Source organism: Sparus aurata, chromosome 4, assembly GCF_900880675.1.
Source record: "Sparus aurata chromosome 4, fSpaAur1.1, whole genome shotgun sequence".
In the NCBI taxonomy this organism is placed as follows: Eukaryota; Metazoa; Chordata; class Actinopteri; order Spariformes; family Sparidae; genus Sparus; species Sparus aurata.
In genome coordinates this window covers 8,303,737-8,375,100 of record NC_044190.1, presented here as the reverse complement: position 1 = coordinate 8,375,100, position 71,364 = coordinate 8,303,737, and the positions used below count along the sequence as shown (strand labels likewise).

The 71,364-nt window shown below is 40.9% G+C and overlaps 3 protein-coding genes and 1 long non-coding RNA gene across 8 annotated transcripts in view; all 4 read right to left on the bottom strand.

Annotated features, from left to right (window-relative positions):
* Positions 1-5,527: 5,527 nt before the first annotated feature.
* On the bottom strand, positions 5,528-21,545 carry LOC115579725 (SHC-transforming protein 4-like). Of its 3 annotated transcripts, none has more exons than XM_030413333.1 (14): positions 21,241-21,545; positions 20,944-21,049; positions 20,375-20,850; positions 17,074-17,144; positions 14,856-14,916; positions 14,604-14,723; positions 14,428-14,478; positions 10,359-10,410; positions 10,112-10,238; positions 9,700-9,886; positions 8,399-8,471; positions 7,326-7,416; positions 7,094-7,241; positions 5,528-6,992 (listed from the first exon to the last, which is right to left on the bottom strand). In XM_030413333.1, exons 2-14 carry the CDS (start codon positions 20,993-20,995, stop codon positions 6,864-6,866), a joined length of 1,638 nt encoding a protein of 545 aa, XP_030269193.1. In that variant the 5' UTR covers positions 20,996-21,049; positions 21,241-21,545; the 3' UTR covers positions 5,528-6,863. The 3 variants fall into 3 exon arrangements, with proteins under 3 accessions (XP_030269193.1, XP_030269192.1, XP_030269194.1); XM_030413332.1 differs by having other exon boundaries at positions 14,428-14,481; positions 21,241-21,544; XM_030413334.1 differs by lacking the exon at positions 20,944-21,049 and having other exon boundaries at positions 14,428-14,481; positions 21,241-21,544.
* Positions 21,546-23,536: 1,991 nt separating this feature from the next.
* secisbp2l (SECIS binding protein 2-like) lies at positions 23,537-44,365 on the bottom strand. 2 transcript variants are annotated; one of them, XM_030414368.1, is made up of 18 exons: positions 44,073-44,365; positions 37,647-37,855; positions 35,888-36,215; positions 35,620-35,758; positions 34,804-35,027; positions 33,889-33,913; positions 33,622-33,737; positions 33,156-33,266; positions 32,929-33,039; positions 32,036-32,203; positions 31,698-31,839; positions 30,830-31,005; positions 30,575-30,707; positions 30,314-30,476; positions 29,365-29,585; positions 29,000-29,154; positions 28,569-28,788; positions 23,537-27,283 (listed from the first exon to the last, which is right to left on the bottom strand). In XM_030414368.1, exons 1-18 carry the CDS (start codon positions 44,091-44,093, stop codon positions 26,652-26,654), a joined length of 3,294 nt encoding a protein of 1,097 aa, XP_030270228.1. In that variant the 5' UTR covers positions 44,094-44,365; the 3' UTR covers positions 23,537-26,651. The 2 variants fall into 2 exon arrangements, with proteins under 2 accessions (XP_030270228.1, XP_030270229.1); XM_030414369.1 differs by having other exon boundaries at positions 33,622-33,734.
* A 182-nt stretch (positions 44,366-44,547) lies between these two features.
* cops2 (COP9 signalosome subunit 2) lies at positions 44,548-52,042 on the bottom strand. Of its 2 annotated transcripts, none has more exons than XM_030414372.1 (13): positions 51,834-52,042; positions 51,232-51,345; positions 51,021-51,098; positions 50,788-50,931; positions 50,608-50,697; positions 50,433-50,510; positions 49,966-50,140; positions 49,686-49,864; positions 49,370-49,422; positions 47,753-47,850; positions 47,572-47,654; positions 46,243-46,301; positions 44,548-45,065 (listed from the first exon to the last, which is right to left on the bottom strand). In XM_030414372.1, the coding sequence occupies exons 1-13, from the start codon at positions 51,885-51,887 to the stop codon at positions 44,921-44,923; spliced, it is 1,350 nt and encodes a 449-aa protein (XP_030270232.1). In that variant the 5' UTR covers positions 51,888-52,042; the 3' UTR covers positions 44,548-44,920. The 2 variants fall into 2 exon arrangements, with proteins under 2 accessions (XP_030270232.1, XP_030270234.1); XM_030414374.1 differs by having other exon boundaries at positions 50,806-50,931; positions 51,834-52,041.
* A 16,645-nt stretch (positions 52,043-68,687) lies between these two features.
* The window catches only part of LOC115580240 (uncharacterized), a 33,663-nt gene continuing 30,986 nt past the window's right edge, over positions 68,688-71,364 (bottom strand). The window contains exon 5 of the long non-coding RNA XR_003983830.1: positions 68,688-68,907. This is a non-coding gene — a long non-coding RNA (uncharacterized LOC115580240). The remainder of the gene's footprint in view (positions 68,908-71,364) is intronic.

The following is a 71,364-nucleotide window of genomic DNA, read 5'->3' as shown; positions in this document are numbered from 1 at the left end:
AATGGTTGTTTTATACTTGTAGTAAAGAAAAGGACAATAATACATCGAAACAACAGTGAGTTCTCATTCTCGCAGTGAAGTGTGCCTCTGAAAAACCTCAGTTTGAAGGGCCATGTATCCCTAATACTGTAATAGTGGTAGAGTCAATAGGTGTAGTAGGCGTTAGTTTCAGGTGATTATACATTAATTACGACATTATGAATCCCTTTGCGAGCCCAAACAGAACTAACGCTTCATTTTCTGTAGCGAGCAATGCTCATGAAATTGGGAAAAGTCAAGAAGTAACACTGCGATAAAACAGCTGAGATGTTCTTCTGGACCACGAACAGAAAGTCCAGCATGACCAAGAATCACTGAATCATCCCTCCTGGTGTTTGCTAGAATCCAAGTTTTGATCTCAGCCTCTGCTCGAAATCCAAGGGAGAAGTGTGAGCTGCTGGCCAAAGCATGAGGAAAGGGCAGAGGAATGGAGAACGAAGAGAGAGACCAACAGTGGAGGAAAAGTCGCGTTCTGAGGCCGGCCAACAGAAAAAGTTTTGATTCAAGTCTCCCACATCTGTCTGCTGCTGCCTCGTGCAAGAATCCTGGAATCCCCCACCCCCTCATCATCACCGTGTCACACACACACACACACATGCACACACATGCACACACACACAAATGAAGATTCGATTCCAATCCACCGGCAAAGGGCATGAAAACAAACATTTTCAAGGAAGTTCTTAAGCCAAGTGGCAGATAAGCATGGCTGCTAACTGAACATGAACACACATACACACACACCCACACGCACACACATGCACGCACATGCACACAAAGTCATACTCTTGGAGCAGAGGCTAATGGCATGAACTGACAGTGACCTAGTTTCCAAAGGGGCAATGATAAAGAGAGAGTGGAAAGAGGTAAAGAAACTCCAGGGTATGTTGTGCTTGCGGACACAGTGCGTTGTGCGTATGAGTGCGTGTGTGCGTGTACGTGTGTGTGTTTCCGCTCAGAGAGGCCTGCCAACAGCCAGCAGTCCACACACCCATCAGAGCTTCGAGATGAGCCATCATGCTAAGCCGGGGTAGAGGGGAGGTAAAAGGAGTGAGATGATCACTGTGGGGGTTACACACACACACAGACACACACACAGACACACACACGCACATCTATTCTGCACTGGCCAACAGCAACTCACTGTATACTCATTTAACAGAGACTTCTGGCTCCCTACTCTCCTCAGCGTGCCCTCACTGGTTCCTGACTTTTGGAAACAGGAAACAGAACCAGGCACAGAAACCAGGCCGTGTCTTTGTTTGTGTGCATTTGTTTGCGAACCTCACATGACTCACGTGTCTCCTCCTCTGCGCTGTCTCCGGAGGAACATACGTGTAGATTTTGGCATGCCAGTAACTGCTGCAGAGCGGCCCCGTCAGTGGCCAAGTCTTGTTTTGTTTCCTCCCAGATTTGAACTCTGTGTGACTCTGATAACATTGAAACGAGGAACAATTTCATGCTCTCGTACTCTGGCCGCTTTTTATGACTTTAATTGTTCCATTAAGGGCCTTCAGGGTCTGGGAATGCTTTGTCATCTGTGTGTGTGTGTGTGTGAGTCTGTGTGTGTGTGTTCAATGTTAATGTCCTCAGGCTCATCAGCCCTCGAGTTTATTCTATAAAGGAATTCAAAGAGATTAGGCTTTTTAATGCTCTGGATCTGAACCAAAGCCACAGAACCTGAAGATTACACCGAATGTTTATCATTTCCTGTTTCAGAGTCATGTCACTGGCTGGGTTCAAGGAATGCACACACGTGCACCAACAAATGCACACACAGCAAGTGGTTGCATCGGTGAAGGTATGTCAACTCAAGGAGTCTCTCAAGACCAACCTGCTGACTACATTTTCCAGAAAGCTTTAAACCTCTCAGACTCAGCGTCTCATGCTGATGGAGGAACTCAATAATGTCTGAATGTGTTACTAGAGCTGATGAATTTATGTTTTATAATTAAATGATCATAAAACCAACAAATGCACACACAGTGGTCATTTAGAGGAAGCTACTGGACACTATTTAGTGAGTTCAATATTTTGTTTACATGATTACAAGAATTAAAGAGTGCTTACAATATAAAGATAGATAAGATAGAACTGGGGGGTCGGCTGTAGCTAAGTGCGTAGAGCAAGTCAGCTCGTGATCGGAAGGTCACTGGTTCAAATTTCAGCTGAAGGCTAAGCTGAGCTGAGCTGTGCTGCATATGGAAGTGTCCTTGAGCAAGATACTGAACCCCAAATTGCTCCTGATGTGCGGTTGGCACCTTGCATGGCGGCCTCTGCCATCAGTGAGGGCCCTGCGATGAGCTGCCGTCTGGTCCAGGGTGTACCCTGCCCTCGCCCAGAGACAGCTGGGATTGGCTCCAGCAAGACAAAAACCCGCGACCCCATAAAAGGGAAAAAGCGGTTACAGACAATGGATGGGTGGATGGATGGAAGATAAAAGTGTATTAATCGAGAGAGAAAAAATCCTTGTGCCAGAAAGAAGTGCAGGGGACGACTACAGTTTGATGACCACTGGTAGAAAAAAAATCTATTTATCTGCCAATTATATTATTTCCTGATGTATCAATAAATCACTGGATTCCTAAAATGTCAGAGAGTAATGTTTCTCACAAAACTCAAGTTGACTTATTCAAACAGCTTGATTTGTCCAACCAACAGTCCAGAACCCCAAAAATATTTAGTCTGCCATGATAGAGGGCTAAGAAAAATATTTGCAAATATTTATATTTAAGGAGCTGCATCCACTTGTGTTTTGGGGATGTTTGCTGAAAAAATTACTTCAATGATTTATTGTTTGGAAAATAGTGAGAAGAAGTTTTACAAGATGTGTACTAGTATTTAAATTGTTAATATTAGTGTTAATAGTGTGGGGTCATGGGAGTTGTTGCCTTACCACTGTTGGTGAAAATCTCTCTGACGTCAGTCAGGAAGAAGTGTTCGCTGAGGTTTAAACGTTCTTTCCAAGTTACATTTAGTCACGCTGTCCAACTTCCTTCCTTCATCTAACGTTTCCTCTGAAGTTATAGCAACAGGCAACAAAAACAAACGCTTTGTTACCTTTAATAAAATGCCAGTTTTCTCTGAGAGTGGATATTGTTGGAAACATTTGAGATAGTGCAAGTACACAACCCAACAAAATATATGACAAAGGTCATAAGATCACAGCAGAGGAGGCTAGCGTGTCTTCAATAGCAGTTACTAAAATGTGTTAATTTGTGTGGCTATTCAAGTAGTACTGAACTTGGCTATATTGAGGTTTTGATAATATTTTGATGAATTGAGCAGCCCTACATAATTCATATTAATCCTGAAGAGACTATATTTCTCTTGCCTTTTATACCCTGAAGAATTATTCTTGATTATCTATAGACACACTTTAGCATCATGTTCATAACCCAGTGACCCAGATTCTCAGTATTGGTTTTACAGGTGCAAAAGTAACCTCCTCCTTGTGGAAGAAGCCTAACAAGGGACTTGAGATTGTGATCCAGCTCATGTTCCACCCACCACACAGGTTGCCAGCTGCTGCTCTGACATTAATGAGAGGCCAGAGGTCAACCAGTGACCTCACAGGTTTGACAACATGTGACCATCATCAGGCCTCACAGATCTCAAAGAATCACACACTTCGTCATCTGTGTTCTTGGTGAGCTGTTTTCGGGCGAGGTCCTTGTGACTCAGAGGAAATCCAGAGGGACGAAATCGAAGCAGCAAAATAACTGTGTCGAAAAATCACACAATGTCACACTTATGATAGCTTTCATGTTTATAGATGATAATTATCTGGGTTTTGGTTTGGTGAGAGAGACACTTTCTGTTTCTGTTTGTTTACCGACTGAATCCAATAAGATGCAGATATCATCATCATGTTTAACTTGTGTATGAAGCACTCAGGGAAAAAGCAGAGATAACGCGTCAAGCCTGCTCATTTCCTGTTCGTTGTGACATACAAAATGAGCCCTCTTTTGACACCCCATAAACTGGGGATTGTGGGAAGTTTGTGAGAGTCCGTTTGACAGAGTTGTCTGAACAGAGAGGCTTCAAGTGTTGTTTTTCTTCAGATACCCTATCAGTGTTTGTATCAGCCCTGAGCTGAGCTGCTTCTCTCCCCATCAGCTGCCAGTGGTTCCCTGATCTCAGCCTAACAAGCTGAGGGTGATTAATGTGGGCGAGACCCTCCGAGCCTCTCGGAGGACGATGAAGGCCACAGCCCGAGAGCAGTCAACTGCATACTTTGAGCACACAGTCATCTTTTTACTTCACCCAAATCTGAGAGTGACAGGCTGCTGAAGGCTGAGGGAGAAGTGTTGCAGCCATTATTATAGACTGTTAACTACCAGTCATTTTCACTGCTCTCTCTCACACACACATCTGTTTCAAGAACTACCCAACGAGACGCAGGATGTCACTGTGGTGGACATTTATGTATTTGTCGTGTTTTATCATCAACATGTGATACATAAGAATGTGAAGGAATGGAGTTGTTGCATAAACAAGTGGGGAGTTTTAGACGACTAAGCCAGAGACTGTTCGACCAATCACGAAAACATATTTTGGAAAAACGCTGAGGAGGAGAGAGCTCTTGTAAAGACTGATAGCGCCATCTTGTGGCTCAAAGAATGACAGTTAAAACATGGGATTACTTCAAGCCTAAACAGATCATTTCTGTGGCATCTGAGCCGTACAGCTAGTGATTTCCCAGTTTGGCACCATCTCCCTGTTGTGGTGAAGATTTGTTAAGGATCAATAGGTTCTAGATTCCTGCTCTGAAGTTGTTTCTGTTAGATTTGCATCAAGTTTTTATTGTTGTTGGAATCAGACAATCTCACTACATGGCTCCTTCACATTTTGTGCAGAAGTGAAGTTGCATTAAAGGCAAAGCACCATGTATTTGTAGAGGAAGAAGAGTCGGGGTAAAATGTACAAATCTCCTGTCTGCACCTCATCATGTGAGTTTGTGTGTGCTGGTCTTGACTTCAGGTGTCTTTGGTCACATTTGATAACAACTCTACCTCGTCTCTGCGCAGAAAAAAAAAACCAAGGCAAAATTCCAGTTTTTGCAGTTTTCTATAAGACAGCCACATTAAGTCTAACAACTTTTTTCTTTTAAGAGGAAAGAGTACAGTCTTCTATGATTTATTTGTTATTTCATTGTTATTAAAAGAACCACGAGTGGATAACAACTATGATTTTGTTATGCATCTCTGGCTGCTTGATGATGATTTGAATGATCTTGAATCTTTAAACTTGTCGAATTTGTGACAGTAAATAGTAGCTAAACTTGGACCGTGAGTAAAATGGTAACAAAACGCTTTCAGTCTCCTCAGTTTAATAATAAATTGTCATGTTGTATTGTGATGTGACGAATCATTTAAAGGTGTCTTGAGGCGAGTTGTTTGGTCCACTAGCGAAGAAGAAGAAATAAAGTTGTGTTTTTGTGGTCTGAGGTTTAACAAGAAAGAAAAAAAGAGACTAAGCAACAATCCATTCTGTAAAACAACTGAAGATGTATTTGATTACACTTAATGGGGACCAAAGACAGACACTATTTGCATATTTGACAGCTAATCTGAGACTAAACTGGTTACAAAGAGCAGCTGAATTAAACACTCATAATGTATCAAACAAGCACGATGAAAAGTTGTTTTCAAAAGTCGAGCATGGGAAACAGGGACACAGAACAATAACAAATCAAAATGAACGAACACAAGACAAATTTAGCCTATAAAAAAAATGATTCTGAAGGTCTGCCAACATTCTGGTAATTTCCTCCCGACACCAGTGATTGTGCTTAAACTTAGAGTAAACACCAGCAAATTCAGCCTGAGAGACAGAGACAGGATGTTCTGCAGACCAGCAGCTGTTCTCAATACAGGGCGAGACTCGGCGTGCACAAGTGTTGTTTGTTGTTTAGTCAAATGTTGGGAAAAAATATTAATAAACAATTCACTGCACATATACACACATTATATGTCATTTGATTACTTTAATCAGAAAACATTCTTGCTAAAGGCCCTGAGGGCCGTGGTGGAAGAAGTATTCAGATCCTTTGCTTGAATAAAAGTACTAATACCACTCGGTGAAGATACTCCACTACAAATAAGAATCCAAGGAAAAGAATAACAAGTATAAATACTCACTATGCAGTAAGATGTTCCCTGTCAGTATTTTATTATCATATCTGCTGTTCTTTGATTATTATCACTGGTGCATTAATGTGTATGTTACATTTTACTGCTTGGGGGTTTTTAAAGGGGTTACTCAAAAAGTACAATATTTGTGTCTAAAAGGGAGTAAAGTAAAAGTATAAATCTGCATAAAATGGAAACAAACAAGTACAAGTACCTTGAATGTGTACTTTAAGCTGCTACGTGGAACTTTTATGTTATCTTCATTCTGGCGCCCCCTGTGGACAAAAGTGAAACAAGTCATCTTTGTTTTGGTGCCGTACCACCAGACTACAGAGCAGCTTCTCTCCTCAGGCTGTGGGACTCCTCAATTCACTCTGAGCACTCAACCATGAACAGTAGCTTTCATTGTTATGACCTATCCAACCTGATTAGATCAGAAGATGGAGGGGTGACAGGCAAATTATATAGGAAAAGCCAGTCTTCTTGGTCTCATTTGCTTACGTAGGTCATATAGAAGCAAGTGTACTAAACTGAGATGGTTTTTGAACCAGCTATTCGTTTCATAAATTGTACCAAATGTACTAAGTTACATTCTTGCTTGTGAACATTGAGCCTCAGCTCCAAAAATATATGTTGAGAACTGCTGCTGAAGACTTAATACATGTGACAGTCTGTGTGTGGATGTGTGTGTTAGTGTCTCTGCAGGACTGGCTGTTTCAGACACAGCTCGCTGCTCCCCGACACGATGGGCATCTGGTTCTCCATGTGGAAACGCACCAGGTGACCAACGCTCAGGAACACCTGATCACGGGTCCGCACCTGCTCACACAAAGACACACAGACAACGGGATCACATAAGGATGGTTGTCATTTCCTGCCACTCATGCATGTGTACATGTAATCCAACACCACGGCTCTACCTGTCCATGTGGATCAACCAGCAGCATGTGACGCACGGTGGCTCCCTCCATACCACTGAGGACATACTGACCAGAGGCAGAGCTGCTCTCTCTGACCAGGAAATCCCCACTACAGGTGAGGAGTGACTCCGCCTGCTGTCTTCCTAACCTGTGATGAAGAACAAAGTTAGTGAGAAAGGAGGAAAGAAAAAGTTGTTAATAGTACATGAGTACTGGGATGTGAACTACCAACCTGCCATGAAACCAGCCCTCCTCCTGGATCAGGTCCTGGATCTCAGAGAGAGGAGCGCTCTGTTGAGCTCTGACCTCACACTCAACTGAGTCTGATGGAGATACAGCAGAAGAAGAATGAAAGAGAACAGAAGGGTGGGGCTGCTCCGAACAGGATTAACTTTAAATCAGGATTATATTATTATTTTTAAAAATATTCTGTTACAACAAATAATTTCACTTATTTTCAAATTAACAGTTTGAATTTGAGACTATTCTTAAAATCCAGTCTAATCTTTCCCCAAAACTACTTTTATATCAGTTCCAGGCTCTAAAGCTCCAATTTAAACTCTCTGAAATTTAAACTGACAGTTTAAAACTGAGCTTCTCTGAGGAAAATAATGGACTCAGCGGCGGTTGAGTTTCATAACAATTCTGCAGCTTGAGTTCTTTAGACTCAACAGAAAAGTTGGAGCTGCTATCAAACATGACATTATGTGGAAAGCTTGCTGGCGCCACCATTTCTTCTTCTACAGCTCTAATAATGTTAAACTCAAATAGGGGTTTTCATCCAAATGTAACTAAAGTTATTAAAGTAGAAGTGATGGTTGTATTCATGGGCTTTTGTCAGGTATTGTTTCTGTAATGTTTTCAATTGTGGCTTAAGTAAAGTAAAATAAACAAATAAATAAATAATAAGTGAAAATAAAATAAAACACAATACAATTTTTACAAATAAAAATCACCAGGAGTATTTCCCAGTTGATTACTCACATTAAGAGAATGATTTTTATTTTTTTACGTTATTTGCTTTTGTGAATTTAAACGTGAAATGAGGCATTATCTCATGACAAATGCCTTAATTTGTAGAAATGTCCAGAACATTTTTGGTGGTAGATGCCCCTAAATCCTTTGATTTCACACCATTTTCCTAAAGCAGGTTTTAATTTGAATCACACAGCACCGATGGGATGAAATTTGAAATAATTTGAACCATTTAAACTGCACTTTTTTAAAACAGTATACGTATATGTCAGTATATGTCTACAGTCAAACTCTTTCAGCTCGTGCTGGAAGTGTGTTGATGGTGTTTACCTGCAGGTGGAGCTGTAGTCTCTTCTGTGATGGAGCAGTTCTCATACAGTGAAACAGGCTGAGTAGAACAAACCTGCAACAACACCAGATGAGTCATACACACAAGACAGAGATCTGTGTGTGTGTGCGTGCGTGCGTGTGTCTGCGTGCGTGCGTGCGTGCGTGCGTGCGTGCCTGCGTGAGTGTGTGTGTGTGTTCAGGGAGCAGTGATGGCCTAAAGGTGAGACATGACAGGAAAGTCTGACTCAGTTCCCACACTGGAACAATCATTCTGGGAAGTGAATGAGAAGCCTTCCTGTCTTCCTTATTACCGATCACTGAGGATAACAGCTGTTTCTGCTCAGGAGATAGATTGTGATATAAAAGGCACCCTCGAGGGGTGACAACATTTGTGACCAACACATTTATCCTGGATAAGGAGAGACGACAAAATCATCAACACCAGGTCAACAACTTACTTGTTGCTTCTGAAGCTTTCAACCATATTTTACAGTCTTCCTCAGGAGGTAAAGTTTCCCCTTTTTGTAAATGAAATATGTTTTCCATATATCTACATGCGTAGATTTGATTTATAAACATTACTTATTCAATCAATATACAGTCTTATGATATATATGTATATTTATACCTTGTAATTAAATTTTACACTTACATGAAGGGTTGACAAAGGTTTATGTTTGAAATTCCTATTATCTCCATATGTGTTGAAATAAATTATCTATTACACACACACACACATATATATATAAAGATATATAGATTTAAATACATTTCAGTATATATTATGAGTGTATTATCAAAATGTACAGTACACGCATTATATTTTGTTCTATATTCTTGTAGAAAAATAACAAGATTGGCATATATTGTCAAATATAAGTGTAGGTTTTAGTATATTACCTTATATTCTTAGGCCCATTTTAATATATTCTTGTGTGGAAATGTTATCATTGTATTATAAAATACAAGATGTAATACAATATATGTTCTTTTAATAAATATGTTAATACATTATTTGCATCATAACATTCCTCTAATGTGATGTGATAGCAACTGATCCATCTCCATGACAAGTGGGCAACTCAATCTGCGGACGAAGGCCATGAGATGTGGTTGAAACTGATGGGGGAGGCAGAGAAGGTGAAGGGGGAGAGTGATTGGAACCGAGGTACACCAAATGTGAACAGTCGGGCTTTCACTAAGTGGAGAGCGCTGGTGTTCGGTCAAAATCTGTTCAAAACAGACATCCAACTCAACTGACTGAACACTGTTTGTGTTTTGGTGTTAAAACCAACTCTTACCTGCAGGAGGTCAACACTGTCCTCCTCCGTCGTGATCCGCAGGTCCTCTGTTCCACCAGCAGGTGGCATCTTTCCTGGGATCATATTATAGTAGTCACGATGCTCCCTGACTTCACCCTTCTGCTCGGCCTTTTGGTCTGTTGTTGTCTTCTCTGGGCTCCATTTGTGACAGAGTCTGACTGCTGATCTGTGCACAGAGAGTCACAGAATAGAACAAGGGACCTAAGACTGAGGAACTCTAAAAGTTCTCAACTTTCACTTGGAGCAACTTTTCTATTTCTAAGTATTGGAGGACGCAGAGTAAGACATGGCTGAATTGAACTCCTTAAATAATGTAGATGAGCTGTACAGTTCATTAAATGGGCCAATTAATTGTACTGAGTAAGACAGCTGCAGTAGTCAAAAGGACAACCTGGGATTGTCGCAGAGCAGCGATGGTGTGTGGTTGAGAAGTTGGCGGAAACGAGTCTCGAAGGCCTGACCGATGCTGTTGATGACCTCACCGGCTCGACCCTGAGGACACTCCAGGATGTGGCACGCTGACAGAGAGACAGAAGGAGAGAGAGATGCTTGGTCCCTCATAAAGACAATAAAACAATGAAGAGAGGAGTCCAGTGGAAACCCGGCTCATCATAATGATAAATTAATCTGTGTGTCACCTCTCTGATTGAACAGATCCTTGGCAACATAGGCGATGTAATCTGCCATGTCCTGCGAACAAACAGAGAGAACAATTCTTTCATTCATTTTTATTCATTCAATCTTCATTTATACTCGCTCCAGTCAATTTCAAATTGAAGAAAAGGAAAAAATAACAACAAAGAGTTATACTGACAAAGAACAGACAGTCCTACAATTGAATAATAAATAACCATTAAAAACACTTAATTCACTGTGGATAATGAATTTGATCAGTAAGTTAAGATAATTCAAATGTAAATTAAATTACAGTTATGTAAAAGCCCTAAAACTCTCCAACCATGGTGGATAATGTGAGATAAATTAGGAGAATAACAAGTGGACGTGATTTTTAATGATGATAACAAACATGACTTAAAGCCAGACTATGTAACTTTTGCTGAACAGTGGCCACTGTGGCCACAGATGGCAATTACAAGATACTATATAAGATACTATATTCTCCCAGTGTGGTTGGCTCCCCAAAGGTAGCTTCCTCTAGCCTCCTCTGTACCTCAGGTCTCGCTGCCCGGCCATGTCTCTGTAGTGACAGCTAGTGTTTGTGTAGGTGTGAGTGTGTGTGTCTGTGTGTCTGTGTGTCAGCGTGGCTGTGTGTGTATGTGTGAATGTGTGTATGAACGTATACATATTTGTGTATGTCTCTGTGCATGACTGTGGGGGTGGGAGGGTTGGGTTCTTTTAACTTTCTTCTCCTGATTTTATTTGATGTTTCTCTTTTTCTGTACATCTCTGTAAGGCACTTTGCGATACTTTTCTGTATGAAAAGCGCCATATAAATAAAGGTTGATTTGATGTGATTTGAATATACATTGGATGCAAGAGAAAGTGTGTATGAGAATAATGAAAATATAAAACCTAAACCTAAACTAAATAATGAAAATAACAATAACTATACACTCTGTGTGCAGAACATCAGTAACATGTGAGCATAATATGTGACCTTTAAATACAAAAATTACTCTTATAGTTTTTCCCGCTCTTTTTTCTATGCCCATATTACTTCCATGTGACAGAAATCGAGAAAGTAAAAAAATCAATGCAGCTCTGTTAATGTCTGAACAGCCAGCAGGACATGTCAGCTATCAAGGCCGAACCCCGCTTAACAAAAAAAACAATTCTGGTTTGTGTTTTGGTTAGCGTCCGTGAACCTCCGTGTGTTTCTTTCAGTTCGAACAAACAGTGAATACCAACGCTGGATACACACTGTTATATTTCATGTTAATGCCGCGAGGTTGCACTGGCCAAAGATTAGAGAGAACGAGAGGGTTGTTTCTCTGTGGTGAAGCCATGGATGGGATTACAGCTCGCTGTTTAATTAATTAGCTAAAATAATCTTGCAGCGTGCTCTGAGCCTCGGCTGAGTTGGCTCGGACACGTGGAAGATAGCAGAGGGGAATTAAAATCAATCTGCCACTGAGCCTTTATGGTGGAACATATTCAGCTGAATCTGCTTTTATCAGAGAGTCACTGACAGGGAGAGGGCTAATTTAACAGGGAATACACACGAATGACCGCTCACTGAGAATGTGTGCTGTGTTTTCAGTGATTACACATGCTGCAAAATGATGAATCAAAAGGCTGATTACTGATCACAGAGCCATCAGACTGACAGGTTATAAACTGCTCTGTACAACAGTGATGCCAGGAGGTTTATCAGTCACTATGTGCACATACAACCCAGAGTCTGCATGAACATTTTGATATTCCTTAAATAAAAGCTTGTCTTATTTGTGTGAAATCCTTACAATTGTTTTCAGGTCAACTTTCTAATCTTTAATAAAGATCAATAATGGGAAAATATGATGCAAAAAACGACACAACCAAACTGAAACTGGAGGGAAATTCTTCATCAGACATCTCTACAATACATCAGAGAACTCATATAATACAGAAAATGTCGTACCATGTTAATATTATATGATATTACAGTATTTTAGATAAGTGCAGACAATGAAGATACATTTATGGAAAGTTTTTGAAACAAAACAAATGCAGCGTTGACGTATTTTTGTAGGCTAACCCTGAAGTTAGCATCGCCCTAGTTCACTCGATAAAAAACCAATGAGATTTTTTGATTGAAATTGGGATTATTGCCGAAAATAGACAGACATACATTTATGAAACTGACATCTTTTGTTCAGCATATTATCTTTACAGATGATCAGCACTTTAGTGATATTCAAAGCGGCGTAACTACCCTGTGGTCACACGACTTCAACGTCACAACCACTAAGTGTCTTACTTCACGATTACCATCACTAGCACTAAAATGCTAACTGATTTCTGGGTCTCAGGACTACAGAACTCATCATGGCCAATGATATTTTGTGCAATAATTTCATATAAGCCTATCATTCGTGCATTTAAGTGCAGTTAAAGTGAGTAACTTTTACTTTTATCGCTCCAGTCAAGAGTGTCCCTTTTGCTGACCTCGCACCACCAATTGAAAGTACAGCAGGCTCGAGAGTTGGGTTGGAAAATAATTCAATCCTCACATGGCAGCAAGATGATCACTAATCAAACTAAATCAAATTACTCATCGTGTTTTTATGTGTTTGTACAGAGTCTTTGAGGACACGTGTGAGCTCTGAGTTTCAGAGGCGTTAGGACCACTTGTGATCCGTCGGTCCAACCGGCCTTCATGTGGGTTGCTGGGGTCAGGTGAGCCCAAGTGTGACTGGTTGTTTAAGGAGGGAGCTCAGTGTGGGTGGGTGATAAGTAATGTCTTAGTCCACCTCCTCTGTTCAAAGATGGTTGTTCCAGTTTGACATCGATGGATTATTTTACTCCTCTTTTAAACCAACTGTCTTCTCTGACCAAGATGTTCACTTTGTTGTCCTCGAAGGAATTTTTCTCGTTCAGATAGAAGTGGACAGCAGAGTTTTGACCTGAGGAGCCGCCCTCTTGTGTTGTGCCATTGCCTCTGCATAAACATGCAGAGGCTGTTTTGTCTCCCCAGAGTACAAATGTGTGCAGTCCTGTCTGCATTGATGAGCATAAACTACACTATTCTGTTTATGCCTGGGTGTTTTGTCCTTAGGATGGACATGTTTCTGCCTCAGTGTGTTGGTAGGTTCGAAGTGAACCAGGATATGATGTTTATTGAAGATCCTCCTGAGTTTCTTAGACGTAACATAAGGAATGGCGATGTTGTTACGTTTTTCCGTCTCCTCCTCTCTGTTTGCTCTGGATCTTTTAGGGGTTTTGACAAAGGTCCAGTTTTGGTAACCACAGGTTTTAAGTGCTCCCCTGATGTTCTTCTGTTCCTTCTCCTTCCTCTCTGTCTTTGTGGGCACGGTATCAGCCTGATGGTTTAGGGTTCGGATTTTTCTGTACACTTAAATTTTGAGGCTTCTGTCTTCTTCAGTGTGCACTGCACAGTCCAAGAAGGGCAGACAGTCTCCTCTGACATCTCCCCCTGTGAACTTTATGTTATTGTCCACGAAATTAATATGTTCTGTAAAGGCTTCTACTTCCCTTGCTCTGATCTTGACCCGGGTGTCATCCACATACCTGAACCAGTGGCTTGGAGCAGTTCCTGTGAAGGTAATCAAGGCTCTGCCCTCAACTTCCTAGATGAGGAGGTTGTCTACTACTGGGGACACCAGGGAGCCCATATCACAGCTGTGCGTCTGTCTGTGAGACCTTCATTGAGCTGGAAGTAGGTGTTCGTCAGACAGAGGTCAAGTAAAGCACAAATGCGGTCGGGGGTGAAGTTGTTTCTGCTGGACAGGATGCTGTCCTGTATCTAACACTTCTTCATTGGTGATGTGACATCATAATAAACCACTGAAATCATTGAGTCCAGTGTAATTTCTCTCACCTTGTTGGCAAAACCTTGCTAGGATACTGGCTAGTGCTTGGATATGTTATAGGTAACTGAGTTGATGCTGCTGCTGATGAGTCTGAGCGGTGCTACTTCCTTATGTATCTTGGGGAGTCCATAGATACAAGGGCATGGGTATTGTGTGTGTTTGTGTCCCTGGAACGTATTTGTGTGCATGTGTGACACTGAGAAAATGAACGTACCGGGTCTCCTCCTGAGGCAAATGAAATGGCCTGCATGGGGTGATGGGCGATCTTCTGAGGAACAGAAGAGAGAAGAAGACACAGAAGCAAAGGAAGGTTTTGTTTTTTTTACTCCACAATCCAGATGTGTGTGTGTGTGACAGTTACGATGTGGTTAAGCGCGTTGAAGCTGTCACCTGTAAGGAGGATGCCGCGATCAGAGTCATACTGTCGGTGGAGACAGCGAGGATGATCCTCCTGCCAGAGAACTGGAGGTTGATTTGACCCAGAACAGCAGACGGCGACTTACAAACAGGCTGGGGACGAAAATCTGAGTTATTCAAGTCTGACTACATTGGTGTGTGTGTGTGTGTGTGTGTGTGTGTGTGCGTGTGTGTGTGTGTGTGTGTGTGTGTGTGTGTGTGTGTGTGTGTGCGTGTGTGCCTTACCCTTTTACTTTTTACTGCTGTCCTGGCTGATGTCCTCTCACACAGTCTGCTGATTGCCTCTCTGCACACACAAACACAGATTATAAATGGGTACACACACACACACACACACACACACACACACACACACACACACACACAAAACACAGAGACACCTTTGTAAATGTGATCAGTGTGCCGAGCTAACATGTGACTACATGTGAGAATATGAGAGGAAGGAAACTTCAGAACAAGAAGCTCCTCTGCAGTTTATCAGCGCCTTAAGATATCCAGTAATAGTAGCACAACATGAAGAAGTGAATGTAACTAAATACATTCATTCAAGTACAGTACTAAAGTGCAATTATTAATCATATTTTAAGCTACTTTCTATTTGTATTCCACCACATTGGCAGTGGCAACAATTTCTTGTTTAATTTTGTAATGTTCATCCTGGTGTTTTGTTTTACTTCCTGTCTTTGTTTCTTTGGGATTGAGTAGAAGAAGAAATATTAGAAGAAGAAGAAGAAGAAGAAGAAGGGGAGGAAGAAGAAGAAGAAGAAGAAGAAGAAGACAGGTAACAAATATGGCCAATTCTGACTTATTCAAACTTGTTTCTTTGCTAAAAAGAACTTATGAACATGGGTAACACTTTATAATAACCATCGTTAATAAATGGTTGATGTACAGTTAATTAGATTTAGTTAAGTATTTTCAATGTTCATAAAACATTTATTAAGCAGTTGTGATGGTTAAAAAAAAAAACTGCAACCTTCCAAAAAACAATTGTAAATAAAGTGTATAAAGCCTTTAGTTGTTTGTTAACAGGGAAATAACTGAAGTTTAATGAACTATTAACATGCCATTTTCAATATCATGTTATTGTTTAATATGATAATAATTTAATTGATAATGTGATAGATGTTATAAAGTGTTTCCTAATATAAATGTGTCTAATCCTGTGGTGTGCATGAGTCTGGACCAACTGCCTGACTGACATTTCTGTCCTTTGAGGCACGCCATAATGTCCATAGCATGCAATGTATTAATCTATCAAAGACCCAGAAAACATACAGAAGACATGACCTCAGAGTCCACAATGGTACGGCGCTGCTCCTGTATAATGAGGTATATTATCACATAGTTGGTCTCTTTTCAAAGGGTCACAAGATAAATCTTGGTGGTCTTGAAATATAAACGGGGTAATGATAAAACAAAATCTGCCAATGAGGATCTTTCTCGCCTGCCCCAAAAACGACACAGTGCTCCTTTAAAGTGACACTGTGGAACGTTCACCCTGTATACCTGCAGTCCCTCATCTAGGTCCTTTCTGCAGCTGGTACAACTACAGCTGCTGTTTGATTACAGTGTTTGGTCTCCTTCCAAAGGGTCACAAGATCATTTATTTTGAAAAGTAGTTTCAAGGCACTGTGGGTTTTTTTTTTTTTTTTTTTTTTGTTTTGCCTTTATTTGATACTAACTCTTCCAAGATTCAATTTACTTCATAACTAGTGCTTATTACAAAGACTTTAATTCTTCGATAACTTTATCGACATATACAAAACACAGATAGATTACACAAAACATAAAGAAAACTGCATGAAAAATAATGAAAATGAGATACTATTTTGGTTGACGATCAGGTCGGAGAGGTCAAAGCACACACACACACACACACACACACACACACACACACACGTAGAATCCCACTATCTAAGAAGCAACACATTTTTCCAGAAATTGCTTTTCTTCTCCTCCAGAACAAATTGTTTGTAATGGATGGAGGTCTCTCTCCCTCTTCCTCTCTCTCTCTCTCTTAATAAGACTACGAGAGCTCATTAGGAGGAAATTCATCTAATTGGATTTTCTGCCCCATCATTCAGCAGCGTTGCTGTGAACAGAGGTTACTGTGTCCATCGGTGCTTTTGGCATCCTGCTCTAGGATGTCGATATCAAATGCTAAGGAGAAAGCCCCGGTTTATGAAACATTATCTGTATAATTTGATTTCCCCCTTTGAAACATTTTTTAAATAAGCCACACATGACTTGTTTGGCAAATATGCAGCTTCCTCTTTTCAGCAAAACATCAGCTTTTGCATGCTTAGTTTCATTAAGAGGCCGTGTCGGCAGACAGATATACTGTACATTTTCATTTATCCCAGCATAATTGTGTGTGTGTGTGTGTGTGTGTGTGTGTGTGTGTGTGTGTGTGTGTGTGTGTGGTGGAAGGTCCTACTACCGTGTGACTTGCATTCTCGTGTCAAAGTCGAGAGTTCTCATGGACTGGGTCACCTCAACACTGCCCATGTACTACAAGGACAGGAGGAAAACACAACAGAACACCAGTTACACACTGACTGTAGTGTAAAACAAATACAGAGAGCTCATGTAGGCATGTTTACATCCTTTTACTCCTCAATGTAAATCAGACAGCCTGTGAGGAGACTAACAGGGAAGGAGAGGGGAAGAAAAAACATTTCTTTCTTCTTCTTCATTCTTTCTTCTTTTTTTAAAATGTTATATTGATTTACCTTACCAAAATCACAGCTGAAAAGGTTAGTAGGAATATCATTCTGTAGCAGAGCTAAAGTGCTCATGACCCATATATAGAGTATACAATGTGCACTTGCACATGCATTTGTTGCATTTGAATTTTAAGGGATCACAAGCCAAAAATCCTGGAAATTACAAGACAGATTGTACCACATTGAAGTGTGACACTAGATTTAGAATTATTACACAGAACATAGACCTTATTTAACAATGTCAGAGAAAAAGTGCTATATCGTTGGCAACTGGACAAAATAACCCTCAAAGATGTCTTCAAGGAACTGAGATATGAGATCAAACCATAACGCGAGCTATTCACTTGCTCTGAAATGTTTGCAGATGACAGCCAACTGTATCTGTTGTGGCAGATGACCTCAACTATCGAAGTTGATTGGTATACTATTCATGCTGGTGCAGAAAAGTTTAGAGATCACTTAGACTTAGACCACTGGGGAGATAGCAAAATATGCACCTTTGTTTCTCTTTCCTGAAATGTTGTCTTTTAGTACCTTTAGTGTCCAATAGATGTAATGGCATGTTCCCCTTTTACATTATGGTAAGAAATAATAAAAAACAAAGAAATGCTTTTATTTCAGAGCCACACTCGAAGCTCTGTGAGGCAACAACAAATGCATGTGCATGCATATAATAAAAAACACCAGTGCTAACAAGTTGATGTGTAGCAGGTAGAATGTTCACCGTCCTAGGTTAGCCTGTTGGCGTGCTAACATTTCCTAACTAAAATAAAACAACAGTACAGCCTTACATTAGTTCTTCAGGTATTTAGTCATGTGTCAAACTATGACAAATTAATAATGGCACTCAATTAAGATTTGCATTCTGGGAAAAGATACAGAAGCATCGACGGCTGTGCCACCAGACTACAGAGCAGCTTTTTTCCTCATGCTGTGAGACTCCTGCCTCATCCGCCACACTCCACCATGAAAAGTTCAACTTTGTGATTGATCATTAATCATTAGTTCAGGAATATAGGATTGTTTTCACACCTTCTTTAACATTGTGAGACAGGGCTTCTTTTTTTCTTCCTCGACCATTGTCATTCATTCCTCGGGAAATAATACCTGGATCTTGTTGAAAAAATCTGTCATATTTATGTGGCTGACCTATGAGAGTACAATTGGATGTCGATCCTAGATTTGGTGAGCTAGAAATGATAGTGAAGTAGTTAAGGGTGATAGGTACAGGGCTATCGAGTTTGATACTGGATTACTAATCATTAGCTCAGGGGTGCAGTGTGTAGAATATGGAACTACAACTGGAGTTTACTATACAATCTTGAGTTCTAAAATGAATGAAGTTAATCTTGAATCTTGAAAAATTAGGAGTTACCAAATTGTTACCATTTATCCTCCAACTCTTCTTTCAAATTTAAAGTAAAATCCATAGTTGTTGATGAGACTTTCACACAAAACCTCACAATGTCCGGGGATCACAAGATTCATTAAGATCCCTCGTCTGGGACCCATGAGTGTCTGCAAAAAAATTGGTGCCAGTCTATCAAGTAGATGTTGCGATATTTCATTAAGTCATTAGGATCCATCCTCAGGGCAACGTAGTTATCTGCACCAAATTTCATTGAAATCCAGCCAATAGTTGTAGAGAAACAGGAAGTCGCTACAAAACAGAAATGTCAGTCTCTTGGTGGCGCTACAGGAACCGGGACACAGGAGGACAGTCACAGTTGGTGCTGAGGCGTCGGGCGATATAAAGAAACACTTTGCACTACAGCAGACTGCAAACTGGAACACCAACATATTCTAGGTTTAAAGCAGCCACAGTCAACAACAGCAAGGAGATGAAGGGGAGAAAGTCCCCAGACTCCCTTAAAAAATGCTCAATTTTGTGAGTTGTTGAGTTAAGAGTACCTCATAAACATAATGAAAGGCTGACAATGACACATTCTTAATTGCTTGGGCCTTCTTGTAAATTCAGCATATGTTTTTAGACGTGTTTTCTTTTCCTAGAGCATACATGCATGTATAGGAACAATCAGGGGATCACTGAGCACAGTGGCCCCTAATCCTGTGGTGCGCATGAGTCTGGACTGACTGCCTGACCGACATTTCCGTCCTTTGAGGCACGCCATAACGTCCATAGCATGCACTTCTGCACTTAATTGTTAGTTTAGCACCTTTTGACCTCTATTAGATTGTGAGGATATGAAGAGAGTCAGAGGTTAGTTTATGCATCAGACAATATTTAGGCCATGTGCCCAAATAAACTCCAGCCAGCCTCACTTCCATTGGCCATGAGCTTCAGTAGAGCAGACACTAGAAGCTGGAGGCAAGATGAGTAAATCCATTGATGGACCAGACTTAAATCAATATATGTGTGTGTGTACGTGTGTGTGTGTGTGTGTGTGTGTGTGTGTATGTGTGTGTGTGTGTGTGTGTGTGTGTGTGTGTGTGTGTGTGTGTGTGTGTGTGCGCGCGTGGGAGGGAGGAAGTGTAATGTACGTGTGTGCTTGTTTATAGAGGACAATCAGACAGTCCGTCCACAGGCCCTGCTCCTAATCACCCATGCGGACACACCTCCGGTTTTAGGACAGCATGGGCTCTGCCGATACCAGATACAATCACACACACACACACACACACACACATATAGAAGCAGAGCAGATCTAGAGAGGAGCCAGGATGAGTCACTTCTGCCTACACAGGAAGCTCTATCCGAGAGGGAGGGGGTGAATGTACGAAAGTGAGTGTGGCGGTGATGGAGTGTGAATTTGTGTGTGTGTGTCCTGAATTCATGTGTGTGTTTGTGTCGCCAAAGGTAGGAATTAATCTGCCTCAACTCTCTGCTGGGACCCTGGATATGAGGTCATGAGCTAAGGCAAATCGTCAAAAGTGAAAAAAAAAGGAGATTAATCAGGCAAAGGAGCCTCAAACACACTCTCGGCTGCAGTTTGCAACACAAGTCCAATTTCTCTGTGTGTAATCATGCACCGTCACTGGCGTGTTGTCAGGTACCTTGATGTGATGGTGGACCGTTCTGTTCGCTGCAGAGGAAGTCTTCAAACAGCACAAACCGTCTCTGTGTTGCGAGCAGGTAGGACAGCTGGGGAGGCTAGCCATCCGGTGCAGGGTGATGGGTCTTTTTGTGCAGCTCAGAGCCGAGGGTCTGGTCGATAGGGGGACATTGAGGGAAGGTTGGCTACAAAATCTCTGATCGGGCCCTGAGCCCCACTCGTTCGTGGACAAGGGTCTGTCAGTGGGTCCAGCTGTCTGTCCCCTCAGGGCCCGCAGGGAAACTGGACTTTGCAATCGGATGTTGGCCATGCGGGGGATGAAGTCCCTCAGGGTGGATGGCCCATGGTGAGTAGGCGCCCCTGGATCCAGCTGGGCGAAATCAGAGTCCAAGCAAAGGTCCCTCTTCAGGGGCCGATCCTCCAGGGACGTCAGGGAATCGTTGCGCAGACGGCTGTATTTGCTGCGCTTCAGCATGCCTGTAGATAACGAAAGACGTGTTGGAATGAGATGCAGCACAGTGATTTTCATCCACACAGGCATGTGTAATGACCAGACAACTGATGAGCTACCTGGTAAGAGTCCTGTCTGTGATTTGAACCTGGGTAAGGTTTGCTCTCTCATAATCTGGGAACTGGACAGAGGAGAGCACTGGGACAAAGTAAAAAGGAAAAAAACCTGCCACGAAAATGAAAATCGGTTATTACACACAGATAAGGCAGATCAGATTAGAGATTGGAGCAGAAAAAAAGGATAAAGTTTTGAATTTTTTCAGCTGAAATTTGGGGGATCTTCTGTGCACCTTGTGTGCTGTGTCCTCAGATTATTAGATTAGATTCCAAGAGCACGTTACGGTAGATTCGACTCACCGTTGCGTTGTCCTGTGCAGTCTGAAGTCCAGTCTGCTCCGCTGTACTCACGCTGAGTGCAGTCCCATCCTCCCGACACGCACACACACACTCTCCGTCAGTCTGCAGGCTTCCACTGCTGCTTCACCTCCACATCAACTTTCTGACGCGCAGCAGAACTGTGCAGATTTTTTTTATGAATGAACTTTCTCTCGCTCGCTCTCTCTCCTTTTTTTTTATGAATGAGAGGCTCTAGCTCACTTCCCCTGTCTCTCTGTGACGCTGCATGCAGATGAATATGTGAATGGAGTGGGGGAGAGATTGACAGACGGCCCCTGAGGCTCTCTCTCTCCCTCCCCTCCCTCACCCGTAAACTACCATCCAATCACAGGCGGGTAGGGTGACTCATGCTGTACACACACACACAGACACACACACACACACACACACACACACACACACACACTTATACACTGAAGCAGAGCCAATACAGTACATGAGTGCTCTATTCCTCTCTCCTCACATCAGTCGCACCTCTGAGATGGTGTTTAGGTGTGTGATTGATACTTTATCATCTTGGTTTTACTTGTGCATCGGGTTGACACTGCAAGACATTTGATAATATAATATGTAGTGAATGTAATATTCAACTGACCTGCATGAGCATACAAGAGGAAGAGGATTTATGAGACATTTGCATTTCAGCTTGATCCCAATCAGAACAATACACGAGAGCCGACCAAAGACTGTTTTGCACACTGTAATTCCTGATTAAAAGATTATCATCTAACAAGAGCAAACAGCAGGAAGAGAGTAGCTGTACTTCCATACTTAGGCGTGGAATAACAGGGTCCATTTATGATATTAAACACAAAGAATCAAAGTTCTAATCTTACAACTTCCTTTACCAAAATGTAGGGTTAGGGAAATGTCCACAGACGAGGACATGTTTTAAAATTGTATTCACGTGACATTGAAGCAAGTTTGGCAACTCCCTTCGTCATTCTCTGATGTACCAGCTGATGCTTCCTCAGAAGTTTGATAACAGCCAACCAAATGAAACACACACTTACCTTGAATAGAATAACAGATTTATCTGAGTTCAAATGTTGTTGGAGAGACTTGGGACAACGTGAGCTCACAACTTTTTTCATTTTTAGAGTAACTTAGAAATGTTACAGTTTCTATCTTTAAGAGCAAGGGACTTTTTCACTCTTAAGGATTTTGCTTAAGAACAACACATTAAAAGTCAATTTGTCAGCTACAAACTGCATGTGACTATAGAAAGACATCACAAGTCGCCAACTCTGAGTGCATCAAGCAGCAGAGCTTTGTCTCCTCCTAGTGGTCATTCAGTAAAACCGCAATCTGTAAAACTGCTATTACATCCATGTCTGTTTGTTTGATGGTTTGTCAACAGGGATAGACAAAAATCTACTAAACCGGTGTCCATGAAACTTGGATGGAGGACGGGTCTCAGCTCAGATTAAATCCTGTTTACTTTTTAGTGCAGATTTGGATAAAGGCACCCATCCAGGATTATTGTTCTTACTTTCTTTAACAAGACAAAGGCGTCGGTCAGTTCAATCTGACATGGATCCAAAATCTTAAAATTATGGTGAAGCAGTTACGGGTGGATTAGGATTATGGATTAGTCTTGATTGAATTAAAGGGGGCTGTTGGGCCTTGATGGAGGTTTATGCTCTACTGACTGCCATTCGAGTTTTAATTATCCATTATTCTGAAATCTATTTTCTCAATTTATGGATGCATCATTTTTTCCTTCATTAAATTTACTTCTTAACCTACAATCCTATTATTCATAAAGCTTAACAGATCGAACAAACTGTCCAAAACCCAATTTATCATCATATATGCAACAAAGAAAAGCACCAATTCCTCACATTTCAGGAAGAGACATTTTTAAATGAAAATAGTTCCAGATTTATGCTCAGTTGATCTGCTTCGACTCCACTTTTGGGTTGCATGATACGGCTGAAGAAGAGTTATTTTGACAAATTTTTTATTTGATTCACGATTAATGAGAATGACAATTTTTTGCATCACAATTTTCATTTTCACTATAAAACCTATAAAAGTGTGACGATGTGACCAAACAAACATGTTTTCTCACATGTGGAGAACAGGATTTTAACGTGATGACATCTCTGCAGCACCACCGTACTTCACTGTCACACACTTTACCTTCAACAAAAAACTGCAGCTGTATGTAAGTTGGATAATAGTTCAGTGAATTGTGCAGTCTGCAGCGTGCACTCTGATGAAGCAGTGGATAAAAGAAGAGACATCAGTCAAATGATTTACATAAACATTTTAATGATGTTAATCATCAGTCCATATAGGTTAAGATAACAGGATTATGAGAAACAGCCTCTAACAATGTTGCTAGTGATGTACAGTCGGAAGGAGACGGTCTTAAATATCCATATAAAGACGAGGAACACGCTGAAAAAAGTACTTCATTGAACCGTTTTTTTTTTGTTTGTTTGTTTTGTTTAGATTTTTTTTGTTCACATTAGTTACAAGACCTTTACCAGTACGTATTTACATAGTGCAAAAAACACTCGCTGTCAATGGACATACTTCAAACACTTTTTGATGGAAGTCAGAGCAACAAAAAGCGTGCACACAGCGTACCTTCTATCAAACCAGAAATACTTTCGTGAGCATGATATCCAGTACACTGTCGTCTCCCATCACACGGCTTCACATTGCATACAGCCCGACATACTGCATTTACTGTACACACACCGCCAACATCACCGTCGACTGGCTGAGTTCTCGGCATGGTTCGCGCTCAAATACCGTTATCAAATTGGATTCCAACTGTTTAAATGTTAAAACTATCCAATGGCTTTAAGAACAGGATGATTGTATTCTTTTAATACAATGCAAAATGAAAATCTCTTTTGTACACTTGTATTTACAAGGGTTCATCATGAGCATGTGCGCGACTTTGTGACGACTCGTTTGACTTCCAGTGGTGACTCTGATCCAGTCAGGGACGATGCTGACAAAATTTGCCTACAAACTCTAGAAGAGCTCTGCAAGGATTCAATTCAGTTGAATGCGAACATCAAATTTTTTTGTAAACTTGGCTATTGGTAAATTTGATTAAAGGTCCCATATTGCAGAAAGTAAGATTTCCATGTCTTCTGATTATAAATCAGGTCTAGGTGATACAAAAATACTGTAAATAATAAAAGGTTGCTCGATGCACATAGAAATTCAGAAACTGTGCCTTCAAACGAGCAGTCAAGACCTCTGTAAAGTTGTGATGTCACAACTACACAGTCTGCACCTTCAGCCACACCCTGAGGCAGAAACAAGTTGGGTGCCGCTTGCTCAGGCCTGCGAGAGCTGACCAATCAGAGTAGAGTGGGCTTTCTGGGAGGTGGGTCCGAAAGAGATAGGTGCTAACACAGAGCATTCAGATAGTGGGTGAACAGAGAGAAAAATCAAGTGTTTTTTTTTTTTTTTTACATAAAAGCATGTAAACATTTTCTAGTAGACAACTTAAATAAAGTATGAACCTGAAAATGATCATAATATGGGACCTTTAATACCAGTAAACACTTGCATTTCCTATTCGTTGATGTGGTTTAAGTTTTTAATTAAACAGTCGATAATAAAAAAAAAACAGTTTTTCTCTTTTCTAAATAAAACACAAACTTTTTTTCTGGGTGGAAGGACTTGAACTTAAAGTTCCCCCTAAATTTAAATTTAGCCATTATCTACTCACCTTCATGCAAATGAAAAGTCAGTTTAGGTTGTGTAGTCCACAAAACATTTCAGGAGCTTCACAGCAAAACAGAGCTGAAGCACTGTTCTTAACAACTGAAGTAGCTGGAGACTTGTTCTTAAATAGCCAAAAATAACCAGTAATGGCTCCAGACTGCTCATTGGTTGAAACCCAAGTCTCCAAGACCGCAAACTGATTTGAAAATGCTACTACACCTTTGACTTGTGGTTTTGCTTGTGCATCCACTTCAGACAGAGTGCACTCTCAAGTTCAGCTTAACTTAGCTTTAAAAAGGTGTAAATGACTTCTTTTCAAATCAGTTTGGCATCTCAGGGTTTTTGGAGACTTTGATCACACTGGATAAGCTGAATGGAACCATTTTCAGTTCTTTTTTTACATTTTAAAACAAGTCCCCAGCTACTTCAGTTGCTTGGGTGAATGCTGCAATATTGGTTTGCTTTGGACTACAAAAGGTCACCTGACTTTCCATCAGCATGGAGGCGAGTGGACAATGACTGAAATTTCATTTTTGGGTGAATTTATCCTTTAAAAATGTTGATACACTTGATAAACAGGCTTTTAAAAATGGTGTTAGCTCATTAGCAAGTAAGAGACAGCTTGAGAGCACCCCATTAGACAACAAACACCACCAGAACAAAACAGGAGCACTTATTTTTGAAGCACAGACAGCATCTGGGAACTCAAGACAATTCCAGTTGGAGGAAAAACAACCCCAAACAGTTTCACACTGGGCAAGATCAGTATGACAATTCATTACATACTGTAGTAGAACCACATACACAAGGTTATATATACACAAAGCTTGTTTTGCTTCTTAGAAGTTAAGTCGTTTGAATCATCTGAACACAGAATGGGTCACTTATTATTTCAACATTACAAAACACTCTCTGAAGACTGACGGGCGGGAGTGGTTTTGGTACAAAGACAGAACCCCTGACACTGTAATATCCTGTTAGGAAAGCTAACCAAGCAGTAATTAAAAAAGCAATGTCCCTCCTTTACTCTCGGAGCAGACAGGTGAAAAGAAAACACATACACACATTATTTACAGAGATAAAGCTAATGAACACGGCAAAGTAAATGCAAACTATGTGCCTGCAAAACACACACACACGCGCACTCACACACGCACACAAATACTTGCAGAGCTGTAAACCTTCTGAGCTCTGTGTAAAGTTAATTAAGATGGGAGCCGAAACCTTCCTTGTCTGTGAGCTACAGACAGCAGTTCAACATGTCAGCGCTCATCACTTGCTCCCAAAAACGTCCCGACTCTCAAGGAGTTCAGTTTCGGAGGAGGGAAGTCTAAGTCAAAGACTTCCCTCTGAATTCAAGTGTAGCAGGTTATGGGCAGAAGAAGTAGTGAGGGCATCAGTTTAAATTACCAGGTGAGCGTTGGTTTCAATAACTAATCCCTCAAACTGTGTTAGTCGTCGTTTGGTCTGCAATGCTATCTGTCTGTATGTTGGTCAGTTTTTCTGTAATGTTTTAAAGGTGTATGTGTGTATGCATTGGTCAGTTGGTTGGATACCTGAGATTATGTCTGGTGTCAGGGGTTAGAGATGAAGGAGAAACACTGCTGGCTGCTGTGAAGATGGATGCGTGAGTGCGACAGAGGGAATGAGTGTATGTGAGAACAGAGGTGCTATCATCCAGCGACCTTCTTCGCCTCCACTTGCTCTTTGCCCTCAATCACCGTCTCTGTGATGTCCGCTGAACAGAGGTCCTCTTCGTCCTCGCTCGGGCCTCTCTCCTCTTCGTCATCTTCCTCTTCTTCCTCCTCCTCCTCCTCCTCCTCCGTACTCTCCTGGCTCTTTCCCAGCTGCAGGTTTTCCAGGGTCTTCGACACCCAGGATTCGATGCGGCTGCTGAGAGTGGGCACCTCCACAGAAATAGGTTCAGGTGTGTAGTCCTCCTCCTCCTCGTCCTCCTCCTCTGCCTCCTCCAACATCCCGGGGACCAGGGTGGAGGTCGTGGAGGTGATGGAGGAGTTTAGTGGGCCCCTGCAGCTCCCATCCAATGAGCCTGTCTCTGTGCTCTGCTGAGATGCCAGCTCCAGCCGGTCGTCGACTCGGACCTCGTCTCTCTCGCCGGTACCCTGTGTGAGAGGCCCTGTCCTGGGTGGGGGAGCAGTGGAGGCAGGAGGTGCAGTGGCGGGGGTGGTGGCTGCTGGAGCCTCAACGTCTTTCTGGGCGGCTGTGGGAGGTGTAGGACGACTCGGCTCAGGCTCTGCAGGCTCCAGGGCATCTGAAGTCTCCACCATACTCCTCCAGTTGGTCTCTGAAGGAATGAATCGACTCGTTATGCTCACTTTTCTTTTTCACATCTCAGCAACATTACAGACAGTGATGTAAAGTAACTGAGGACATATATATCCAAGAACTGAATTTCACTTAAACATACAGTTTAGTTGAATATTTTCATTTTCTGCTACTCAACACCTCCACTCCATGGCATTTCTAAGGGAATTATCTTTTTTCACCTTCTACATCTATCTCACAGTTAGTTTCAAGTTAGTTTAAGATTTTTTGTGACAAAATCATAAAAGTAATCTTATAAAGATTAAGATGAAATCTTTGCGACTTGTGACCTCTCGTAAGTGACTAGTGGACCCTCGTCACATCAAATATCTATGAATTGTCAGCAGTTCTACAAAAAGGAGATTCCCCATCAGATGGTTTGATTTTAACTGTTGTTTGAGGCACAAAATGGTCCAATCATCTGGTACAAAAAAAGGCAATATATAAGGAAGTTGTAAAATTAAGGACTTTTTAGAAACAAAAATGTATTTTTCCTACTTTTCTACTGCTTTAAGGGCCGTATCCCAATCTATCCCCCTAAAGTCTAAGCCCTGAACACTCACACACTACAATTGACATCACCTGATAAGTTAGAGACGCTGCAAGGGTCCAAAATGGACAGCACTATATGATGTTCAAATTTACCTTGTGGACTTAGGCCTTTTATAAAAAAATGTATGTTAAATATAAAAACAGCAGTACACTTACACACAAATAGAAACATATTCAGTGAGCGGTTTGTGAGAGACAAGTTCCATAAAGTTTCAAAAACCTAAATTAAATAACTCAAATAACTTTTTGGTGTTTTTTAAACTGAATGACTCAAGTGGAAAATGAGTACAAGGAGAAAAGGAGAAATGTTTAGAAAATCTCTTTCCCTATAATCTTGATTATAAGCCTTTTTAAAACATTTTCGGCCTTCCTCTGAAAACCCTTCGTTTAGTGTCACAGGTATGATGTCTGGGTAATTTTCTCAGGTAAAGTCTGCAGAAGTGCAGACTTACAGAAATTGGCCACAAAGGGCTCAACATTTCTGCAAGGGAGCCCTTACGCACTTGACGATTTCACAGTTGGACAGCTCTAAACCCATGCGGGTGTACCGGAAATGCACCTTAAACTCTGTTAAATGATACATCTGGTAGTATGTTCATTGGGATTGGGCCAATCATTTCACAACCCTTCAGGTTTATCTACTGACACGTTGGTTCAGGTCCAGCTTCAAGGTCGGGAATCACTGGATTGAATTAAAACATGTGGGATCTTACCATACTCCTTCTCATTGACCTCTGAGATGGGCTCAGAGAAGATGGAGCAGAAGGAGATAGCAGAAGCAGCAGAGTGGTTGCGGGAATGGCCCATGTGGTGCGGGACTTTCTTGTCGTTTTTCAGAGCCTCCTCTGCCTGCTCCTGCTCCAGAGCTGACACCATGTCCTTATAGGCCTTCCTCGCCTCTTCTGTCAGAGACACCAGTCGGTTGAAGAGACCCTAGAAGAGGAAGAGGGATTTCACCATGATTATCCTGTGTGTCCAAGGTGTTTCCTACATGTCACTGCTGACCTATTGTCCACATTTCATTTGTTCAATCATTCACCTGACATTAAGATAAGTATAGAGGAGTGACAGATACTGAAGTGTTAACAGAAGTTTATTACAATTAAACAAACAAAGAGGTTTTAAGTGGATGGTAGTGCTTTACCTCTGCTCCAGAATAGTTGAAAATGCCGACCACGCTAACAGGCACTAGTTTGTTGACGCAGCGTCCAAGAGCCTTTCTGCCCAAAGCAAACACAAATGGGATCTCCTGCTCCCGAGCCATGGCGATCACATTGTATAAAGCTTCATCCAAACCACCTGCAACACAGTTAATTATTAGTGACTCAAATGTACCAGAAATGTAAATGAAGTAAGTAACAGAACAAAAAATACCAGCTAATGACTCGAACACGAGTAAAAATATTACATTTATTTATTAGAAGAATTTTACATGTGTTTGCCACTAGGATGGTCAGACTTCAGATGATCTGATTAAATACAGACTATATAGTCTATAACATTCTTCACCTTTGGCCTGGATCTTCTCACAGTTGGGAGAGATGATGACACACTTGATCTTGTGCAGCTTCATGTGCTTGGTGACCTCTCTGAGACCCATGACCAGGCGGCGCTTGGATTTGGCCTTGGTGGGATCCTTCTGGTAGACCCGCTCCTGGAACCGAACCAGTTCCTGCAGGAGCAGCGTCACGCTCTCGTCGATCTCTTTACTCAGCACTTGGTTACAGTACCTGGAAAAAGCATGAGAGGGAAGAGGAAACATAGTGCAGGTTAGGAAAGTGTTTTCATCTTGAGCGTAGTCTCCTATAGTCAGACCCATCACCTCAAAATCTGGTTGCATCCATTATCATCAGTCAGTCAACAATGATGGCTGGTATTATTGTTGACTGCCAATAATAATGCAGTGAAATGTTATTTACAGGATTCAGAACTTAAACAATTAGTTTATTATTTAAGTAGCCAGTTGGTTACGCTCATGTTATAATACTTTGTTGGTTCATGACTCCCAGCTCTCTGTTTTGATGAAATATCTGTCAGACGGTCGACGTAGCGTGGCCTGAGGAACAAGTGTCCTGAGGTCAAAGCTGAGAGGAGGAGCATCGCTACAGAGGCCTTTTGGATGCTTTGAAATGCAAAATCTGTTAGAAAAGGGCGGGCTGGGACAATAGGCCTACAGCGGAGGACACAGACGTACAAAGCTGCGTTTGTGACCACTGGCATACATTTTTGCTGAGAGGGGACAATGTGTTAGGCATCTGTGCCATACTCTACAATTCTTTATTGTACAGTCCCGCCCTTAAAAACACCCATTAACTTTCAGAGCTTCTCGCAGCCAAGGCTCTGTGATGTCTGAGTGGGAGAGGCATTCACATTTTTCCAACTAGTTTTTGTGTTACCATGTTGTGCATTTTTGAGACATTCCACTGCCGATTCTTACAAACATCCACCCCGTACTTACTCCCTGAAACGTCGGCTGTGGATCTTGGTGATGGCGTTCGAAGCCATTGGACTCCCAATGCCTGAGCTGGCAGGAGAGCCCTGGGATACTGGGGTGATGCTATACGGAGAGTTCTGACTGGCCGGAGAGAGGGAAGCATCACTGGGCACGCTCAGACCATTGTCTGTGGACAGAAAAAACAATAAGAAAAATATATCATGGACAAAATAATTATAGGTACAACTGAAATGTGATCTCTTTTCAATAAAAAATTCCTGTCACCTTCTTGGGAGGCAGGCTCTCGTGGAAGATCATCTGTAAAATGTAGACTTTCCTCTCCATGCTCCTCCTGGCCTGAAGACTCTTGTTCTACACTCGTCTTCCCTTTCTTCCCCTCGCGTTCCTTCAAGATAATCTAGCGAAAGACAGAACAAAAAGAATCTCAAAAACAAGGGCTGCAGGTTCAAATGTAGGCGAAATACAAAAATTATTCCTCCCATATTTCCTAAATCATTATTTTCAGCTTAAATCATGAACCTTCTTAAGAGCTGTTGGCCGTTTCACTTTAGGGATTTCTCTCTCCTTCCCTCTCTTGATACGCGGTGCAGTGGAATCCAGGGAATTATGTGGGGAAGAGTACGGCTGCTGATGACCCTTCAACATAGACGGCACGTTGGTGGAGCCTGAACCGTGGAATGGAGTAGTTGTTCCAACTGCAGAGACGGACAACAAAGTTAGTTTACAAGCACAGTGTGAGTATGTGTACATGTATGCAAGATTCAGGCTGCTGTCAGTCACACGTCAGCCACACAAACAGGTCGTATCAAGTCTAAAAGAAGTTAGAAATGTGTTAGTTTGCCTGTGCTCAATCACTTAACATGCTTTTATGGGATTGTTGGGCATTTATCAACATACAAAAACACAGCAAAACTACACAGTGAGACATGGGGAAATTATAGAAATGAGACAACTATTCAATACGCTATAAACATTTCAATTAATAGCCAACGATTTTGAGGATTGATAAATCAGAATTTTTTTTTAAGACAAATGTGCATATCTTCTTGTTTCTTTATTCCTCTATGACAATAAACTGAATATATTTAGGTTGTGGACAAAGACATTTGCAGACGTCATCTTGGGCTTTGGGGAGTGTTGATCAAAATTTGTCATTATTTTCTGGCATTTTAGAAACCAAACAATGAACTGATTCATGAAGACAGAAGTTGACTGATTAACCAACAATGAAAGTAATTGCTGGATGCAGTCCTATGAAATTTCAAACAACAAAACTACATATGAGAAGAAGAGCACTGTGCAAGAAGGAGATCATCACCTCCACTGAATAAGTTATTTGTTTAATTTTTTATACTTCTTGTTTATGTCTCAAAGAGTTAACAGGTACCTGTAAAAGACAGTGGCTTGGTATTGGTTAGCTGTCTGGCCTTCATAGCTTGCTGATGTTTCTCCAAAGCCGCCAACATGTCTCCCAGGTCCAGTTCCACAGAGGTTTTACTCTTCTTCCCAGCTGCTTTAGTGAATGCCTCCTGTCGGGCAGAGAAAAAAAAAAAAGCAAAACAATGTCACAGAAATGAACCAGTCAAATAACTGAAGAACAGAATAGTAGTATGGGGTGGCGACCAGAGTAGATGAAACAACGCACAGAAACAACAAGTCATAACATTTAAACTATTCAATGGCAATCCAGCCTACATGACCAGAAGACACAGTACAGATGTATACCTGTAATTTCTTCTGTTCCATGCTGATCTCAGAGTACTCCTGTGCAGTGGCCAAGGCAGCAGCCAGAGCCTTCTTCCTCTGGCTCTTGGCCCTCTTGGGAACAGAGGTGGTGATGGGGATGGGTGTCTGCACAATGTTGATAGGAGAGTTTTCTGGAAGGTTATCCAGCTGTGATGCATGCCGAGACAAAACAAAGTATTTAGTCGGGGTGTAAAGATCAACCGATTCAAGGATGGATCCATAGCCAAAAAAAAAATTGTTCTAGTTCTAGTTATAGTACATCTCTGCCACCAGCTAATCCAAGAGGCAGTCGACACACGAAAAGTACTACAGCTAATGCTACTTCTAAAGCTTTTTTTCTGTTTAATGCAAATCTGTTACTGAAGCCATCAACTTTTTGATTTGTTTAATTTGGTATTTTTAATGTGCCCATGAAGAAGATTAAAAATATAAAATTCAGAGGGATGACACTGAACTTGGAAGTGAGAAAATTAGTACCAAGTCAGCAGCATTTTAGTGAAAAGTTCAGGGATTTGGTAAAAAGTTAGCCAGCGGATCACTGCTCATGATTACTGCTGTTAAAGTAGCAAACAATTCTGATTTACTCAGATATTTTTGATTCAGTTTTTGACATAGAAATTTAGGGGAAAAAATTGAGAAGTATATTAGTCATACCATCTAAAAGTAAAAGATACAATACTGATTCAAATCTTACAGACTCTGCACTGAACTGCAGTAAATTATAATTTCAATTTTTGGATAAGATGAGTCCAAATTCCTCTCTGTGAGACAGAGATACACTACCCTAGTTATTTCCAAGTCCTGTAAATAGTCAGAACATGACATAGACAGCCTTTACAGACACTGATCCCTAGGGAAACACCTTCTCTTACCAGGTTTTTGGGCAGTTTCGGCTGCGTGTGTGTCTGGGCTGCAGCAGATTCTGGTTTGGTGTTGCGCTGAACAGCCCCTCCTGTAGCCAGATCTGGGAACTCATCTTCATCCTGACAAACATGTAAAAAACATTTTTAGCAGGATAATTTCACTCTAACTCACCTGTGAGTGTAAAGATATCAGTGAGAATGCATTACAATGAAATTCACAAGAAACCCTCTCTCACCTCAAAGTAGAGAGGCTCTGGGGTGAGCTCAGTGCCAGTGACCCCCGCTGGCTGCAGTCTTTGCTCTGGCTGGTTGGGCGGCACACGTCCTGGATAGCCACTGTGGAAATCCTGAAAATCAGAGATGCACAAACAACACATGAGAGTTACCACAGGGTACCAGTAGTATTTAATAACTTTATCAACACCTTTTGCGAAGTACGTCAGAACCATAGCAGGGAAGGAGGCTAGACCTTGTAGATAGCACAGCTGGCTCTGCAGCAATATTTTAGGTAACATATTAGGTTGACTGGTGGATATTTCCTTGTTTGTCGACTATATGTTATTAACACTTCAGATATGAATTATTTTACGTATTGGTGCAACTTAAAGAACAGGACAATTTTGCCAAAATGAATCACATTTCATCTATTCTCATTCCATATAAGCTTGCTGGTCTGACGTACATCAGTGGGATTTAATGTACCTGTGAGAAGTTTCTCTGTTCAGGATTCTTCCGCTGGTCTGCTCTGTGAAACTGGCCGTTCCTGTCCCCCCAGGCCTTCGGGGCAGCCTGAGAGGCTACATTCACCCAGGTACCTGCTAGAGGACAAAAACATTAACATTGATTCTCAGGTTAGACAAAATCATCACAGATTTGTAATATATAATATATAGAGGATGGATCAGGAATTTAGCTATGAAATAACGGTGGGCAGATGTGAAGGGAAAGAAAGACATGAATCAAGCTTACCTGTCATTACACCAGCCTCCACTCCCTGTACAGGACAGACAAAGGAGAGAAAAGGCTGAGATGTCTAGTGTTTGTTAAACATGCTAGTAACACTGTGAGGTAGCTTATATAAGGTCTACATTACACCCCCCCCCCCCACTGTTATCTGCTCTGCTGTTACACAAGTGGAGTCTTGCATGTTTTGATATACCAGGAAGAACAACTAAGAAATATGACCAGTGTGAACTCTACCACTGTTCATACCATGGTCATAATCTTAATTAGCACATTTAAAAAGCATAGCTAATTAATAAAAACTAGCACTGAACACTCTGAATGATTTGTGGCCAAAAGGACAGAAGTACACTTCTGTAAATCAAAAGTTTTTTAATTTAAATAAATGTCAAATATTGTTCATCCAGTGTTCAGCAACAGTAGGACAATTTGCGAAGATAGCTTAATACTTGCACCTGCACAGTTAATAATTCATCATTTAAAAAAAGCATTCTTATAAAGCATTTCTTGATTTCTTTTCTTCAGCTTGTAGACCTGAGATGGCAGCTTTTGCTGAAGAAAACTCATAACTGTTCAATGAGATTGAAAAGCCTTCAAGTTACAGCCAGCTCCACCAATCAAAAGTGAATACCAAACAGTTTCTGACTTTAATGTATAATAGCCTACCTCAATCAAGTTTTTTGGGCTTTTATTGATAGAACAGCTTAAGACATGACAGGAAGCAGGTTGAGAGAGAGGGAGAGTGACATGCAGCAAAGGGCCTCAGGCTGGGACCTGAACCCAAGTCCGCAGCAGAATTACTTGAGCAATTTCACCTTGTTACTTTTCTGACTTGCTACCTTCACAGCTGTCTTTATTTTATGCTTTACATGTTCATGACTACAGTTTGGGCCCAGTGCTGAAGTTAAGTAGCCGACTTACTGTTGGTGCCGCTGTATTCTCTGCTGTTCGCTGCGCTGCGCCTGCACCCTGGTTGTGTTTGGGGCTACAGTAGCCGCTGTCACTGTCTATATCTGCCTCACTGGCGCCCTGCTCGTTGTAGATTTCACCTGGATGTGACGCTCGTCTTCTCTTTGTTCGGTTCTTCCACAGCAGGGGACTCGCCCGCTCAGCAGCACCCCGACTTGACACCTCGCCAGGAAAATCTGAGGGACAAGAAGAAGAAACTTACACCTGATGTGAACTTCTTACATAGTGTCATAAAGACGTATAAAACTTACCATCATCATACACAAGTGAAAAATCAAAGTAAATATCACTAGAACTTCTGTTAGTTAATCAATGGAGACCTGGACCAGCTTTTCTTTCATCTATGATGTTTTTCATGTTGCTTCAACAACAACTGGGTAGCATAACCATTTACACATCCTTGTTAACTATTTTAAGAACGCAGATATCATTAATGACATTGTGAGCTGACACATATTAACCTCCCCAACTGGAAACTCTGCATTCCAGTTTCTTTCAGAGGTTAAAGACTGACATCATCAACATCAACCTGTACAACCAGACAACACTCTTACTAGCATTGTTTCCCGCTTCCTCACTGACAGGAAAGATTCATGTTCACAGGCAACAGAGCTCATCGTAACAAAGTCTGGAATGTTTTAGGCTTCAGCTTCCTTTCGGCCATAAGACTGACGAAGGTCAGAGACGTTGGCTGGAAATTCAGACTAGTTTTCTCACTGCTACAGAGAACAGGTTCTGGCTCTTAAAAAAAAAGAAAAGTATTCTTACCGGTCTGCTGGGCTGCATCCACCAGCATGACTGTCTTGGTCCTTCCATCAGGCCCCAAAGTGCAAACCTCCTTCTGCACAGCTACACTCCTGGTTGGAGGCCGGCGACCTCTGGGAGGTTGGCAGATACCCAACTGCTGCTGTAGGAGAAAGGAAGAGGCAGCGGCATGCTTACTTTAAATTGAGGATGAGGAGGGAAACTTTAGTTATGCAAATAATATATGACGTTAATGTGACAGCATCATAATCAGGCTGATGACTTTCTGTACCTTTGGGAGAACATTAGGTCGGATCATGCCTCTCCCCCTCTGACTGGCCATCCCATAAGCCGGCCCCAGAGGCAGCGGTCTTTCACTGACATCTGCTGAGACGGGGTTAACCACTCCAGCTTGCACAGGACCTGCATATGTGCCAGGGAAGGGCTGGTAGAAGCCCATCACAGGTGGGCACGGAGCAGGCATGATCTGGTAGTAAGCATAGTCATTGGAGACAGGAGGCTGGGGGGAAGACAGGATGGGGTAGGCCAGGTACGAACCACCAGGGCTGGGGTTAGGCTGCTGCCAGCGCAGCTCCCCTCCATTATACATCGGATGTTGCCTGTGAAGCAGCAGAGAAGTAACATGAATTATTACTTATATTTTAGAATCTGTGATGTCTTTTAAAATCACTTCTAAAAACTTATCTTTAAAAAAGTCATCTATTGATGCTCTTACCCCAACATGTACAATTTGTGTTGTTGTTAATGCTGTTATATTTTTTTAATCTAAGTTAATTATCTGATTTATTCGCAGGTTGTTGAATACCGACACTTTGGGTTAGAATTCAGGCTGATTACCAACCCAGTGTTTCAGCATTTGACAACCCAGGAATGAGATTCTACAGTCAACTATCTTTCTTCAGAATTGCCTTCCACACCTTTCACCATTAATAATTAGCAGATGAATCGATAATGACAATAATGGTATGTTGCAGCCCTACTGCAGTTATAGATCCATGACTGTGTCATCCTGAAGTAATGGCCTGCACTTTATTATTATTCTATTATTTTCATTTTGGATAAAGATGGCTGTTTTTGGCAATCAATCATTTAGTCTTCAAAACATCCCAAATTGTGGGAAAATGCACTGTCATAAGTGTTAAAGAAAAGCAGCAAATCATCACCGTTAAGATGTTGGAACCAAATGTTTCTTATTTTATGCATGACATATGATTAATTAATCATCAAAAGTTTCCAATTAATTATCTTTTTAATCACCCAATCAGACAATGACCACATTGTGGAACATTTTTTAGACTTTTTTTTTCCTAAACATACAGCCATGTTGGTGAAAACTATTAAATGCGTTCCACAAATTATACTAACCCCCTTTCACAGGTGAGGGGTGATTGCCAGGTTAACATCTCTAAAGCCACAGTGATGTGCACGGTGGTTTGTTAGGGGGGTGTGTGTACATGGTATGTGGTACAGTTGATAAGGATCCAGATGACATTTTCACAGCCAGTCTACTATAGCGAGCATTTCCTTGCATTCAAATACGGGGGAAGGAAACAAAGGAACGGATGTGTGCAGGATACAGCAGATCACTGTGGACAATGACAGAGCCACTGGAAACATAGATTGTGGTTCCATGTAAACTCTGCAACTCTGGGGAGGTTTCCATTCATAATCAAGCAGTTTTAAACTTCGGAGCATCTAATGGCTCGAACTCTGTACGGTGTTTAAAGGATCTGATTGTGATCTACTTGTCAAGCACAAAATTTGGGACACAGTGTTCTTAACTTCGTGTTGTAGTAAACGGGGCAGTAAATGAGTTACTCTGAATATGAAAAGGGTCCAGAAGAGAGCAGATTATTCCAAGCGGTGCAAAACAGGGACACCAGACTTTACACAATGCCACAGGAAATTACAATATTTCTACCAAAGTTAAAAGCATTGGCAATGACTATGACTATCGTGAACCACAGTTGTCTGCCTTCAGAGTTCCAATCATAGACAAATCTCTCCCTGCTGTGACAGAGTAACAGTACCTGTTGGGTTGGTTCTCTTGGACGAAAGGGTAGCAGGTGATGAGGTAGCTGGGTATGGGAGTGGTTTCGACCCCTCCGTTGCTTCCTCCTATACCTCCGCCCCCTCCTCCTCCGCCTGCCTCTCCGGAAAGACTCATGCTGACGAGAGATCCTTCGAGACCTTTCTTCTGTGGGATGAACGGTTCCACTTCTGCTGAAAGCTTCACATCCTGCACAAAGACAAAAGAGCAGCCATTACTGTCACACCGTGAGAAACAACCACCAATTAATGACTACATGAGTGACAAAAAGGTCTACACCTAAGAGCAGAGTAGGGCTGTAATGACTAATCGATTAGTTGTACACTGCCAAATTATTATGCCATTCAAATCGGTTGCTTTGAGTCATTTTTTTTTTCAAGGAAGAAAAAAAAGCTGTATATTCTCTGATTCCATCTTCTTAAATGTGAATATTTTCAGACTTTCGAGCATGCCATCTTGAGCTGTTTACCATTTTCTGACCTTTCACAGACATAAAAAAAATGTTATTAGTTGAGAAAATAATCAACAGATTGATCAACAATGACAATAACCATTAGGTGCAGCCCTAGAGCAGAGACACATTTCTATAATTGCTGAAATAAAGTTGCACTTGTCAGACATTGCATTCGTCTTATCAAGCCAACTGATCAGCTTTCCTGTAACTACGTGATACAACAGATTATAATGTTTCCATTACTGTTCTTGACATCCCACACCTACAAAATGAGATAGTTGTAGGTAAAGGAACATTCCATTTTACATGGAAACCATATCAATTATGAATGAACCATCTAGGTTCATTCATCATTTTTTTTGTGTTTGATAGGTTTGTATATTTTGTAAATGTCTCTGTAGGATAGAGCTGCAATAATTAATTGATTAGTTGCCAGCTATTAAACAAAACAAACAACTATTTGGTAATTTATCAACTGGATTGAGCAATTAAATAAAGGCAAACGTCTCTGATCCAGTTTTTTTTAGAATAATTAACCAACTTCCCATCATCAGCTCTCTAAAAAACCTGAAAAATTAAAATGTGTATGCGAAGAGCCTTGCCCAGGTATTTTAACTTAATAACTTGAGAACTATCTGATACAGAACTGAACATGCCTACCATAGTAGTCTACCAGCAGAACAACAGCCTTTCATTCTAGTGATCATCACAGCTGAGCCCTGCATTTCCTCATTGTTCCAGCTGGTTTACAGTCTTGTATGACTACAGCCATCGATAAAAGATATCAGGCCTTAACACAAGGACATAAAACCATTTTATGTTCAAGATTCTAGAGATGACATAACACTCAACTGCCAGAGGATCCAAGCAAAGTACACAGCATGCCACAGCAGAACTATAATTACTGCCTCTCGGTTTTATGCCTCCATTGCCAGTGAGGTTGCAGTTTACACCCATGTCCGTATATATGTAGTCAAAACTGAAGGAATTTAATAAGGGTATTGAGTGTAGATGTTGATGAAATGAAGTTTAGCACTACACTGGCATGCATTATTCCATGAATTATTACCCGTAAGGAACAAGATGTCTTCATTTAGAGACTGTTACAGAGGGAGTAGGAGGAGCTTTATCACATGGTGCAACGACGATCCCGTGATGCCCAACTAGAGATGCAGATTGTAAGTCATTTATTTAATTGATAGTCAGCTGCCTTTACAAACCAGTTTTTTGTGTTTTATTGCAGATATATTTGAAAAACAAGCATCTGTAATCTACTATTGTAGATAATCGTTGATGTACTTGTGCCCATCTGTTATTGTTGATTAAGACAATTTTAAACAGAAATTAATCAATTAAGTTCAATGAGAGAAACAAAAAACAGTCATATTCCTTGTATGTTTTTACATTTTTGACCAATAAAGTCGATCCTGATAGAACACAATTTTCAAATATTCCCTAAAGTAATTAAATTATAAAAGATTTTAATAGCTAATGTGACTTTTTTTTTTTTTTTTTTTTTTTAAATAATCTTTCCTTTGTTTTTCCCCCTGTAATTACCAGCCTGAAAATAACCTTATCACAGGCTTTCCACATGAGGTCAGTGTAGAATCTGCTGCTGCACAGACATGTTTTTTATACCCTGTGCGATAGGGTTTATGGGTTTAAGACTGAATACATTTAAGAATTGCATACAGTTATCAATAACCAACTTAAAACATAGTTGAACAGCCTCACTCCCTTTCTCTCTGTCTTGGGCCTGCATGGGAGTCTACCTTCAAATAATCTTTGAACATTCCCAGAGATTATCAAATAGCATTTTTGCTACGAAATCCCGTAGTATGCTTAACAGAAGTCTTTGTGACCAAGCAGTATAAGGTTACTCCTCCTGTCTCTTTGTACATGTGCTTATCTATTACATCAGATGCTGTAGTCGCTAGTTATGTTCAGAAACCTGCCATATAACATCAGTGTACTGCGTCCATGTTTTCACGAGCAGATGCACTGGGGAGTATTTAGATTAGAAGTCGGGGAATTCCGACTCGGATATATCTTTTTCCAGATTGCAGCATTACGTCTCACTTCATTATATTATTCTACATTTGTGTGAATCTTTTTCAGAATTAGCGTAGTAAAGGTAAACAGGTTTTGTGAAGTCACATTGACCTCTGACCACCAAAATCTAATCAGTTCATACTTGAGTTGAAGTCGATGTTTCTTCCCAATTTGAAGGATTTCCTGAAAGATGTTTCTGAGATATTGCATTCATGACAAAGCAAGCAGGATAAGTGCTCCAGCTACTCTCAGTCAGTTTCTTATGAAACTAAAGAAATCTACAGCTGGATAAACAGAGCTGAGAACATAAACAATGACCCACTTCTTGATATCATCTACAGTGAGGTAAGTCTCTCTGGCTGACAGCCATCATCAGTCTACATCGCTTTTTAAGAGGTACTTAATTACAAAATGTCTATCATCTTCCAAGCTATGGATGAAACCACACTCAAGACAATAAAATAAAATGGATTATAGTAGACACATATTAAAAGCTGTTGACTAAGGACTAAATGCCATGTTGTTTGAGAGAACTAAGTTGTAACCAACAGACTCGGCCTTGTGAGACATATAAAGATTATTAATTGTGAATTATTAGAATGACTTGTAGGTTATTTTCCCGAAATAAAGACTTAACTATACAGTTGTTGTTGTTTAACACTTTTAAACTGACAAAAAAGTTAAAAACAAGGAAACTGAAGTAAGATGGAAAAGGTTGAACTATTAACCCTAAGCAACACTGTTGCATTACATGTCACTGTCAGCTGTTTCCTCTGTACAGCACTTCTGTCAAAAAACTAAAAGAACAATAATGCAATAAATTGAGGACTTCTTCTTGTCAGTTCGGTTATATGGGTCTCCAGATTTATAACCCAGACAGTCAGTCTGTAGGAAACACTACAGTAGGCCACTGATTACAGGTCTGGGGTCTTTAAAGGCGGGTTTGGAGAAGGAAACATTTAGTACTTGCAAGCTCAATCCGCCACTTCAGACAACATTTTTGTAGACACAGTTCCCAATGGCCAGGATATGCTTACTGATGATACCAACTAACCGGCTGGTCTATGGGTCTCCTTGATAAAGAAGAGTAATAATCATACTCTGTGAACTTTTCTTTTGTTTCCCCTTTATTTTGTTTATTTATATTTTTATTTTTACTTTATATATTTATTTGTTGTCGTTTTGTTTTTGTTTTTATGTGTCGTTTTCTGTCCCGTTTGGCTTGTGTTACTGTTGCCGTTATTGATTCAGTAAGTCATTGTCATCTTCCTTGTCTGTATACTTTATAAAAACCTTAATAAAAATACATTGAATAAAAAAACGTAAGAGTAATAATCAAATATGAAAACATACCATTGTTAGATGTATAGTGCGTATTCAAACTGATGACACAATGCTTTCACACACTGAACTGCACACTTGTAAACACAGTAAATCTCATGTTAAAGTTAAAATACATTAATATATTTGGGCTGCAAACAACAATTATTTACACTGTCTAATCATTTGTAACTATTTTCTTGATTAATCGATTTTGGGCTGTAAGATGTCAGGAAGGAAATGTTGATCAGTGTTTCACGGAGTCCAAGTATTTTAGATTTACTATCATAGAGGAGTAAAGAAACCAGAAAAAAACAATGGAATGAAAGAGAATTTTCTTAAAAAGTAACGCATACAGATTAATCACTCATCAAAATAGTTGGCAATTAATTTAACAGTTGACAACTAATCCATTTTTGTTGCCGCTCTACATAACATGTTCGCTTTCGTCACGATTAATGCATTTAACTTTCATTTACATGCTTGAAATCCTCTTGAAAATGAACAACTCACACATGCTGACAAATTGACAGTGATTTCCCTCAACGCGTTATTGCTATTATGTCATAAAACTTTAAAAAGTTAAGCAATTAAAATGAACAATTTGTAGCGAAACCCAAATTGATTTCTTCCTAACTGGCAAAACAACATAACCACCCCTCCTGTCCCGTCATTGTCTTTTCCCCTTGCTGTCTGGAAAGCATCTTTCACACCTCTGCGTGGCCCTACTTTGACATCACAGTGGCATTGGATTGACCCAAGGTGGCCGGTCTGCCCAAGAGATCCCATTTAAAATAATCTGCTATTTTGCAAAGGAAGAGGAGAGGTGACAGGGTTCAGAGTACAAAGACGCCCCCTCACTTCTCTGCAACAGTGGTCGGGATGCATGAATAGAGCATCAGTGCAGCCAGTGGATGTCACACAGACAGCTATTGTCTCCCACTGCTACTGTCTATGGGTGGTTCGCTCACTTTTTTTTTAGGTAATCTATCCCATCCAATCCAAACAAGATTTAGTGTGAATAGAGCCTGTTAAGCATGAACCAATTCATTGAAAAATAAATTACATTTGAAAAGAAAGATATTTAAAAACCCTTGGGGTGTAATAGCAGCCTCAAAGTCCAGACTGATACAACTACAACTACACTACTTGGTCTGAACCTGTACAGTATAGCTTATAGGGTATTGTTATAGGATTAAGTTCGAGAGGATAAAGTAGGGACAGTACTACAAGATAAGCTAATTATACAGCAAGTCGTAACGTGGCGGCTTCATGTGCAGTCCTGGTGAATTTTGAACCGCAGCAGAGAAATCTATATATTTAAAAAAAAGGCTGTGAAGGACAAACAGAGCTGGTCAGAGGCTCCATCTCCTCATTCAACCATGTGTGTCTCTGTGTATGTGTGTTAGTGACAGGGTGGGTGAGAATAGCTGTGATTGTGAAAAAGGCAATGAGGTCAGACCCAGATGTGCATTCGCTGGGGATGACAGATCTCAGAGTGATTAGACTGGGGGTGACTGATCTCACAAGCCTCTGTTTGTGTCAGCATTTAGTGATACTCTCACACCACCAGTTGCTCAAACACAATCAGATGGTATCTGACCTGAAAGGAAAGGTCGGGGTGGACTGTGCAGAAGGTAAAGCATATTTAGTCAAGCTTGTAGGACATGAGGGGGCAGAACTGAGGGGAATCACAACACTTCACGTCACATTTTCTGATTCAGGTCCACCTATCCCATGTTGTCAGCCAGAAAACACATCTGTGCGATGTGCAGACTGACAGGCTGATCTGAGGCACTGGCAAAACGCACTGAGACACCAAACCCAACTGCAACCAAACTCAACTTTCTGCATTGCAAACATCGTCAGAGGAATGTCATACATGCTGAAAAACCAGACATTCCTCTGTTGACGATCCACGAAACCTCTCCGCCTCTCCTGACAACAACACTCATGCACACATTCCTATTCCTCCTCCTCCTCCTCTACCTGACTGAAACCTATTTACCTCTACAGACTGTGATCAAACAATACGTGTTCAAAAATACTAGCTAGCTGTGTCTGCATCTGACAAGCGCCGTCAGCTGACAGCTGAGACATTTAGCTTTAGCTAGCTGGCCAAGCTAAAACTTAACGTAGGCTGTCTTTAACGGCTTTAACGTCAAGCATTATTGTCATGGAAATTAATATAAGCAATGTCGTAAAATGAGCGAAAACATATGCACCGCAATGAAAGACATTACATGCTTTATCCGTTATCTTTTGTTATGAAGTGCGGTTGCCGTTAGCTGGTTTAACGTTAGCTTGCTAGCCAAATCTGCACTGCTGCTTCACATGACCAAACACCAGACCCCACCGTGCTGTTTGGAGGGCTGACGGCCCGAACAGCTCAGTTAAGTCACCACTAAGAATCTTTGCCATTTCTAATAACGTTGACTGAACAGCGGCTTCTTGAATAACGTTAACCTGAGTCCGATTTTGGGCCTCAGAAGAAAACACTGACGATGTTCCCCCCTCTTCCCTGGGCTAAGGCTTTAGCAGAACCCCAACAAAAGCAGATAATGTTAAAATTAACTGTACCTTATTGTCACTAGCGTCCATGTCAGTCACCAACGCCGCGACAGACCGTCATTGACCACAATGCGGACGTCAGGATGCGGGCCTTTTTAATTTCTTCATTGTAAACAATAATCACCGAAGGCTTACAGATACTCACACCCAATTTCTCCTAACCGCTAACTAAACCCCACCGCTAACTGTTGCTAGATGCTGCTGCGTCAGCTAGCTGCGCACCAGACGGACTAGCCTGTAGCTTCGCCTCCCTGCGACTGAGCCAACTGCTGTCAGTGTGGAAATGGGAGTCACCTGGAACGGAAACCGTCGAGGACCATAAAGCTTTGACGGACTGGAAAATACAGTACGTCATGCACTCATGGAAATAGTTGCAAACCCCAAAGATAATCCTTATCTCTCACGTATGACATTTAAAAAGAGTTTATTAGACGTTCAGCCCGTCACACTTGTAAAACGTAGCTAGTCAAAAGCAGCTGAATCCTTTTAGTGCTGAGAGAACTCTGTTTATTACCAACAGGCAACAGTATACATTAAAATACTGTGTACAAGTTTTCATACACATTTGGACTTTTTATTTCAACAACTGAAGCATTTGTGTGTTGCACATGGAAGGATCTGCCAATCAGGAACATGAAAAACAAAAATAAGTGTCAGTGATTTCCTCTCATCACCACAAAACAACACACTCTGAACACGTTCTCGGGGTTCCTGGAGTCTTCTTGAAATTGGTGGCATTCTCAAAAACCTGTGCTGTGTATCTTGTATCAGAGGATATACTTGGAGAAGCACAGTAGCATACTTTATGGATGTATTAAAACATGCCATTTTTCCTTGTCTCTTGATTTTACATGCCATCATGTGAGCTTGCTAACAATGGCTTGGTTGAGCGTGTTCAGCTGATTTGTCCATTTGTCTAAAGCTGTGTAGCGAGCCCCTCCTCTCTTCTGGTAGTCCAGTTCTAGTAGCTGGTTGACTTGGTCGATCCGGCCGTGGATTGTGCTGGGGGAAAAAAAAATAAAAGAGTGAGCAGAGAAGCCACATGTTCCAATATAAAAATAACTCAAATCTAGGACATAAAGCGCAGTCCAGTTTCTTCACACAATTTAGTCAAGCTCTCATAAGTTGCTTTAAAATGCCAATTAAACAGTTCCTATAGTCTTCCTGCAGCTGAACTGTATGTTGCATCTTTTTTTTTTTTTTTTTATTTATTTAGCACAATTAAAAAAATACACAAATACTGACAAAGAATACAAATAACATACAGTGCAGGAAGAGGCAGAAAACCCAGTGGGCTTATTTGAAGCCTTCACCTAAATAATGTTAAAATTTCACAATATTATAAGGAAACACAAAATTAACATACAAAAAATAAAAAAAAATAAAAACTACATAAAGTAATAACAAGTTAATAGTAACAAAATCCTCCATCTGACTGTCTGCTAATAAAGACAGTGAATGACGATAATAAAAAAAAAATATGTCTAAAAATTTCTTGAGAATGCACAGTAATTAGAATCCTACGGGTGCCCAGATCAGAATTTTTTAAGCCAATCACTGACTGATGGAAGCAGGATTAGCCGATCACTGATCAGAAATAGTTTATTTTACTTTCTTTCATTTACAGTTGTACGTTATTACTGACTGATTAATTTTGCTTGATTCAAAGAAAGAGCTCTAATATAAAAAATAATTAAAAGTTTTCTGTAAACTTTGAAAACCAGAGTTAGGAACAAATTAAGATGAACATTTTGAATGAATATAGGCTAATCATGATGGGTGAACAATCAATCGGATCACTCTTAGGAAATCCTCCAAATAATCTTGAAAACGATGCTTTTTTATTCTTAAACATTTAAGAGGGTAATAAAGAAAAATAAAGTTTAAAACTTATGAAACACTTTACTCAACAGAGAACAAAAGAGTTATTTTGGTGTTTTCTCTTCCTGCCAAGTCATTTACGTCACAGAACCGGTAGAACTGGGGATGTGAAGTTCAGAAGCAGCTCACTATTTCAGTAAGACAATCAATTAAGTACATACATAATGTGAGTGAAACTGTCAATTCATACCGCCTGACTCTCCTAAGGGCCAAAGGATGCAAACTATGAGGAACCTATTAATGGAAGGGGATTTTTTTCCCTTCAACTTCCCAGCAGACACGTGACAGAGAAACTTACTTATCCAAGATGCACTGCACCAGCAAACTCTCCACATCACACACATCGATGTTCAGCTCCTGAAACACAAGGCACAGAGACTCATTCTTACATCTGTCAAGTATGGAAGCAACAATGTTTCAACATTAAAGGATGCACAGAATTCAACAAACAATGCAAATCCCACATATTGTGTTAGATGTGTTGCAAAAGACCTGTGGAGAAAGTCTATCCTGCAAGTACATAACCAAATAAGGAGATAAAAAAGAATATAGAGAACGGGTTGAAAAGCATTAACAGATACCGTCTATGCACAAACATGACTGATGACTGTCACGCGCACTGAGCGCTGAACCAGAGACATGAAAATATACAATAATTACTTCCTCATGTTACAGTCTTTCCTTATATTATGTAATTTTATGTAAGTGAAACCCTTAAAATTATGGCAATAGAAGAAAAACCTTTTTAGCACAAAAAAAAACAACAACAGAACAGTTCATAAATAAATAAAAAGTCCAGGAGAATAAATCTGAAACGTACAAATAAAGCTTTTAATAGCCTAGCTTTTAATATGTGAATGTTATTATCATGTATGGTTCATGTTAATGCTGAAACTACGTTTTATTTACTTGTATCATATGCTAACAGACAAGCAAAATTCACGCGATCTCACAAATCCATTTTGCCATACTTCAAATGATGCGCTTGTGGCTGAACCAAACATGTCCCATGAAGACCTACTGGTAGATACAGGTTTGATTTAGGTGTGACGACCACTGAGAGACTCAACAGTTTGTTTGAAAACTAAAGCGATGGCCTCCAGATAAGTTAGCATAGCTGCTATAGCATCAGTTACATGAGAACTGCAGACTACATTTCATTGAAAGAACAGCAAGGAACAGAATTCAAAGCTTTTCTTCATGGAAAAGATATTTTCACTCTTCTCCTGACTGACTTTGTCAAGAATGTGAAGGTGGAAGGTGATTGACAGACGGCTTTGTCAAATCAACTGCCAGGCATCTTTTTCAAGAACTTGCCGTTATGCAAACAAACAGTTTGGAAGGAAAACTTCCGAGATGGTTCTGTGTAACAAATCATCCGGCAGGTCTGGCACATTGACAGTTCTCAAATTACAAGCCCTGGAAAGCCAGTACATATCTTGAAATCTATCACTTGCGACTGGACGTGTGTGATTTTCATGGTGCCTTCTTCTAGTTCTGCTATTTTATTTAAACTGATATGACTGATTGGATTTCAGTACAGATCAAATGATTGTCTAAAAATAAAGAAGTAAAGATAAAAGATAAGCTGACTGTGGAGGATGTTATTTTGATCATGTGTGCTTACCTTAGAAATGAAAGGGATGTGTATTCTCGTGTACGGTTTGATGAGTTTGATAAGTACTTGAGTTCTAATGTTCCTCAGGAGCTCTGCAACACAACATCACATGATCAGCTTAAAAAAACAAGACAGCGTTTTCTCGACACATTTATCATGCGTGTGGACTGAAGTCACGTTCGCCACTCACCCTCTATGTGCTCTCTAATGAAGGGGTCGTCCATTATGTTACTGTGATTTGTTTTCAAGATTTTCTCAAATTCAGTGATGTCATTGTTCTGGTAGGCGCTGGAAGGAAAAACAGTCAGTGTTGTTTTAATATATACATTGTGTCTCTGTGACCAAAATATAAACTCTCGTCCTGATAGCCGTCAAACACATTTCAAAATATTAGACTTTTTCTAAACACTATTCTTATTACAGTTCTGGGTGTATGTTCTTAGTTTCTTGTTTATGAAATATAAATTTCAAATATATGCCCTGAACCAGAACAATCTGAGACAATGCCTGCCACATGAAGACAAAAGAGCGCAAACAAGGAAGCAGAAGACAACTGCAGGCCTGAGGAAGACAATAGTCATGTTCCAATACAAATACTGTGAAAATGTTGTGAAGACATAATTCTATACTAAGAGGAAATGATACAAGACATCCAGAAAATGTTTTGAACAAGCTGCACACCAAACTGTGTCAGAGCTACTATGTGGACAGCGAATAAGCGGCACAGCTGAAATAGTGAGCAAAGGCCACACAGTAAAGGCATTCAAGAGATAACAGTTTCCACTACTAGTCCTCTGGATCCATCTTTATATTTTCCACACCAACTTTGTAAATATACAAAGGTGGGTGCACTTGAATAAAAAAGGTGGGGTTCTGGATAATTCATGATCAAAAATGTATTGTCATGATGTTTTAGTCACAGCGTGGGTGGCATCGCACCTTCACAAATACCGCCAGCAACACAGTGATATATAACAGTATGAACAGACAGACATGTTTTTCAATCTAACATGCTCTGTTATATTTGCAAAGAAAAGGTGAACAACAAAGTCAGTAACCGTTTTTATCTGTCCTCCGGATTTACTTTTGTTCTCCCTCACAAACAGGTTAGACGACAATAAATACCAACAGTGGTCTTACTTAATAAAGCTGTGGTTGTCGAGACGATCTAAATGTACTTCTCAGAATAAAAACTGGTGAATGAAGGGGAGATATGTCGGTTGCTTTCAACGGGATAAAAAGGGAGGTTGCATATGTGACATTACATGGTTCACATTGTGTCACAGTCACAGTATGGTTAGGTTTAGGCACATAAACTACCATGTCGGATTCAGGAAAAATAGCTTGTTTTCCGTTAAAATAAGTATGTTTCTTACAAGCTCGTCTAAGTTGGGTGTCGTACATAGGATGTTACTGCCAGTGAGCGAAGGGTGAGGGACTCGATCAGAGTGGAGGGGTGAGTCACACACACAGGACTTTCGAATGAGCGATCAGGGATCATTTCCCTTATGAGACTAAATTAATCCAACCCAAACAACCATTTCTTACTCTTTTACAGCATTATTACATTTCCCTATATTTACACATTAAACGGAAATATGAATCTACCGAACCAGTGACATGCAATCTTTGTCATACTAGTCAGGTGGAGTTAATATGTTGCTGTCTGGAGCATGGCCACAATCATAGCTTGTAATATGTTACTTATACCAATAACAGCCAACACTACAATCACCTGTTATGCCTTGGTGGCACAGACAGACCTTCATATACACCTTTGTTATATGGGAAGAAAATACATGCTTACCTTACTAAGTTTGTCATTGCTAGAATCTCGGGGTCATTTTTGTATGGTTTGGCCTTGGGAAAAAAATATATGAAAGTTATGGCACTAAAACGTCAGCAAATATCAACTGATTAGGCTCAAAAACCTCTATACACTTTCAGCAAATCATTCTGACTAAAGAAAATCTCGCTGTGCGTTATCAAAAGTTCAATTGCAAACTGCACAAACTTAAATAGCAACCATTAATCTGTGCCTTATTCTCATAGGCTTTATATGCTTACATGCCGTTATAATTATCAAGAGCAAACATTTCAAACAGTAACAATTACTTTCATACCTCTTGAGAGTCAAAAGGATTTATTCCTGACTTCATCAGCATGTTGGCTAGGACCAGGTACTTCAGGCATGTCGTCCTTCTTGGGCTCCCAGACTCGTCGTAGTTTTTAAAGGCCTCAAAGAAGTCAGTGTGAGCTTTCTCAAACTCACCCTCTCTTAAATGCATCTTGCCACCGCACTCTGTACAAGAGTAAACAAGCACAGGTCATTCAGCAAACGGCTACGACAGTATAAACTTCACAACTGCTCTATAAATGAAGGAGACATTGACACCATCATACCTCTGATAACTCCCATAATGAGCGGGTGAGGAATGGCAGATTTAATGTGAAGTGACTGCTCATACAGGGCTTTCAATTTCTTGTTGTTTTTTTGTGCTGTGTACATCTGGATCTCCAGAGCGTAGATCTCCAACAGCTGTGTGCCTTTTTTCAGATCATCCTCTCCATCATCTGTCTGTAGTCGTTATAAAATTACAACAATTTATTAAATCATGAGTGTGGTCAAATCTACAAATGCATATGAACAGATAAAACTCACAGCAGTATTTTCTATTTCATTTAATGTGTGGACATGTGTAAGAGCTACTACAAATCAAGAATTATATCATTCTCATACTTAACAAGCAATTGATAAGTTAAAAGGCAAAAGTATATCTGCCAGGTAAAACCTATTTCTTTTACCAAACTAAGGGAAGGTGTTATTACATTTACAGAGAGAACAAAAAAAAAGAAAAAGACCTTACTACCTGACATGACTGGTGAAGTTGCCGAAGGATCTTTTGCAATTTCCCATACTCTTCTCTCTCCAAGTACAGCTTCCCTAACTGCAGACAGATAACAAAGAACAGCATTTCTAAGGTCCGGTTGTACCAAGAGATTATGACACAAGACAACCTGGATCAATGAGGAACCTCAGTGTACCTTTGTGTTCGTTTTGAACCACAGTCTGTCATTTTTGGCATCTTTCAAAGCCTCCAGTGTGGTTTCGTAGAACTCTTGTAGCAAGTCCATCTGGAAACACAAGAAGAGGGTTTTTAGGACGACACAAGATTTAAAATATCTGGCACTGCAAATTTCAAGGACAGAAAACGTTCAACTTACAGCATCGTCGATCCATACCTGTTTGGAGGTAGAGATGTAGTCCAGAATGGAGTTGATGGACTTCTCTGAGTAGTTCCTGGTGACAGCACTTCTGATGTATGTGAGGAGCTGCTTGTACCTGTTCATCATCTCTGGAAAGTTGGTCTACACAGTTGAGACACAGAACAGAAACACTGCTTGAAGATTCATATCTGGTGGCACAAACAAATAATGGCATATGTTGCACTGCATACCAGCTTGAAGTTGATTTTGATCATCTGTTTCAGTGCTTTGAATCCCCATTCTCCTTTCTCTCCTTCTAGTTCCAGTACCTGTGCACACAATCAGACCAAGAAATGTCAGAAAATATAGTGTTTTTAAATAAATGAGATGAACAGAGAGCTACAAAGAACTGATTATTATCATCATTATTTTTTTTTTTATTATTATGGACTACTACTCCACCTTCTGGAAACTGCTGAGTGCTGCTTTGGGATCATCCTCCTTCAAGGCTTTGGAGTTGTAGTACTGGTTCTCCAGGTCCACATTTGGCTCTGAATTGCTGTCCTCTGAGTATTCCTGAGTGACAGCATATCAGTGGGAGTTCAAATCACAACATCCAGTTGAAAAACAGATACGTTTGCACACAGATCGTAACCGAAACTCTTAGCTAGCTAAGACACAGGACAGGATAGCAGATTGCTCGTGAATACAATTCTGCAAACATGACCGTTGAGCTAACCTTACGTTAGCCACAGCTTGCTAACTAGCCGGCTGGTTTGCTCTTCACGCCCATAATTCAAATTCAGCGTCAGTCCAGAGAATAAACCCTACGTTTGCTATTCAGTGTGGTTACTGTTTATTGATATTAGCCAGCTGCATTGTAGCTAAAACCAACTGTCGTAAGTCAGCTAGGAAGCTAACGCTAGTCATCGGCTGTCAGCTTGATATTAGCCAACAAGCTAACTAAACAGCTAACGTTAGCTCGCCCGGTACTTCACTGTTAGCTTTCAGCGGACAAACAGCTGAAATTGAAGCGCAAGCTGAGTAAGTTCAGTTGTAAATACCAGGTCGTAATCTTCTTCATCATCACACATGAAATCGTCCTCCATATCAGACATCTTGATGGTCTTCCTCGCTCTTATTCAGAGACAGACAGTAGCCCGGCCTGCGCTGTGTTTTGCAGCGATGGTGAAGTGGTGTGTCGGGGTGGCGAGAGGCAGCAGCCTGGTTCCGTCCATAGATGGCGCTGTTGGATCGCCTCAGAACCACGAGTAACTTGACGGTGTAAGTACCAGCTGCAGTCCTCTGGATGTTGTGGCATGTCATGGCTGTAGTTAACCTGATTTTAAACAGTGCATTATAATATTGTACATTTACTCTAGTACTGTACAATCTTGAGGTACTTGTACTTTGTTATTTGCATTTGAAGCAGTTTAATACTTCTACTTCATTACATTTCAGGTAAAATTCTGTATTTTCTTCTGAACTGCATTCATTTAATATCTTTAGGGAGTTACTACGTCATTTTTAGATACAGAATATACATGTAACACACACTAAAATATGTCTCGTAACATGTTTTTATACAATATCACGCAGCGTTACAGGTATATAACATTGTTCTGCACACTGATTTGTCTTCAAAATCTAATAATACAATATGAAATAACAATACAGCTCTGATAGCAACGTTTCTGCTGCATAGTCAGACATTTACTTGCAATATTATTTACATTTTGCTCATAACAACACATGCTTGATGCTCACATGTACATGAATAACTGTATATTATATATGTTCTGTAATGTGTGTAGCATGAAGGCGTGTACAAACTTTCATTTTGTGATATGGCTGCTTTTACTGAAGTAGAAATCTTAATATGTGAAGACTTTACACTACTCACAATAGAGTTCAGCTATGAAGAAAATATTTGGAAAATTGAGTAGTGTTAACGTATTTTTCTTGGCTTTCCGGACTCTTCTTCATTTATTTTAGGTTCTTTAGCCTATCGATATCAAATGCCACAATTTCACAAGTGGTGACGAAGCAAAAGTAACCACGCAAACACAGAACAACCTCAGCCACCACACACACTGCGCCCCTGGTTCACCAGGTTCATCTGATCCACTGGTGGTAAGAAAGGTTTGACTAAAGCTAAGTCAACAGACAAAACTACTCAACCTACATCAGATATTATGGGGTGAAGGAAGTACTCAGATCTCTTGTTGAAGTAAAAGTACTAAAGTATTATATGCAAAATGTAATTAAAGTATTAGAAGTGAAAGTACTTTTACTTTGAAATCTGACGGGCACTTTGATCTGTCGCTAAGAACATTTTTGAATAACATGATTATATGTTTTGTATGAAAAATCTTAATCCAACTTATCAAATAAATGCAGACACAGTACAGTATTTTCCTCTGAAATGTGCTGTACAAGAAAAGTACAAGTACCTACAGTACATGAGTTAATGCGCTCTGTTAATTTCCACCACTGTGAACATCCCATGAACTCCAGTTGTGCGTGTCAGATTTCCGTCGGCCCAGCGAATCAGGTTCATGTCAGTTGGATTTCGTGACTGTTCTCTCAGCAGTCTTGGCTGCCACACAGAGACCACTGGCAGCATCACATCCCTCTCTGGCCTCTCTGCGTCATTTGGGAGGTCAGTCCACACCGAACCCTGCGAAAGATTTCATTATCGACGAAATTACGGTCCTGTTCCCGAAAAAGTTACTCAATGAGCTCGTGTGTCATCAACTTATGTGTCATTAGTTTATTTGAAAGAAATTGATGAGTGTCGGTGAAAAACTCCAGTTCGTCATCTTACACAGTCAGTTTGGCCATAATATTTACAATATCCAGACATGAATCACTGACACCGATATTAAAGCGAAGGGTGTATTCACATACTGAGTTATAACTTTAAATGCATTAAGAATGTCCAGAGTAATGTAACTTGTGCTGGTGTGTGTACTAATGTGTCAGAAGGAGAACTTTCCTCAGCCATATTATCTTTCATGTGTGCTCTGACAGAGTTACTACATCTCTTACATAAAACCACGCTGCGGCTGTTTGCTTGTTTCACAGAGACACCAAAATACTCTGATTGCTCTGTCTGGACTAACACTCGACCTGTGTGTGTGTGTGTGTGTGTGTGTGTGTGTGTTGTGACGTGATTTGAGATGTGAACACCCTTTTGTTGCATGCGTGAGATGCATTATTCTAGCAGCAGTGGTGTGTGTGTGTGTGTGTGTGTGTGTAATGCCTGTCAGCATTTCATTAATTGTGCTTGGTTTGCATCAACAGAAAGGACCTAATGAATGAGCTGCACTCCGTGAGTCTGGGACAAAAGACACGTGGGTGCTAATACACCCTGACGTGTCATCACAACACCCACACTAGCTCCTCAAATTATATGGCGTGAGGCCTCTTCACATACCTGAAATGCACGGTTATCGCCACGAACGACTGATCTGTCAACACGGAGACAGTCTCTACAGAGTGGATTTCCCAGCTGTGGTGGGAGGATGCTGCTGAAGAGCTTGAAGGGCAAAGGAGGACCATCCCAGCTCAGGCTCAATTCAACGCTGTCTAAGGCACCAACTTAGTGCCAGAGACTTTTATTTATCCGACTGAGACAGGGGGATGGTGTGATAAACACAAGTTCATCATGTTTAACCTTGCCATGTAATCCAACTAACCTTATTTAGAGATCCAAAAGTGTGGTATTAAGCCTTATAAAGACCTCCGAGCAGCCGACGTCCTTTCCGATAATCTTTGCTGACTCATTTGATAAAAATAGTACACTGATATTATTCCCTTGGCGTTGATGTATACACTGGGTTTTATAAGCCGTTTAATTTTTGGTTGCCAAAAACTGTTTTATGCAGAACCTAATAACCTTAATCGAGTTAATATAATCTAATTTTTGACAGTTCCTTAAACATGAAGACAGAGTCCTTTTAATATATCTCCAGCCTGGCACCTGGCAGAAAAAGCCTGTGTACCTCTCTCAGCAGGCCGCCTGCTTGTATACTTTCCACAAATGGCCCTCACCACTAAAGTGCTCACACTGCGGTGCTAACCCTCGCTGTACTGCTGCCAAACTCCCTTGTAGATCATTATTCATACATGCACACAAATGCACGCACAGTCACGCAAGTGGTATCGTGTAAACAGTATGTGTATATATAAATATATATGATCTAATATACACACCTGCTTAATCATGCGTGCCTCTGCATGCACATGCTTTTAAATACCCCAAGAACCTGCACGGTTGCCAACCTTGTACAATCTGCCCTGAGGTCATCATAGCTGCTCTCACTTCTCAACTTGTGCAAGATGCGTGACAAGCCAGTTTGTTTTTCCCTTTTTATTTTTTTTTTTGTTGCTGTTTTCATTTTTACAAGGTATGTAGAAGCGTGTCTAAATTTTATGCAACAACTTCCATCAACCGGGGCTGTTATTCCAGATGAAATCCAACTTCCAAGAGCTGAAACAGCCGCAGCTGCCAAGTCCACACGCAGCCCCTCTGCATCACACGCTAACATGGTATGTGTGCGGTATGAGTGGGGTCTGTGGGTGTTTGGGTGTCTGGAGAGTTTGGGTCTGTTATGAATGTATGGAGGGTTAGGCAATAAATAAATACATGCAGTCGACATTCATCATTCAGATTTGGGTTTTTAGTCCTTCATGTTTCTATTTAGATGAGTGAAACAAGTAAACAAGGAACAATGCGTGATTTTCATTACTAATTGATTAGTTTAGATGAAATGTCAGAAAATTATGAAAATTGTTAATCAGTGTTTCCAAAAGCCCAAGATGATGTCCTAAAATGTCTTGTTTTGTCTACAACCCAAAGATATTCAGATATATTCTTTACTGTCATAGAGGAGGAAAGAAACTTGTAAGAAGCTGGAATCAGAGAGAATTTGGAATCATTTTGGAATCATTAATATAATAGATAACAATCGATTAATCGTTGCAGCTCTAAACTGGGCTTGGTTTGGGCAATTGTAGACACAACCTGGCTGGACAGGACTGATCTGAGATGAGTTCATCTGCTTGATTGTTGTCAAGTTTTCAGTTCCATCTCAGTTTGCATCATGATAAAATAAATACTAAAAAAAGACTGAGAAGATTGCTACCACTCACCACTCATATCTGCACTGCAAATGTGAAGCTCCTCCACATGTTCAAGAAGTTTGTCTTCATGCCTTTCAGCAAAAAGCCTTCAGGAATCCAGGTGCTGTGGTATGAAGAGCGACGAAGAGCTCCACGTCTTGTGGGGAGGCAGAGGTGGATGGATAGTTCCATCAAAGGACTTCTAACCTCAGCCTTTCCCCCACAAACCATGATCTTTTCCTAAACCTAACCAAACTGTGACTGTGTTTGTTAATGTTAACCACATCTTAGAAAGGATTTCTGGCAGTAATTCCTGAGGCACCCCACTGTCTTTGTAGCTTGTTTCAGTGGCCGTTTAGCTTAGCATAAAGACTGGAAGCAGAGGGAAACAGCTAGCCTGGCTCCATCCAAAGGGAAGAAAATCCCTTTATCAGTATCCCTAAAGCTCATCAATTAACACGTTTATCTCGTTTCTTTTCATTTGTGCCTCCAGCATGTTACTGCCGTTACTCCTTCAAAGCATCCACAAGGAACATGTTTTCTTGATTATGGAAGCCCCTGTGGACAAAAGCGGTATGAGGACCACAGCCTCCCGTCGTCGTGATATTGATCTGGCTAGCGTGTGAATTTGTTTTGGAAGCGAATCTTAAATCTTAAATCTTGATTTCTACTTTTCTTCTTTTTTAAACACAGCTGTTTGCATGATTCATGGCAATGAGGTAATTGTGGCTTTGTAAGATTAATAACTGTCAAATGACCAAGGTGAAGAAAGGCAAACTATGTTTTCGTGCCGTACCACAAGACTTCTCGTTTTAAACCCGGATATGTGACATGATAATATCAATCCCCTTTTTGTAATACTGGTCATAAAAAGGCTTAAGTATTAAATTGAGACGGTTTCATAACCCCATAAAACTCCTGGTAGTACATCAATGGATGACTCCACATCCAACATTCATTTAAAAAATAAGAAATTAAAGTCAGACATGTCTGTGGTTTCTGCCAGCCAAAATTCCTTAAACATTCCAAGTGGGAAACCCTGAAGTCTCCATACACAGCTGTCGAGTTACTGATATGACTTGTTCGAGTACAAGAGAAGTAGGAAAGAGTTTGTTGTTGTTTCATAGCTGCAAACATGTCACTAAGTCCAGCCAGCCAAAGCTTTGCCTGCAGAACAGGGCACTAGCGTATCCAACCTACACTCGCTGATGTGATATCTCGCCTCCACAATGTCTTTGCTTCCCTGTCTTTAGCATTCTCTTTAAACAGCTGTGGCACAAAAGGGAGTCCAGCTTCCGGGTCAGCTCCAGGATGCAGAGTGCAGGATGGGACTCTCTCCTTTAACCTCCTCCATTGTTGCTGCATGTCCTCCCCCCGCTATCCTGCCGCGCTCATCCCTGTGAGTTTAGTTTAGAAAATCAAACCAGTAGACAGGGTATATTTAGATGCCCTTACATATTTCAACTGCCAAGGCTGAGGCTATGGGATTGATGGCTTCCAACTTCACGTTCATGCAAAAGCAACAGGACCACATTCAGTGCCAGTCTGATAGAAGATGTGTGACCCTTTCACGTGCTTTCATTAACATGAGACAGTGTGAAATCCTTCGGCAGACAGGATGCTGGTTTATACAGAGTGAGTGCTTAGCGATGAACTCACCTTCTGTTGTCACGCTGCTGACCTGTCAGAGTCAGCAGAGTGATTTATGTCCTTAGCTGACAGCCGAGCTCAGAGGAGCCACAGCTGTGAAAGTGCTTGTCAGAAGTGGAGCAATAAAACCTGCGCTTGCGAATAACTCAGCTCCTGTTGAAAGATTTGCATGTGTCTTTAGCCTCCACGTACTGTAAATATAGATCAAATACCGTACTTATTCCTGGAAGCTCACAGCATGCCTACTATAGCTGGATTATTGTCTAGTTTAGGGTCTCTTTCTTCTCATGCAAATTTCTCTCCGTATATGATTTGTCATTTCTTGTCATTTCTGGTTTGCAGCTGTCAGAGCTTTATTGTGCCATCTGCCCTGACTGTGACTTGAAACGATGACAACTGGCGCAGAAAGGTTACAAGAATTGTGCGCAATTCTTTGTTGTGGAAGATCAATCAACTGAAGAGCAATTCAAAATTCTGTTAACATTTTATCTCCCTAAATATTTGTAGACAGATGATGTTGGAAATTAAATGTGAATCTGGGTCAAAGTAAAAATCGCTTCACAATGTGAAATGTTGTTCAATAGCATAGTTTCTAGGAATGAAGTGTTTGAAGGAACAGGAATTCTTAAAAAATTGTAATGTATAGTTTGTTGAAAGGGTGAGAATGTTGTTGTCCCTCTATATGTATTTTATTAAATGACTGGAGGATATTACAATTTGTATTGTTACTGGGTGTGATATTTTAGCATCACAACTTTTTTAATCTTCACAAAAAACTGCCTATTCAAATCATGATGATGGTTCTTTAGTTGGGCTCTGTACAAATGTGTTTTCCAACATCTGGAGAACAAGATGTGGCAGCCAGGGCATCTCTGAAGAACAGCCGAGGCTCACGCTGGTGCTAATGGGGGCCCTCATAAAAAAGACAAGAAAAAGAAAAGAATGACAATACTACATGCTTTACTTCCACACTCTACCGTCTGTAGAAAGGTTCTGTGAGCTCTCTCTTCCTTAGTACAATGAAGATTTGGAATGAAAACGATGCAGCTGTAACTTATATCATTTCTGTGTGGTTTCCCACTGAGCATTAGCATTGATGGTTATATATTGAATGTTTCCATACGTTTATGATATGTTTCTCTTTCTTGTCGATTTAAGCACAGTTCAAAGTGTGCTTCACTCACTGTAATGAGTTGAGTTTCAGTTAATTATTTCCAATAGTGGAAGAAATACTGTAAATAGCACTAAACAACACTACCAAAAGCAGTAATATTACTAAAGCTAATGTGTTCCAGTTTGCTGTTGAACGTCTGGATTAAGATCAGTGAGCAGTTGCTTCAGTGTCATCCATCACTTAAAGGAACAGTTCACCCAAAAATCTAAATTCAGTCATTTGCTGTGTCTCAATTCGGGGTCTGCATCCTTCGAAGGATCCGGGCCTTTGAGGTCTTCGAAGGCAAGTCCGTCAGAGAGACCTTGTTAACCGCGTCAGCCGTTATTAAAGGGATAGTTCGTTTTTTTTTAAGTGGAGTCATATAAAGTACATATCTATAGTGGATCTGTTTCCTACCGTAATCACCGATCAGCGCAGCCTCAGTTTGGAGAAGCAGAGAGCCGCTCCAGCCCAGACGCTCAGCTTTGTACTGCAGTGAACGGGGTTCAGCAAAAAAGCGAAATTAACCACCTAGACTCACCTAAAAAAATTTACATCAGTTCAAATTCACACCGCTTTACATCACAGTCAGACCGTGCTTTCTTTTGGCACTACATTTTCTCAACCACAGAACCTTCTCCTAAACAACTGAAGTGGATGGAGACTCTTTCTCTTGCCCCATCGGCATGGGGGTGAATAGATAATGACTGAAGTTTCACGTCTGTAATGTACAGATGAGTTATTTCAGATTTAATATTTATCCTGGATTCATCCTGAATTAGCTTTGCAACAGATGACGCAAACATTTTTCTTGAACATACTGTTCACAAACCTGTACGTTACAAACATTCCTAAGGATGTTCAAAGCACAAAATGAAAGACCTTAAAAGATCAACAGCAAGACCTCAAAATGTGTTGAGCCAGAAATGTGTTAGGACCAAAGCTCACAGTTGCACACAATAACATTGCATTAACCCAGATACACTGTGACTGAACTTACATGGTAAATATGGCAGAGAGGCTGCTCTAGCCCTGTGTCTGACCTGTTGTCACTCCAGCGGGCTCTTACGTTTGAGGCTAAAGTCTCTGAGAATCTCCCAGATCAAATAAAAGCCCTCACATTCATCCATTAGGATCTACTTTGTTTATTCCTCTTCCAGTGAGTCGGCTGTTGTGAGCTGAGACCGGTGGTCTACAACCAGGGAGGCATGTGAGATTTTCCGTGGTCAGTCACGAATAGCAACTTTCCATTCCGTGGAAGCAGGCTCCTTGTTGAGAGATTACTTTGATGTACGTTATCTGTCTCTGAGTGCCCTCAATGGTAAATGCCAGCAAATTACAGTTCTAGGAAAGACAGCAGGCATTTAAGTGGAAGGAAAACGTCTTTAACATAGTGTGGACTGATGGCCATTCAATGGCTTCAGCCTTGTTTATGTTCGGGACAGCAAGTGTCTGTGTTTGTGTCTATCTGGTGGTGCACATGTGCATTAGTCGGTGCATCAGTATTTGGATACAACTTGTGTCTGGCCCTGTTGCACAACCTCCCCAGAGACGGATGATCCACTGTGATCTTCCACTTCCTACATTCGATGAAATCGCTGCTCGAACAAGATAAGGAGCTGCCCGCGGAGGTGACACACATAGCTGTTAACACTGCGGCTGAGGGTTAAGCAAATATGAACTCACAGAAATGTGCCAATCATCACAGATTACTGTAAACTGAATCAAACCCCATCACCAGATGACGGTGTGGTTGGCAACATTTAGGCAAGAAGTTTGATCAGTTTGAACTGATATTGATATTTTTCAGCTTGTGTGTGTGTGTACTTTGGGCCCTGAAGTTTTGTTTTTTTTTACAACGCATTATGATTATTTAAACCGTCAATAGACAACTTAATTTTTTTGCTTTATCTTTATCTATCATATGAAGTGAATACTGATTGCACAGTTTAATGGCTGTTGAAAAAGGACACCATCCGCCTATAGATTGGTTTTCGCTTTCTCCAGGCTGTTTGGTCTGCCGCCTGGCTGGAATTTCATTTCATTCTTTCTGCTAAATCAGTAAGTAACAAAACCTGCCTGATTACAACATCAACAGTACTACCACAGGAAAACGCCAGGAGGCAGGAAACAAATGTTGTCTATTTTCTGCTTTAATATGCTAAATAGTTATCTCTCTTCATTATACTGTAATTATTCAACAGTTTTTTTTTTTATCCACTGTTGCAGAGGGTCAGGGGTTTGATTCCATTTCCCTTTAAAGAGATTAATAAATGTTCCTCTTCTCTTTCACCTGATGATGTTTTTATGGTGCATTTAGGATTTTATCTTTTCTGTAATTAATGTTGATTTTCAGGCAGAGTTTCTCTTCTTCTGTGGCCCCATGGGAGTCAGAGACTCAGGTGAGTCCTGTTGAACTTGTGACACATTGATCAAAAGCCTGGAGAACGCCAAAAGCTGGAGCCGAGGCCCGGGACCAAGTTATGAGGAGAGGCTGGGGTTTAGGCAGGCAGCATACATTTTTAAAGTAACCCTCCCAGGTTACTATAAAAATGTAACTTTACCACAATACAGTTACCCTTTTTGTATCCTAACTATGTAATCCCATTACATGAATTCTGTTACTTCCCAAGCCTGTGTTTAAGAAACTAGGTCCAGCGGTGCATTGGACGACACTTTGCGTGCAGATGTTTCAGCAACTCAAGCTCAGTTGCCACAATATTTTATATTTATGGGAACAATATTCGTGCTAAGTATGGTAAAACAAATGTTATTACACATATCACAATCTATTATTGATTTAGATGAGGCATATGGCTCAGGTTTAGCCATGACCGGAGCGGAGGCTGGCCGCCTGCCAACGCTTCCCTGCGATTGTAGACTCTGATGCTTGTAAAGGGGAACCAGGCGAACACTTTCCCCCTGGAGTAAACTCAGGGGCTTAATGCGTAACATGCAACACAATACAGTAAATCTATATCATTCACAGTGTTGTCTACATGTAAACTGTCTATGTTATGCTGAAGTCTGCTGACCACATATTTACACAGAAGCAACAGGCTATAGTGCGTGTGCGTACGCTCTCAAATGAATACACGCAACCAGACCTGTGAGGGCTCAGCCTGAGAAAAATAAATATATATTGCTGTTTAGCGTGATTGCATTTTTAATTTTTTTTTGGTCTTGGCCTGTCACGACCTGCAAAAAAAGGGTTGAGAACCAACTATAGGAATTTTTACAATCTGTAAAGAGTTAAGAGGCGGCGGAGAAGAGGGTTTACAAATGGTTCTGGGCACATTTCCCACAGAGGCGGGAATTCCATCCAATCTGGAGATGTTTACCTACAAAATGTGGAAGCATGGTGCAGTGTCTATGTGTCAGTGTTGGCGCGCGTGTGTGTGCGTGCGTGTGTGTGGCCAAAGGGGACCCTCGGCTCTCGTGACTCTGGCTGGGGATAGGAGCAGGGGGAAGGGGAGATACTATCAGGCCCTGATTTTGTGGTTATGATGACATCCAGATAATAGCACGCACGCACAAACCCACACACACAATGGATACACATGCACAAGAATCTCTTCTACTCTCAGCCCGCCACCACCGGCCTCTCGCACACACAGAAACAGACACACACACACACACACACACACACACACAAAGCCTGAAAATTACAGCTTAGCATGCAAGCATTGAGCAGATGGGTTGCCTAATGACTGTTGTGTACAGTGCAGAGGGAGTGTGCTGCTTTCCCATTATACGTCCCCCTTACAACTCCTTTTGGACCCCAAAGCACAGGTCTGGCTTTCATTTACTTTATGTCTTAACTGGCACTAGCATGACATTTGCAAGTTGCAGGTGGTCAGACTATGAGAAAAAAATAAAAAAGAATGAAAACATATCAGAGGCTGCTATGCACTTGCTTCTTCTGGGGGGGGGGGGAATCATCACTTGTGAATTGCTATGTGAAGGTTCTTATTTATGGCATTGACTATGGAACATCACCAGATTCGTTCCTTTATTTCTAAACCTGTTTTTTCCCACTAATTCTGCATAACGTGACGAAAGTCCATTACTGTGTAAGTGTCTGTAAACAACAATCCGTTTTGAAGAGGAGGCTTTAAATGACATCAGTGTGTTAGCGTGAGAGTCGGAGGTAGACTGCTGTGGATCTGTCATGATTGCTGTCAAGGGATGATTACTTTTCGATGATCTCATTTAATGATCTAATATTTAAAAGATATCACCCCGCTCTCCTATCATTAAAGGGGGATAATTTGCCTCTTATAAAATCAACCTGGGCTCATTTCCTCGTCCTCGGGGGAATACTCGGACAATATTCGTGTGTAGCAGCGGATTTCCAGGGAATATAATCAATTGAAATTGGAAACATTCAGCAATAATCCATTATTAAAGCTAACACAAACAGACAAGACTAAACTCCCCGGTACTGAACTGGATGATTTACTCTATGAACAGCATACGAGTCTTGTCTTAAACTATTTACCGCTTTTATGCAAATTATAAAGATATTTCATTTTTGTCTTTGGCATTTTTAACAAGATGACTGAAATACCTGACCTGAAATTCCCCTGTGTTACAGGAAAGACTGAATATTCTACAGCTCTTGTATCTTGCTGATGCAGCCTCTCGGGCCCTGTCAACACACACACTGGTATTTTTAAGATAAAGCTTTTTTCTCTGCATTTTGGCCTTTCGTACACACGTAAACAGCATTTTAGGTCGCGGAAAATTGAGCTCTTGGAAAACTCCTTTCAGGGTGAAGATATTCAACAACTCAATTTTTCGGTGTTTACGTCTGGATGGGCAGAAACTGACATATTTGGAAACGATGACGCAGACAAACACGTTAAGCGTTTTGTCGCATCTCTGGCAAATGTGAACAAGCAAACAGATGATAATACCATGATGGAAAAGAGAGACAATAGCAAAACAGCTCAGTGTTTTGGTGGCAAGCTATCTAAGAAGACTGAAGGAGCAGTCCCGTTTCCCAGCCTCATTCAGTGTTTTCTGTAACTAAGAAACCGACAAGAGTGTACAATCTGCTTCGTGTTAACAGTGACATGTGAATTTCCAGTGTATGTGAATCGGCATTGAGATGTGGCTTTTCAGGTGTTGGATGGAGATTATTTCTGAAAGGGTGATAAAACACTCATCTGAATGGAGATATTTAAAAAAAAACAAAAAAAAAAACAACTCAGTTTCCAAAAATACCCATGTATGTGTGTGGACTAGGCCTCGGTTTAAAGATGACACACTGATGGGTATTAACCAATTAGATCATTTGGTGTATACATCACACTTGTGTACATTGTTTAATTCCTATCATTTCTGTCCTCTCTATTGTAGCTGTTATTGTGGACTCCTGATATGTTCAAAAGTCTACGTGTCATATGTATCATAATACCTCTACAATACTTCATGTCACATTCACATTACATGTATATAAGCTGACTTTCATGTTGGGTGGTCGAGGGGATGCTGGTGGAGTGACAGCTCAGTGAGAAGGCTGCCAAGATCGAGACCACGGTTCGAGACTGTGTTTCAACATTTTATAAGTACAAAAACCACAGAAATTTTTTTTAAAAGACATCCAGACATTTTCTAGCAATGTTTCTGGCGACAAAGCTACATATTTTAAGCTAAAACATGATCTCTTCCTAAACCTAACCAAGTGTTGTTTGTGCTTATAACCTAACAAGCACATGAGAACAGTGTTACAGAACCCTGAAAACTGAACCCAAAGAAACATAAAGCTGCAAAATAAAGAAATGTAAAGTGTCAACATAGCTGTGGTTTGCAGAATAATACGTACATTGCCAACATTTATTCTGCTGATTGAAGATAACATACTGTAGGACAGATCAAAAGCAGATTTTCCTCGACGCTGAAGCAAAAATAGATTGCTCTTGTGTGGATATAATTTGTTTGAGTTATACTGAAATTTTGTTTTTTCTACAATATGTTTTTGTATTCGATCCGTGATTTTAATGTTTAGCCTTTCATTTACATCAGACTTAATTTCCGTTCTTTGGCTTTCTTGTTTCATTTTGTTGTTTAAGTCTCTGTTTACTTCAATTTGTATCATTACTGTAGAAAGCTAGCAGCCCCTGGGTGGAAGCTAATGGGCACCCAAATAAAGAAAAACACGAATAAAGAAATGCGTGACTGTTGACTTTGTATACTTTGAGTCATCCCCTCAGTCGATTCTGCTTGTCTTTTAAGTTACCAAAACGCCCCCTTTTTCCAGCTGGGGCCTTGTAGAAACAGGTTCAGTAAGAGCCGTAATACTATCTTAAGCCAGTCGTGCAATAACGCAGTGTAGACTATCAATTTTGCCCTATGGTATTCTACACGTCCACTATTGTCATTCAAGATTAATGCTGTAACATCCAACAGCTGTCAATCCAGCGGAGCGATCTGCTGTCTGAAGGTCTCGCAGTGACACCATCTGACCTGTTTCCCACGCACACACATGTCGACAAACGCATTCATGATGCCAAACCAACTACAACACATTAAAGTTGCCACAAATCAGGTCACACTCACAGACCTAGATTTACACACACCTATCTTTATTACTCCTTCCTTTTAAGAGGCATCAGTCAGCAGGGTGCTCAGGGCCATATGAGAGAGCGATTGATGCTTTCTTCATGTGCGTGACCCCTCTTTATGCATGTTCACTGGCTGCGTGTGGAGGAAACAATGGGGATAGAGGGGCCTGTCTGCAGGCCTGTCTTTACCTAATCTGCTGTTGCATGCAAAAGGTGGTGTGTCAGACAACCATGAAGGTAACTTCAGATGGACACACGGCCGCTCTGAATTACATCACTTTGAGAGGATTCCTTTGTGTCTGTGAAACCAAACACATCCACATGAATGACACGGCAAGCCGGCTGCAATTGAGATGTCTGCGCAGGAAGGCGTGTTGAACTTCTGTTAGTCTCAATTTCTCCCCCTCTCGCACGATATCTCATCCATGATACCACCCCTCCTCATCCTCCTCTCACTCCCCCCTCCATCTTCATCCTCATCACTCTGTCTCTCTGTGAGGCACAGCGCTGTGATATCTTATACAGTCTGCACTTTTGACCAGCGGCCCTGGATAATGGTTTTCAGATTCTTCAAGGTGGCCTGAATTCGTGCCAGAGCTGAAAATGGAAAGCAAACACGAGTCCACCACCCTCTGTTCCTACTTAACTCCAATGTAAGCTGATTATTCAGGTTCTCAGAAAATTCTGTCATGCTTTTTCATGTGAGACTCCCATTCCTGAATGGCCGCGCCGGCAGAGCGTGAGTTTGTTTTATTACAGGCTGTCTTTATGTAATGCCGTCAAATATGGAGGAATCACTCATTAGTTCTAGGGAGAGTTCTGGCATGCTCCAAGAAACGTGTTAACAGACAGCCTTGTGAAACTTCTACAAGTTGCAGGTTGTCTGTGGATCAGTAAACACATTGTCCATGTTCTCACATTGTTCTGGGCGCTTTAACAAGCTCTCCTCTCGTCCCACATGGCCTTGGTGTGTGGTTCCCCCTGACCACACAGCTATGTTTATTCTAGCAGCCTCCGTATTTTCGAGTCATACAATTGTTGTGGTTTTGGAGAAGCCCGAGACTCATCTAGCTATCCACGATTCCAGTGCGGCGCTACTACTGGACAACTTCAAAAATTGAAATGAAATAATACCTCTGTGATATCTTTCATTGCCTTGGTATTTGCTACGTAAACAGCCAATGTCTCAATCAGATCAATGACACATTATGCCTGTGAGGTCCTGGTGGGCATGTAATCTCCAGGCTAGTTACTATGAATTCATGCCAAAGTGAGGATGTCTGGGCAGAGCGTGAGATCTCAGCTTCTTCATGGGAAACATCTACAAGTTTAAAAAAAAAACAAAAAAAAACATCTTGCAGCATGATAGTTACAAATCACTTTTGTACCATTTAGTTTGGTATAAAGATTTTGAGTCACTGACAATGTAGTGGGTCGGTGTTGCGATATGCACTTCAAGATGCTGTGATGTTACAGCAGCACAGCTACTCGTGGTCTTCACTTAAGTCTCGGATTCCTAAAAGAAGAGTCTACTGCTGGTTTTGTTCAAAATATTATCATTATTGTCATGATTTGGTCCTTGGCGTCTCTATTACTTCCCCCGGTTCTAAAAAAGTTCAGACAAATAAAAAAGACAGTGATATTTTGCTAATACTTTGTGACACATAACATTTTAAAACAGTACAACGATAATATATTCAATGATTTACCTAATTAACATAATTGATTTTTGTAAATATTCTCAATTAGATGCCAGCAACACATTTGGAGTCATTTGGGACCGAGGCGATAAAAAGTCTGGGAAAATTGCGGAATGCAAACACAATTTGAGATGAGGCGCTGCCAAGTCGCCAGAATATAATGTTGACATTTCTGCCAACCACAGAAATGTCCAAGTTTGACAATGCAGAAGGCTACGTACCATACTGCCACTTGTACAAAACATGCCCTGTCACATTTATTACATGTTTATAAAGTGACTTAGCACGCTTTGTCCATGCTGGTGTAGTCACAAACAACAAGGCTGTCAAACGGACAACTGCATTTCAAGTCTGGGTTGTGGCATTTGTAAGTGTGACACCGCTGGATACTTTTGAGGAGTGCTGGGGAGCTCTCCAGCTGCATTTGTGGCAACCAAAAAATGATGTTTTCCTAGCCATAACCAAGTGGATTTTGTGCCAATAACTAAGCAGAGTATAAGCACAGCAGTGTGATGACAGAAATAGAAAATGCAGCCTAAACAAATGTACAGCTTGAACTCGGTTTCCGTGGTTTTAAAGAATGGTACAAAGAATGGGTTGTGAGGAGAGATGGAGACGGGGAATGGCGAGTACTGAAGGTCTCCAGTCGGATGTGAACCACCAGAACCAGAACCTCTTTGTCACCAGGGGATACATGCATCTTGATTATTTATGTGGATTACACAGCCTGTCATATACCCAGGAGATAACACACTGCACATCATTAATGAGATGACACCCCGGCACCTGCATTGAGGGGAGCTCCGGTTTAAAAGTGACAGCATTGTTCAGTAAACTCCGTTCAGCCTGATGATTTGAATATAAAGATTTGAGCTGCAGAAATTAATCAACAAGTTTGCTTTGAGTTACTTTTTAAGCTACTTTAATGTGAATAATTCCTGGTTCCTTTACTCCTTTGTGACACTAAACTCAATACCTTTGGGTTGTGGACAAAACAAGACATCTGTTCGTTCCTCTGCTCCCAAACTTTCATCCAGCTCTTTTCAAAGATGCCCTGACAGAGCACTGAGCCCACTGTTTGGTCAGACCGCAACTGCAAAACCACCTTCAGGGATATGGCAACCCACACTGTCTGTTTCAAGAACATGGAAAGCACCACAGTGAGTGTTCAGCAGACAGCTTTCCCCGACCTTGGCAGGCTTTACAACATCACTGTAGTCTTCTCCGCTGTGGCCCCAGAGCTACACTGGTCTGTGGTGCAGATGAGTGGTGTGACCACAGCGAAGTCACACAGGAGAAACTATATTGATGAGCTCTGAAACTGATTCATGCACGCATTCCATGATACAGGATCACACAGTCTGTTACTGGGGAGTATTTAATGTGAACTAGTGTGTCCAATTGCTGAGTAAGGCCAGAAGTGGGCTGGAGGGGGAGAGTATAACTCTCACTAGCTCTCACGAATTGTGTAATTTCAAAGATCAGATAGAGCCAGGACTTTGGAGCATGCAAAGTGAACCAACGAGTGATATGTATTTGTACCAATTCACATAATAGGGGAAAATCTCTGGACTATCACATTATCTAGTGTTTTTCAAATCTTTGAAAATGTAAAATATTCATTATATTGTGTAAGAGGTAAAAAAAAAAGAAAGATACATTTTTACATTTGTTTTAAAACTTTTATGTGAATAGTTTCCTTTTCCTTGTGCATGCCATCAAAGTGTATCATCGTGGATTCAGATATTCCACTGTATGAAGCGCCCCTCCCCAACCACACACACCATCCTCCAACTCACGCAACCCCAGCTGCATAGGTGTGAGGTGTGTGTCCTATGAGGGGAGCAGGCCAGGCCTTCCTGCAGTCCTGAGGGGTGATGAGGCCGGTAATCTGCGCTGAGGGGTGGTCTCTTAGTCTGCCCCAGCCTTGGCAGGACCCCTGGGCCCAAATTGAAAGCAGACGTGTTTGGAGTTCATTCTCTGAGTTACTACTGTTCAATTGTGATTTACAAGAGTGTGTGAGATATGGAAATCTCTCACGCAACTCAAGATAGGGGCTGAGTGAAAGCACATTGTGAAACAGGCCCCTCCACCCTGTGGGAAGGACTAATCTGTATACTCATGCTATCCCTCCATTCGGCCAGGACTGTTTATTCAATGTTTTCATCCCTTCAGCATGTCATCGTCTCAAATAGAGGAACCATGTCCTCTTTGGTTAATGGAAAAAGCATGGCATCCAGAGAGGGGATTCAGGCTGATTCAGTCATGCAAGGTTCAACCATGTTTTGACCACTATCATCCTCAATTAACAACTACTGTATAGAGACAAAAGATAGTGACTGCTCTGATAATAAATTCATAAAAAGGGTCAATAAATACCAAATGTGGGGAAAAACCTCACATTACTCTGCTCATTTATATTTTTTATAAAGAATATAAATGAGGTCAGTTGCCATGGTGGGTGGATGAAAAAGGCTTACTTCACTTCTCTTTTACTACTTCTACTCACCAACCGTTCTTTTATCGCTACAACACATACGTTTACTGACCAGGTTTTGTTGTGCGTCACTGCACACCGGTGGCAGCATGCGATGTATGACAGTAAGTAATTGTATCACAATCCTTGGATTGACCCTCCTTGTCCTCTGTTGGTACGACAGGGTGCCACACAGAATAATTTCATGTAGCATTTGCTACAGCTCATAATGACATTGTGTTATTTGCAGTTCTATAGCCACTTGAAGTTTTTTCACTTTAGCAGACATTGGTTGAAGATCGAACAGTTAATTCTGGACCCTGCTGAGAACTTGACACCCTCTCAAATAAGTATTTACAAAAACAAAAGTGATTCTTGATATACAACTTGATTCACAGTTGCAACATTTAATTAATAATTGAATTACTAAATATTGCAGAAACACTGCAGATGAGTCATCTTTCATTTACTGTTTTCCACAAATGGCCCTCAAATTAGGGCTTGTCAACCCGAACCTGGCACCAACTACGGCCTGAGTCTATGCACACAATATTCAGCTTCTGGAGTTGCACCTGTCCTGTTTGACAATGCCAATAAATGTGGTTCAAAAGAAAGCCAGCCACTGGAATCAGTGTATTCCACACTCTGTATGGCACCAAGGCTGTGTTACATGACGATATGTATCGTGTGATGATTGAAAAATTCCATTGTTTCATTTACTGTTTTTTTTGTTATTTCATTGTGTCTCAAATCTATCTCTTTCTGAAAATGCTGTTCATCATTTGGACCAGTGGCGCCCCCAGGGGGGGGGCCAGGGGGGGGGGCCATGGCCACCCCTGGAAAATTGCTGGCCACCCCACTGGCCCCCCCCAGTGCTCCCACCAATTTCCCTGACTGACTGAGGCGCTGGCTCAATAGGGAACTGTAATTTAAATCTCCACCTGTGGGGTTGCTAATGTGCTGAAAGGTGTGCAGTCTGACGGGAAGTCAGCGCAAGAAGCAGAAGAAGAAACAACAACATTTTTGTGTTTTTCTGAAATGTTTGTAAATGTGTTGGATGCATATTGTCTTTTTGATGAAAAAGAGTCAAGGGGAATGCAATACACAGCCACAAACTGGAGCTGAATCAGAGTTGCCACAAGAAGGACCATTTTGGTGTGCCACCCTAAGATTTTCATTTGCCCCATCTGACCCCCTCTATGAAAATGTTCTGGGGGCGCCACTGATATGGACAACTTTTTTCATTCTTGTGCGCAGCACGAATACAAAGACATTTGCATGAAGGCAAACCTTAGAGACACGAGACACAGAACAGGGGAATTTCCAACAAGAGGAAGGACTCGGCCAAGACAAAATAATGAGCATGAGGGGCTACTTCCGTCACGTGGATGTGGTTTGGGTATGAAAAGTCTGACATATGATTCAAAATGTTATGAGTAATAGCTGTCTCCACGCAATCATTTTATATAAACTACAGTCAATCAAATAAACAAGTTATTCATTCATTATTACAGCCACAGCTGAAAAAGCAGGCAACATGTTAAAAAGTTGTGAAAAATATGCATCAAGCAACATTAACAGACAGCAACAGATTACTTTTCAAATTTTACCTTTCAATTTTAGATCATCTGAATATGATGCACTGATAACTGAAGCATTTTAACTATTAATTGCACAGTTCATCTGTATTAATCCATTTTTTAATACTTTGCTCAGAAATGTCAACAGCTTTCACTGTGCGTGCTTTGATACTACGCTGAATGGCAGTTAAGTAAATCTTCAAGTGTTCTTTATGACTAATTCCCAACAACAGATGTCACAGGTAAACAGAAACACATGGCGCCCTGGTAGATTTAGTTTGTTTTGTTCAAGAGGACAACAGCAGTACACACCTTTAGTTATAAACCAGGCCAGTTCAGG

What these genes read in the sequence shown, in the direction of transcription:
- LOC115579725 (XM_030413332.1), bottom strand. Translation starts at nt 20,995, where the DNA reads ATGAGAGAGCAAACCTTACCCAGGTTCAAATCACAGACAGGACTCTTA. An exon ending in TCGCGGCATCCTCCTTACAG is followed by an intron (nt 14,482 to 14,603) that starts GTGACAGCTTCA and finishes TCTGTTCCTCAG; the next exon opens with AAGATCGCCCATCACCCCAT. An exon ending in ACAGTGTTGACCTCCTGCAG is followed by an intron (nt 8,472 to 9,699) that starts GTAAGAGTTGGT and finishes GTGTTGTTGCAG; the next exon opens with GTTTGTTCTACTCAGCCTGT.
- secisbp2l (XM_030414368.1), bottom strand. Translation starts at nt 44,093, where the DNA reads ATGGACGCTAGTGACAATAAG. An exon ending in GACCTAATGTTCTCCCAAAG is followed by an intron (nt 35,759 to 35,887) that starts GTACAGAAAGTC and finishes TTTCTCCTACAG; the next exon opens with CAGCAGTTGGGTATCTGCCA. An exon ending in CACAGCCGACGTTTCAGGGA is followed by an intron (nt 29,586 to 30,313) that starts GTAAGTACGGGG and finishes TGCTTTTTCCAG; the next exon opens with GTACTGTAACCAAGTGCTGA.
- cops2 (XM_030414372.1), bottom strand. Translation starts at nt 51,887, where the DNA reads ATGTCTGATATGGAGGACGATTTCATGTGTGATGATGAAGAAGATTAC. An exon ending in AACTTCACCAGTCATGTCAG is followed by an intron (nt 50,141 to 50,432) that starts GTAGTAAGGTCT and finishes TAACGACTACAG; the next exon opens with ACAGATGATGGAGAGGATGA. An exon ending in CATTAGAGAGCACATAGAGG is followed by an intron (nt 47,655 to 47,752) that starts GTGAGTGGCGAA and finishes GTTGTGTTGCAG; the next exon opens with AGCTCCTGAGGAACATTAGA.